This window comes from Macadamia integrifolia, unplaced genomic scaffold (genome assembly GCF_013358625.1).
Source record: "Macadamia integrifolia cultivar HAES 741 unplaced genomic scaffold, SCU_Mint_v3 scaffold553, whole genome shotgun sequence".
Classification (NCBI taxonomy): domain Eukaryota; kingdom Viridiplantae; phylum Streptophyta; class Magnoliopsida; order Proteales; family Proteaceae; genus Macadamia; species Macadamia integrifolia.
In genome coordinates, this window is record NW_024870482.1 from 514,384 (window position 1) to 586,472 (window position 72,089).

The 72,089-nt window shown below is 38.4% G+C and overlaps 2 protein-coding genes and 1 long non-coding RNA gene across 9 annotated transcripts; all 3 read left to right on the forward strand.

The window, feature by feature from the left end:
• Positions 1-14,540: 14,540 nt before the first annotated feature.
• On the forward strand, positions 14,541-19,755 carry LOC122069195. 2 transcript variants are annotated; one of them, XR_006137396.1, is made up of 4 exons: positions 14,541-16,104; positions 17,400-17,479; positions 18,172-18,214; positions 18,587-19,755. It is a non-coding gene; the product is annotated as an uncharacterized LOC122069195 (long non-coding RNA). The 2 variants fall into 2 exon arrangements; XR_006137395.1 differs by having other exon boundaries at positions 14,548-17,479.
• Positions 19,756-24,053: 4,298 nt separating this feature from the next.
• Positions 24,054-40,403, forward strand: LOC122069199 (protein MICRORCHIDIA 6-like). Of its 5 annotated transcripts, none has more exons than XM_042633158.1 (8): positions 24,054-24,872; positions 26,482-26,925; positions 28,039-28,113; positions 28,248-28,282; positions 28,974-29,052; positions 29,192-29,281; positions 29,360-29,443; positions 40,107-40,225. In XM_042633158.1, exons 1-7 carry the CDS (start codon positions 24,788-24,790, stop codon positions 29,395-29,397), a joined length of 846 nt encoding a protein of 281 aa, XP_042489092.1. In that variant the 5' UTR covers positions 24,054-24,787; the 3' UTR covers positions 29,398-29,443; positions 40,107-40,225. The 5 variants fall into 5 exon arrangements, with proteins under 5 accessions (XP_042489092.1, XP_042489089.1, XP_042489088.1 ...); XM_042633155.1 differs by having other exon boundaries at positions 24,056-24,833; positions 29,368-29,443; positions 40,107-40,403; XM_042633154.1 differs by having other exon boundaries at positions 24,057-24,872; positions 29,368-29,443; positions 40,107-40,402.
• A 6,448-nt stretch (positions 40,404-46,851) lies between these two features.
• Positions 46,852-61,901, forward strand: LOC122069205 (UDP-galactose/UDP-glucose transporter 7-like). Of its 2 annotated transcripts, none has more exons than XM_042633164.1 (4): positions 46,852-47,004; positions 47,154-47,312; positions 61,252-61,398; positions 61,488-61,901. In XM_042633164.1, the coding sequence occupies exons 1-4, from the start codon at positions 46,909-46,911 to the stop codon at positions 61,650-61,652; spliced, it is 567 nt and encodes a 188-aa protein (XP_042489098.1). In that variant the 5' UTR covers positions 46,852-46,908; the 3' UTR covers positions 61,653-61,901. The 2 variants fall into 2 exon arrangements, with proteins under 2 accessions (XP_042489098.1, XP_042489099.1); XM_042633165.1 differs by having other exon boundaries at positions 61,255-61,398.
• The last annotated feature ends 10,188 nt before the right edge of the window (positions 61,902-72,089 follow it).

Here is a 72,089-nt window from a genome sequence, read left to right on the forward strand (position 1 = left end):
ATTTTTAATCCTAACAATATACCTTTGGGAGGATGAGGAAATTGCAAGATAGGATCCTCTAGAGCTCTATTAAATATACGATAATCATTTGCACTACCTTCCTAGCTTGCATATATAAGTGTAAAATTTATGGCAAACGAGTTGGCACACATTACATTTTAAGTTGTTTTCCCTTTCCGTTCTCGATATGGGATCTATTTCCCCTTGGGAACTATAGCAGTAACATATGTACTATCTATGACACCAATGCAATCATAATTAAAAAAAAAAAACAACCGAAAGTGCTATTATGTGAAACAAAAACGGTCATAAGTTAAAAATGAAGTAAACTTATTAAAAAGAAAAATTCCATTCAACCACAAAATATGGCCAGCATTATTGTTTGCGATTATATTCATAGGAATCTCTTAAAAAGATAGGGCTTTGATATACTCCTTAGAAGCTTAAGTACCACTTGCAACACTTTGCGAAAGTAATAACTAATAGTCTGCCTTGAATCTTGGAATCTCTCCACAACTGCTCTATTGGTAGGACCTACTCCTATTATCCTAAACATGAACATTCTTAATTGCACATTGATGCCTGAAGTGAATCTTCAATCAACTTTCCGTTTGTCTAAGGATAAGTAGACCTGTAAATAAAAAGTGTATTTCACTACCAAATAAATAGACCTCACATTCGAGGACATAGATTGATAAATCAAACCAAGTAAAACATTATATTCTCTCTCTCTTTTCTTAGCCTTATCTCATTCTTTAACACATACAAAGTCACAAAGCAGATCAGTCCTAACCCTCTTAGCAAATTGATGGGTTATATGTTGTTTTCTTGTTGTCCTTGTTAACAACCTCGGCCACATGACAGTGATGACGTGATAACTATGATGATGTGGCAGCCATGATGTGGCATGTTCAGTCTCTCCAATGAGATGGTAGTAGTGTATGATGTGTTTGAGTGGTTTGGTTCATCTATATGGTAAGTGGTGCCGATTTTCGGATCTAAAACTGATAATTTTGGCTTATTTTCATTTGGGGGTATTTTTGAAATTGAAGATGATTTTCTTGGAATATGAATCCTACATGTGCCAATGTGAGCATAAAAAATTTCTTTCTAATGCACCCTATTTCGCATTGTTTCAAAATCAGATGAAAAAGTTACGGCTCTTGCAATATTCAAGGGCATTTTGGTCTTTTTATGGCTGATTCTGTTGATGGGATCTTCTAAACATTTGTAGAGCTTCGAGTCATGGTCCATACCCTTTTCGTTTTGATTCAATCCAAATCCGTATGAGGGAGTTATGGTGGTTTCCACGAAACCGGTCCAAAAAATTGGAATTATATATATTGGTTTGGGTGTACAAGGGGTTGTTTCAGCATTGTTTTTAAGATTAGAGGGTTTTTGTGTAATTTAAGACATTTTGGTCAAATGGGTCAAGGGGACTTTCAGCATGATATTTTTGGAGATGTGGGGCTTATATGCAATTTATGTGGGGTCTTTTAGAAATAAACTTGGAAATCAATCTGCCCACCAATGGGAGCTCAACAACTGTTCTATGATGATGCCAAACGCTTATGTCATCGTGTCAGCGCACATTCCGATCCTATGATCAAGATTAAAAGACTGTCGGGTAGATCCAATGGTCGAGGTCTAAGGCGCCTTTGAGCCTTGATCTGACAATCGCAATGCACCTCACACCCCCACACACTGCCAGTGTACCCTATGCTGCCCTGATAGATTCTCTTTGGGGCTTTCTCATTGTTCCGCCATAAATTTTGATCCACAAGGCCAAATTGATCCATTCAAGTTGTTACCTTCGTATTTTTTTTTTTCGTACTCTATCCATTAGAAGTCCTAGAACTGAGTTTAGAAGTGAAGAAACACACAAATTTAAGAGACGTGTGTTCCCATGGTTGGTTGGCTATTGAATAGGTATTGTTGCTTGATGGAGGTTGTTCCTATTCCATTAATGGTTGTTTGTAAAGGTAGTTGAAGATTTTTAGTCGTTTATTTATTCTAAGTCAAAAGAAAACAAAAATGAAGAGAGGTTGGCCCTTTATGTCCATTAAAGTGTAAGAAGATAAGGGAGAGGCTTTATGAGTGTAATGCTTGTGTTGCTCACTTGAAGATTTAGGTCTCCTACTTTAAATGAGAGTTGAAGATTCCATTCTGCAAAGACAATGCTTTGGCACATCTCTTTGAACACCAGACAAATGTTGTGAGATTTTTTAGTCCTACATTTACTTTGCCATTACTATCTGTGATGATGTATGATTGCTAGCAGTAGGAATTTATTATTGAGAATGTATGGTAACCTAAGCTTGACTGTATGACAATTTATATACCCATGATTATTACTTTGTCTCTATAAGAGGTGTACAGTGGGTGCTCCCTTACAGTGGGTGTTGCTATCTATATCGACACCATATGTGTTTTCTCAGCTATATATTGGGAAAACTGGGTGAGGGCGCTCCCAACTGTAAGTAGAGTTAAAGTAATATATTGAGTAGGTATGAAGCCTTTATAGGAACTACTTTGGGGACGTAGGCATCTTGTCAAACATCATAAAAATCCTTGTGTTATGTGTGTGGATTTACTTTTTGTATAGTACTGCTTAGAAGTATGTGGAATGCGGAATGGTTGCACACATTTGGAAATGCCTATGAGAGCCAAGTTTGCATATGATTGTGTGCTACCACGTTCATTGTTTGCTAAGATTGCTAAGTACGTCACTATACACGTCAGATCAAGGAAAAGAAATTGGATTCGTTGCTTCACCCCCCCTCTCAATGACTGTCGAGTTACAACACTATAGACATCAAACTCCAACATTGTTTTTCGGATTAAAAGGAACAAGCACTTGTAATAAATATTTTAAGTCCAACAAAAATTTTCAAGGCCAACACCTCTGATCTTGATGGTATAAATTAATCAGTTCCTCACAATCCTTCCAAACTATGATGACGATGATATGTAATCGTTGTGCTTGCTACATTCCTTTGATAATTCTTCTAATCTCACATTCATGTGTGCCCCCTACAAATCCAGAGTTTAGGGAAGCACTGATGCAAAAACCATTGTTAAAAATAGTTGCCACTCATCTCACCAAACAAATGCCGGCCATAGCTCCTGTCACAAGCAATGATACGCATGCGCTTAGTATAAAGCCTTGATATTTTGGCCAAGAAATCATCGGGTTGGGATTAGGGGGATTCTTAGGCTAGAATTTATTTTATGAGCATGGAATTGTTGGTCAGCACAACCACAATAAGGGGCTCGCTTTTTGGGTGCATTTTGGACTCTTGGTCACGGGTATCATTTTCGAACATTCTTGAAGAAGTTGTGGGAGCAATGGAAATGTTCGTGGATTGTTGCAGCAAAAAATAATTCCATTTTGCACCATCGATCAATATACTTGTATTATGGGGATTAAATAAAAAATAGCTCAAGTTAACGGATCAGACCTCAAATCAGTGTAACGAGGTCAGATTTTTGGGCTTAAATGTAAAAAACGAAATGCGAGGAGGGATTATGTAATTAAAACAAACGTGAGGGGTATTGGATGTAAATTTCCCTTTTTTTTGGGAGGGGGGGTGGTTGAAGGGTGAAATCACTCTTAGATGTTAAATCTGTTTGCCATATATGATCCATTCCCATAAGCTCCATCTGGTTGCATGTAAAGGAAAGGGAAGGGAAGTGAAATCAATTTTAAAAAGAAAAAAGAAAGTTTTATAGTCATGCTTGTGTAACTTAAACTCTTAAGATAGTTAAAAAATATACTTTTCAATGTAATATTTGCTGCCATGGAAATCTGATCGGATAACTTGCACATATAGAGTCAAAGGATTAGTAATGTCCAAAGTGGACTTCCAGAGGGGGACTTAAGGGTGTCAATTTCAAACCGAAACTGAATACCAAAACCTAGCCCAATTAATCAGATTGAATCGAACCGAATAAATTCGGTTCATATTCGGCTTGGGTATGTGAGTATTGCTATTCGGTTCGGTTTGGTTTCGGTTTAGGATGTTAAAACCATTGATTCTGAACCGAAACCGAACCGAATTACTCTTAAAAGTTAAAACCAAAAAATGAAAAAAAAAAAACCCTACTATTGCTAAGACTTAGGAGGGATTTTCCGTATTCTTTTTTGAGTTTTTGACTCTTAGAGGAGGCTAGGTGCGTTGGACATGTTATTATGCTTTTTTTATTATTATTATTATTATTATTTTTTTATTCTAGCTTAGATCTTACTTGAGATTGGCATTTACAATTTTATTCTGTAGGTCGTAAACTGATACATGTTTTGACTATGTTATGGTCAGATTTTGATGGGTTTTATTATCTTTAATAGGTGATTTTGAATGATTATCTGAAGAGACTTTATGATTGATGGAATGTGTAAGGCAAAAATTGGAGAACCGAGTTGGTAACTTGAGCCCATTATGGCATTTGGTCCATCACAGTCATGGTTCAAAAGTGGAAACGTTTTTCAAAACTGAATTAAAACTGAGGTACATAACCGAATTAAAACGAATATCAGAACAAAATTAGAACCGAAACTGTACCGAACCGAATTGAATGTGTTTGAGTATATAAATATGGAACCGAGTCAGTTCTCGATTCGGTTATGGTCCACAATATCGTCGTTTGGAACCGAACTGAAACCAAACCGAATAACTGAAATCCAACCAATTGACACCCTTAGGGGGACTCTTCGATTGGTAAGTTGGTTCTCCGAAAAAATAATATATATATATATATATAAATAAGAATTTGGGAACGAAAGAGTTGTAGGCTTAGTGAAGGGAATTTATGTGTGTTGTACCCAGTGTTATCAAAAATTCGGCTGAATAATTCGCGAATTATTCGGCCGAACCGAATTTTTCTGAATTTTATCAAAAATTCGGATCGAATCCGAATTAAAAATAAAATTCTTTAAAATTCGCGATTTTTTCAAAAGTGAATATAAATCGCGAATAATTCGGACCGAATCCGAATTATTCAGTCCATTTAAACATTATTTAAAAAAAAAAAAAAAAAAAAAAAAACCCAATAAGATTTTTTGACTGAATCCTTAAATTAATCGTCCGAATTATTCCGAATAATTCTCCGTCCGAATAATTCCTGAATCCGAATTTGCTAACTATGGTTGTACCTGTATGTATATCATACTACTATTAAAAGTACGTACACCACTTCTTTGTATACTTTTTAAAAAAAGAGAAAAAAAAGCCATTGGCATCTACAAAAAAAGACAATGACCAAACCCCCTGCAATGGAGGAGAAAATTTTTCAGATTAATAATTAGGAATCAAATTGTGGGCACATAAAAAGTGGGAGGTTTTAAAATTCAAGATAAAAAACCCTTCGACATAAAAAGAGGGATTTTATTTAAATAAATCATAATAAGTATGAATCAAATCGTGGGAGCATTAGTTGGACATTGAGAAAAAAAATTCCAAAAACTATTTGAAAGAAATCGAATGGCTCTCTTGGGTTGCACAAAAGGGGGAGGTTTTAGAAAAGAAATCCCTAATAATTAGGAATCAAATCATGTGAGCATTAGTTGGGGATTGAGGAAAAAAAAATTCCAAAAAAAAATTGGAAAATAAGCCGAACTGCTCTCTTGGGCTGCACAAAAAGGGGAGGTTAAAAAAAAAAAAAAAAAAACACTAATAATTAGGAATCAAATCGTTGGAGCATTAGTTAGGGATTGAGAAAAAAAAAATTCCAAAAACCATTTGAAAGAAACCGAACGGCTGTCTTGGGTTGCACAAAAGAGGGAGGTTTAAAAAAAAATCCCTAATAATTAGGAACCAAATCATGGGAGAATTAGGCTTTGTACTGTAACGATTCTGTTTTTTAAACTTGATTCTGGGTGTGGCACACTTTTTTGTATTTATGTTTTTGGAGTGATTATGTGTCTTAAATGCTGTATGGTAACAAAAAAAAAAAAAAAAAAGATTTTGTAACTTGGAAGAAACAAAAACATGTATGGTTCTAAGATCAATAGGAAAGCACTCCATAAAACAATTGCTCTTGGCTGTATCTATCCAAATCTCTATGAGAACATGGTACTCTTCTCTTTTTTTTAGTATTGATCCACATCGAAAAACCCACAAATAAGAGGTATCAATGCTCTAAAATCGCCCTTTTCCATTAAAGATCAACTCCCAACGCTAATAGGCAGAAAGAGAAAATTTATTGGTAGAAATTCACCCGCTGGACTTGATAAAGAACCTAAAGCAAAGAAAACAGAAATTCACCCAATTAAATTATCAAATCGAATTGGAATATTATATGTTACAACTGGATTTAGCTATTTTTGAGTTTTTGACAGAGCAAACAAACTTCAGAGGATGCGTGCAGCTAGTGGATATCCCTCTTCAGAGCAAAAACTGATTTCTAAACCCTAAACCCGTCAAGATGCATCAAGAGAACAGAATTTCTCATGTAACACAACCTAAATGAATCGGATCAAATCAAATGAAGAGAAAGAGATCGAGAAAAATAGAGAGAGAGAGAGAGAGAGAGAGAGAGAGAGAGAGAGAGAGAGAGAGAGAGAGAGAGAGAGAGAGAGAGAGAGAGAGAGAGAGAGAGAGAGAGAGAGAGAGAGAGATCTCGCAGTGTAGGTTCTCATCGACGGTTGGCGATAAAGCTTCAAAGGTTCTGGAGCATCACACTTCGAGCTTCAGTTAGGCTCTATATGCTTCTCTCTTTAGGTTTTCCAAGATAGAAGAATGTAATAGGGTTTCCACATAACAATCTGCCCATTTCTTATGTTTTGAGTGCAAATTCTGGTTTTACCCTTTCATACTTAAGTGAGAGCCCTGATTCTACGCCTTTTGCTCATAATCGATTATGAGTGTGAGAAGCTTGCTTTTCATGCTCCAAAAAAGGGACTCTAAAACTTAAAAAAGTGCTGGTTCATTTCAAAAAACACAAGAAATTGAACCAGGCTTACTATACAGTTTTTACCCCATTTCTGTTCCGGAAAAATGGAAAAATAACAGAATCCATTTTTAAGAACATTATAACACCTAGCGTTAGTTGAGGATTGAGGAAAAAAAAAATGCCAACAACGATTTGAAAGAAGCCAAACGGCTCTCTTGGGCTGCACAAAAGGGGGAGGTTTCAAAAAAAAAAAAAAAAAACCCTAATAATTAGGAATCAAATTGTGGGAGCATTAGTTGGGGAATCAGAAAAAAAAAATTTCAAAAACGATTTAAAAGAAACCGAACGACTCTCTTGGGCAGTGTAATTAAATGGTCTATTGATTTAATATGTGATTAGCATTTAATTGCTAAACGTATCTTTCCCTTTCTTGCAAGAGGAGAAAAAATTTTAGACTATAATTAGGAATCAAATCATCGGAATATAATAACACACAAAAAGGGGGAGGCTTTAAGAATCTAGACAAAAAACCTTTGACATCAAAAAGATAATGGGGATTTTATTTTAAATAAATCCTAATAATTAGGAATCAAATCATGGGAGCATTAGTTGGAGATTGAGAAAAAAAATCCAAAAAACAATTTGAAAAAAACCAAATGACTCTCTTAGGCTGCACAAAAAGGGGAGGTTTTAAAAAGAAAAAAAATCCCTAATAATTAGGAATCAAATCAGGTGCAGTAGTTAGGGACTGAGAAAAAAAATTCCAACAACGATTTAAAAGAAGTTGATGGCTCTCTTGGACTGCACAAAAGGGGGAGGTTTTAAAAAGAAAAAAAATCCCTAACAATAAGGAATCAAATTGTGGAGCATTAGTTGGGGATTGAGAAAAAAAATTCCAAAAACGATTTAAAAGAAGTGGAATGACACTCTTGGGCAATGTAATTAATGGTCTATTGATTCAGTATTTGATTGGTATTTGATTGCTGAACGACTCTCTCACTTTCTTGCAGGAGATTCATTCACATATGAGCCCTTACCTATATATACCAGAGAGAAGACAAAAGAGCAACTACAGTAACGACAGATTCCTCCTCTTCCCTCTTATGATCTTGATTCACTAGTAGACCCGCTTGGGAGATTAGTGAGGTATTCCCGCCAAGAATATGGAAAGTATTAGGGTGTTCGGGAGATTGATGAGGGTGTGCAAATTTTAATCCCACATTGCCCTAGGGGGAGATTATTGGGCTAATTGATAACCTTTAGTTTCAACATGGTATAACGCATTTTAAAGCCTTGAGGCCCATCAAAGAGGATAATATTGTACCAAGGTCAATGGGATTAGGACGTTACAAATGGTATCAGAGCAGATCCCGACAATGTATGGGACCACAACAGGGATGCTGTGCCAGTGTAGGTATCATGGACCTCCATAGGATCGCGATATGGAGCGTAGCGCGTGTACACACGGTAAAAGGGAGTCGCCCTAGAAAGGGTCTAGTATCCCCTAGTCATCAAATACCAAGGGGGGATACACGTAATGGGTGAAAGGGAGTCGCCACCTAGAAAGGGTCTAGGACCCATAAATGTCTCCCCCAATTAAGGGAGAGAGACTAATGACTCTGATGGATAAGGCTGGTTTGCATAAAGAATTTGGACAAGTGTCAAGTGACAGACTGGGAAGGTGTTAGGCACCCAATCTACCCGGCCCAAAGTTTGTTTGACCAAAGTCTGTTTATACCCTACTAACTAGTCCTAAATCTAGGTCACTGAAAACTCTAAACTAGGTATCTAAGTATGACATGTGAAAACCCTAAGCCAAATGTCTAAATTATGCTAGCTAGGTTATGATGCAAATAATGAAATGATTACGCTAATTAACTTAAAAACCCTAAATGATTTAATTAATGTATTATGAGTCTTAGATTAAGCTAATGAAATAAGCCTAAACCTAGGATTAGTTTAGCAACTTATGAAACCCTAAATTAAACTAATTCGATTAAGTGGGACTGACCTAGATGGATGATCAATGAATTTGTGAGATCCTAAATTGAATTAATTAAAATGATTAATCCCAATCCCTAGTAATTTGTGAAATAAATTATTGCAATCCTACTTAATCTAATTGGTAAAAAGATTTATAAATTAAATGAGACCTAATTAATTTATAAAAAATGAAATAGATTAATTACATTAAATGAATGCATTTTTACTAATCTACCTAATCTAGTATAGGAGGATTAAACTAAACCTAAAGTTTAATTAAATTAATTATGAAACCTAATTGCACTAATTATGTTTATCTTAAGCTAATCTAAGATGAGTTAAACATTTTTCAAAACCCTAGTTAAGCTAATGAGAAGAGAATCTTTTAACTAAATAAATGCAATGCTAATTATCTTCTAAATTAAATATGTCTAATGATTATTTTATGCTATACCTATATTATGTTAGAGTCTAAATGTTATATTAATTGAACCCATTAAATAATTAAAACAACTAATTACGATAAAGAAAAACACTAGTGAAAAATGATATATGAGCTTAAGTAATTAAACTAATCAAAGAAGCTAAATGGAATGATTAAAAAAAGCTAAACAAGCTAAAAGAAGGGAAAGTTGGATGAATTGGAATACAAGTATACTAATTGCACTATTTTAAACAAGATTTGATTTTTTCTATTGCATTTAAAGAAAGAGGGTGAAAAGCTCTAAAAATAAGAAATTATAACACAAACCCTTTCCCCAAATACGTCCTAATGCTACGGGCCGGTTTGAGGGGCCAGCCACGCCCATACTAGTCTACGTCCTAAACTACTTCCCATATAAACTACGTCCCATATATTATTAAGAGAGAAAAGAAAACACAAAATGGTCTAACTTATCAAAATTATTTAATCTACAATGAACAATTAAGGCTATGATGAAGAAAAACAAAAAAATGCAGAGGGATTGTTTCGTGTTTGATTCAGAGAGAGGAAAAAAAAAAAAAAAAAAAAGAAAAGACATGGAGCCATAAAAAAAAAACAAACGATGGAGAGGGAGTTGTGTGGGGTGGCTGGGCTCAGTTAAGGAGAAGAAGATGGGTTTCAGTTGCAGCAAGGAGGGGCATTCGAGATAGGCTTCGGTCACAGGGGAAGCAAGAAAGAGAGAAGGGAGAGAGGTGAGTTGCAGGTTCAGCAAAGAGGAGCAGAAGAGGAGGAGAAGGTGAGAAGAAGGTTTGGTGGGACTGGTTAGCAGTTGCAGCAGCAACGAAACATAAGAGAAAAAGAAGAATGAGAGAAGGAGAAAAGGTGAGTTGCAGGTTCAGCAAAGAGGAACAGAAGAGGAGGAGAAGGTGAGTGGTGTCGGCCATGGAAGAAGAAGAAGAATAAGAAGAAGAAGAAGGGGAAGAGTTGGCAGCTAGAGTTGCAGGTCTATGGATTCGGCAGCAAGGAACAGAAGAGAAGGAGAAGATGAGAAGAAGAAAAAGAAGAAGAAGAGAAAGGAGGTTCGGTGGGACTGGAAGGGATGGAATAAGTTACAAGAGAGGAGGAAGGTTCGGAGGGTTTCAGTAGAAAGAAAGAGGAGGAGAAGATGGGTTCAGGTTCGGTTAAGGAAAAAGAAAGGAAGAAGAAGGGGGTGGAGAGGATTCAGCCATGGTAAAAAAGAAAAGAAGAGAAAAAGAAGAAGAAGAAAAAGAAGGAAAGGGTTGCAGGTTTGGAAGAAGAAATGGGAGGTGGCAGCCATGGAGAAGGGAAGGAGAAGAAGAGGAGGGAGGCGGCTGATTTTCTGCTACAGGGAAAATAAAAAAAGAAAGGAAGAAGAGATGGGAGAAGAGATAAAGAAAAGGGAGAAAGGATTAGGGTTCTTGGATCCTAATCCAAGGGCCTAGATCTAAAGGATAAAACAATTAACAATTAAGTAGAATCATAAAGCCAAATGTAAATTCAAAATCAATTTAAATTAAAACAAACCTAAAAAAATAATTAAGTCTGAATGAACCTAATTACATCTAATTAAACCAATTAAACAAAAATCATATTTAATTGAACCAAAAGACCTAAATATACCTAATTGAATCGGGTTACATCTAATAAACCATATTAAACCAAATTGAAACTAATTAGACCTAATGAATCTAAATGAACCAATCATTAATAAATTAGAACCTAATCTATTAAATTAGATAAACTAGTTCTAAATTGCAATTAGGAGAAGAAAAATACGTTAAACTCAGCTTTAATTAAGAAACAAGGGGAGATAACCTTTGTGCTTCAAGCCCCAAATCGAACCGAACTGAACCGGACTAGATCTCCCAGCTCAAGGAAGGATTAATGTGCTAAACTTTTAGACTTGGAGAATATTTGATTTTAGAGGGAAGAAGTTAGCCAAAACCTTGATGGGGCCATCCTCTCTCCCAAATTCTCAATTTTTTCTCCTCCCTTTTGGAAGAGAGGAAGGGCTATACTTATAGCCTTGGGACTTGAGACAATTCTCTCTTATTTTCGATGTGGGACTAAAAAACTAGAGAGAATTGTCCAAAAAGGCTTGCTTTTGGACAAAGGGGTTTGGGCGCCATGTGGCACTCTTTGCTTGCTCGGAATGGAATCTGATACCGAACTATGGAGTCAATTTTCGGGGGTCATATCTTTCAAACCGTTAGTCAGAATTCGACATGTAATATGTCGTTAGAAAGCTCAGTCCGAGCACTATCCAATGATGTGAGACACGATTGTGGTCTCGAACAAGAACCTTTACAAAAATATGCATAAAGTAGGGACCCGGATCATATAATGAAAGAGAATCGGGCGTTGATTCGTATAGTTCTCGCATCAAATTCTAATTCCGACTTGAGGGGACAAACAACAATAATCTACAACATCAAATTCTAATTTTTGAAAACATTTTCTCTTGAAAGTTTATAGGAAAAAAAATGGTCATTTTCTACTCTAAGCTCGAAAATTCTCCAAGTCTAAAATGTCCAACATGTAATTCTTCTTGTGTCATCATCGCCGGGGGGTGACAAAATTAGGTGTCTACAACATGCAATAGTAGCTTTGTTGTTTTGTTTACCTCCCCTCTCTAAGTTTTAGTCCTGTTGTCTTTTTTGGTCTGGTTCGGGGTTTTCTCCTCAGCTAGCCTGGGTGGCTTATGTATTGTTTTCTCCTTTCTTTTTTATTATATTTTCATTCATTTAAAAAAAAATGGTATAAAGGTCAATCTTGATTCACCTCTAGGGATAGAAGCACTTTGATTGAGTTTAACTTTGCAATTGGAGCAAATGTCTCCTTATTATCAACTCTGTACACTTAACTATGTCCCTTAGCCACAAATCTAGCCTTGTACCTCTCTACTATGCCATCAGAGTGATGCTTAACTGATAATGCTCATCTGCAGAGCCTCAACTCTTCACACATAGCTGCCTTTCATCTGGGATCAGCCATTTCTACGACAAATTTTTGGGGAATGTTGATTGAGGATAAGGCAATCGAATAGTCACAATCATAGTTGGCACGGTGCCAAGGCCGTGGAGGGTTGTCTAGGCGCTTAGGCGAGAAGGCGCCCGCCTTAAGGCGAACAAATGTTATTTTCCCCCCCTATTTTCTAACATTATTTAGTAAGTTATACATACCTTGTATCATAAAAAAACCAAGATTAAGCCACATCAATTCATTAAGAATCAACATTTAGCCACATCAAATCATAAAAAAATGGGTAATTTACAGCGCCACCCCTTGGAGAATGCCAGTATTATAGAAACACCTCTCGGACCCCCTACCGTCAGTCTCCATTAAGTAAGGATTTGAAATGATATTTTTACCCTTTTAACTAAAACAAATAATAAATCATATTTTACTTAAATTACTTCTCATTGAATCGCTAATCGTGAGTCCTGACTGTCTGCAATAGCAGTTACTGCCGGCGATTCCAACTTCTTCTCCGGTGGAACCTCACACACACTCACTCTCTCTCTCTCTCTCTGAACCTCGAGGCCGAAACGGCTACCTTTCATATCCCATAGATCAGTTTGTTTGAGAAAGGCAGGAGGATGCCAGGGAGACTAAACTGAAAAAATCTAAAACAAAGCATGGCTATGGTGTCTCTCCTCTCTCCCTTCCTCGTCTTTGTTCTCATCTTTCCTCTACTCTGCTAAAGCTCAATCTTTCCCAAGAAAGGGACAAACTCTTCATCTTACAAAGTCTCCCATTGTCAATTCACTCAGCTCGCCTAAAATTGAGACACTTCCACCAGCTGTGCAGAGCTTTTGGAAGTGGGTTTGTGAGGAAGGGGTGATTTTGGCAAAATCTTCGCTGGTAATGCCCGGAATTGTACCGGAAGGGCTAGGTCTGGTTGCTCAGAGGGATATACACCAAATTAAGAACACGAAAATGCAGAATATAAGTCCAAAAAAGAAACTAACCGACTCCGTGGTCGTGTGAATACTCTTTCCGATGAGGAACAACAAGGGCATGAAAACCGCAAAGAAAAGAGAATTCCAACATGTACTTCTGAAGACCAGCACCAGAGGATCCCCGTTTCAAAGCCATGGTTATTGAGATCAAAACCACCATTTCCTACCAGAAAGGGTTTTTCAAAAAAAAAAAAAGAAGAAAACAATCGAATCTTTGATTGCGAGTCCAATTCGAATCAAATAAACTAATCAACTTCCAAAATCCCCTTCACTCCAACAAGTCAAACATGCCCATGCCCTCATTGTCACCGCCGACCTCTCCAACAATGCCATCATCATGGGTCACCTCCTTGCCGCATTTGGCTCTAATGGCAGAGAGTCGTTGCTGGTTGTCGCGAGTTCATGTTGGTCGCCGCGAGTTCCTGCTGGTCGCTGCTGTCGTCGATGGGCCATTGTGATCTCCAGTGCTCGATTTGGGAGAAAGTATAGTAACAATTGATTTGAGGATGAGACTTATTACAGGGGCATTTTAGGTCCTTCACATTTAGTAAGGCATTTTGGTATTTAAAATAAAATATAGTAGCTGACATCAGCATATAAGGTATATTCCTTAACGGAGACTGACGGTAGGGGGTTTGAGTCTAATTTGGTGAAAGAGAGGGGGTGTTCCTATAATATTGGCATTCTTCAGGGGGTGGCGCTATAAATTACCTTAAAAAATTAACATTAAGTCATATTAAGTTATAAAAAATCAACATTTAGTGAAATGTTTTTATTTTATAATAAGTTTGACTGGTCAAATGATTTTATTTTTACATGAGACTTTTTGTATTAGTTATAACATAAAATCAGCTTTCTAACAAGTCTAAAATTACTTAAATCTGAGTTGCAATGACAAAGTTATGCTTCGGTCAAACTTATTTTAAAGTGCGCAAATACTGTTAAAATCGTCTGAATGAAAATAATTTTATGGATATCAAAACAAAATATTATTTTACCGGACTTTTGGTTTTTAACAATGTTTTAACGTGATAGAATTTATAAAATTTTCATAATTGAGAATAACCCCCAACATTTAAAAGTTGAAAATTTCCCCTATAACTAAAATCCAGTTTTTATTCTTGAACTGGTGAGTTGACTTTTTATATTTTTGGAAATTGATTTTTAAACTATTTTTATTGGATTCAAGTAGGATGTATTTGTTTATTTATGAATAATATCTTAATTACATGTTTTACTTAAATGATATTTGGCAAAAATAAGTGTCAAAACACAAGGCGACTGTCACATAGGCCCCAGGCAAACCGCCTGGACAACTAGGTGACGCCTTGACAACTATGGTCACAATTTGTAGGAGAGAGAGTTATAGGATACAAACTCGGCTATAGAGTTCGTACAAGCTCATTTTTCTTTTCTTATTGGAAGATCTGACTCAAGGGAATAGGTTGGAATATTACCTGAATCAAGCGGAGGATCAGGAGAGGGTTCTTGGCATGTCTTCTTTTCCCTCTATATACAAGTTACTCTTTTCCTTCATTGTCTCCAATGAACTCTAGTTCTCTTGTATCTCCATCCAAAACAACTCTCCCTGCCTCATGTTCTTGAGCAGTCCCAACTTCTTTCATATTTCCTTTATTTGTAGATTTACATATATCAAAAGAGGAGGATGGAACAGGTGAATATTGGATCATGTTTTCCATACGACTCTCCCCCTTAAAGAGTTGTCACAAATGTGGGGAAAAAAGGAACAGATTCAAAGAAGGTGACATCCATAGAGACAAGACTTTTGTGAGAGGGAGGGTGATAACACTTGTGTCGTTTTCCAATTGGAGAATAACCCAGGAAAATGCATTTGGGGGCTTGGGGGTCAAGTTTGCTATGCTCGAATTTATGAACTTGAACATAGCAGACACAACCAAACACTTTTACAGGGATGGGAAAGGCAAATGAGCAAGAATATAAACCTCTAATGGAGAGCGGAACCAAAGAATAGTTGAGGAAGTATGGTTGATGAGAAAGGTAGTTGTTAGTAAAGCTTGGACCAAAAAGTTATTGGAACATGCATCCTAAACAATAAACTCCTAGTAATTTCAAGCTAGTGGCATTCTTCCTTTCAGCTACCCCAATTTGTTGAGGGGTGTCAACACAAGAAAGCTGATAGAGAATGCCATGATCCCTTAAGAATTTTTGTAGTCCTCCAAACATGTATTCACCCTCGATCAGAGTGAACAATTTTTACCTTTGTTTCAAACAATTTTTGTAGTCCTACAAACATGATCACCCCAATACACATCCAAGGAGTTGAACACTTGACCACCCTGTTCTAAACTCATGTTCACTACCGTTTCACTTAAAAGTTCAAACTTTTAGGGAAGGGCAGCATCATGCATACTTCAAAAATTTATATTGGTGATTTTTTTGATTGGATACTTAGGAGATTGTGTTAGATTTTACTTCTCTTTCAGTTTCAGACTACAATTAGAGAACTTTCGCTTTCTTTTTTTAAATATGCTTGCAATCCAATGATGGAGGGTGGAATATAAAATCAAAATACCGTCGCGAGTGTGGTGTGAGCCGGTGGCCCTCTTCATCTCTTCTTTCTCTTCCCATTCTTGTTATTACATTCCATAGCCCTGTTTCCTGCTTCCACTCCTCTGTCCATCCATTGTATTCTTTATCTGGCTTAAATTTCCTTACCACTGGATTATTCTCTGTTACCATTACTGTTGGACTGAACTTGGATCTGCAGAAACTTCATACGAGTCCCAAGTGGCCTGAAACTTTGGAGTAAACCCCTCCTTCCTAGACGATGGAAATACCAAGGTTTATTTTACTATATTGTACTCCCTTTTTCCCATATTTCTCTTATCCCTGCATTTTGCTTTTAGTTCCAAGATTACCCTTCCCCACTTATGCCTTCCCTTCTATTTATTTGTTCCCTTCTTCTTGTAGCCTTGGAATTTTATTAATTTACAGCCTTACCACTACTTGCATTATTTTGAGTTTCCACTTGCTATTGTACATTTATATAGTGCTGGACTGCGACCGAAATTACAGATTTTGCATCCACCTCATTATTTGAGGTGTGAAGTATCCAGATGGACCCATAAGTAATCCAGACCTCACCCATCTCCCTGCGATACATCTGGGTTGCATTTTAATTTTACTACTTACATTCCCCATCGCTACAAAGCATTTTCTGGTGTGGACCAAATCATACAGACCAGCAGAGGATGGTTTGCGACCGATTAGTGGAGACTGATTATAGGCTAAGACCGACCGACTGTATAGCAAAAGATTTCAGTCTAGGAAATGGAGACTGATTAGATAATTGGTCAGTTTCGGTCTGTGCTCCATTATTAGACATAAATGCCAGTCCAATAAAAAACGACTGGGACTGACCAATTGACACACTTAGTAGGAGTTGATCTTGAGTACGGTTGGCAATAACTTGAGACTTGCTTAGTTGGGCCCCTGTTTGTTAGGGTTGGTATGACCCTCAATTTTTCTTAAGGTAAATGCTGTGTCTGGTACAGTAAACCCTGAGGCTTCACCCTGGTTGCTCGAATGAAATTCGTGAGTCCTTGCATGCTTGGCAATTAAGCTAGGGTGAGGGTTGATCAATAGGGTCAGAGTTTCGTATTGGTGAAATCCAATCCAAACTTTACCTGTTGACATCTTTAATTTTGAGCCCTTAATCTCGAACACGGATTTTATTTAAAATTGCAATAGCCATTGCTTCTTACGATCTCTCATCTAGCTTTCTCTCTTAAAATGCTTCTTGTACACTTTATCCAAGATAGCCTTATCTAGAAATGCTTGATTTTATTATATATTTATATTTGAAATTACCCCAAGGGGGTAGCTCAGTTGGCAAATATCAACACCTCACGATTAAAAGGTCATGTTTTCAACTCTCCTCGGGTCCTACCTATCGTATCATATATATATATATATATATATTTGAAACTTCTTCCTTACATTTCGTGCTTTCTTTATTTACCCTTCCAGAGGTTGAATTGTCATATTTAACCAATTCTTTCTTAGTGAAAGTAGTTTTACTTACAACTGAGCCTTTTTTTTTTTTTTTTTTCTTTGCAACTTTTTTCTGTCGACAGTCTGAGAATTATATTGAGAATCAGTTGCAAGATCAAGAGTCCATCAGTCTAATACAAGAAAACAAGAAGCTCCAGGCTCAGTAAGTGAAAAATAAATCCGCTTGATTTTTAATGGATACTTTCTTAGTTTTTCTTCAGCACATAAGTTGTATGACTTTAGGTACCTTACCTGAATTGAGATCCTAATAGTAGCTTGAGAAATGCACTTAAACACCATGCTTATTAATGCTATATCAGCATCGTAGAGCTGTAAACGGATTGGATTAAGTCTGGATGTGCCTATCACCGTATCCTGTCAAGAAAATCTGGAATTTTAACTAGGTACATATGCCTAAATCCTTCTGATTAGTGATCAGATATGGCTAAACGATTTTTTCGGTTTCATCGTAAACCTAATTGGTTACTTGCAATTATGTAAATGGATGGTTCAAACTGCACTCCAACCCAGGGCATTCCCCAGTCATATCATCCTAGTATCAATTGAATATGGGATAAACCAGATCGGATTTGTATCACATTGGAAGTTGGCCAATCCACATGTGTGTTAGTTGGACAGGATATAGATTGAATCTGGATTAAAATCATGTCCCTTCATGGCCACACTGCATAGAAAGATCTGGATAAAGCAGAAGATTTATTGCTCCTCTCTCTTGACAACACAACCTGACAGCTGACTTGGCAAACAAGGCTTTACATTACATGGAGCCAAAGATGATTTTCTAGTTATTTGTACTTTTGGAAGGACCTTGAATTCGATTTCTGTTTATTTCAGGTGCTCAGAATACGAGAGAAGGGTGGAACAACTTATTCTCAAGGTACTTAACATAAAATGACAACTTATAAGTACTTTCACATCTAATGGAAACAATGGTGCTGAATAGTCTTTCAAACTTTGAAAATTTACAACCAGAGAAAAATTTGTCTTATTCTATTAAGTTAATTTTCAAAAAGGAAAAATACCATTGAGAGAGAGAGAGTTTTGAATATTTTCATGCCGATCCCTCTTAACATGATTACTCAGTAAATTTCTGGTGGTATCTTTCACTTTTTTCGAACATAAAATAAAGAAAGCAAGATGCTCACTCGTTAAAAATGATTACTAAAATACTATGGGTTTTATTTATATGTGCATTTTGAGCATTTGAGCACTTGTTGCTCAGGGTTGTCATTTTTATTTATCTGCGTAGGAGCAACAGCTCAGAAGTGAGCTAGAAGAGGTCCAACTTGAGTACACAAGGCTTTTGGATGAATCACAAGCAACGGATTCAGTAAAGATGGAGAGCAGGTAAAATGGTGGATCAGTAAAGATGGAGAACAGGTAAAATGGTGGATTTATCTGTGTAGGAGCAACTACAGCTCAGAAGTGAGCTAGAAGAGGTCCAACTTGAGAGCGCAAGGCTTTTGGCTGAATCACAAGCAATGGATGCACTAAAGGTGGATGGTGGTTTTATCTATGTAGAAGCAACAGCTCAGAAGTGAGCTGGAAGAGGTCCAACTTGAGTACGCAAGACTTTTGGCTGAATCACAAGCAATGGATTCAGTAAAGGTGGAGAACAGGTGAAATGGTAGATTCCCCCTGCGTCTTCCTCCTCTCCCCTTGTGTGCTTATTCTTTCATATGTAAGTTGAAATGGGTTTTTTTTTTTTAAGTATGCCAGTGTATCAGAAATTAGAATGTCATTACACTTGGTGGGATAGGGGGCTCATCGACGTCAAATTTTTCCGTTAATATGTTGTAAAAATGTAGAAACAGATTGTAATTGCCACTGATGTGAATATGGAAGTATGTCAGCGCCCTTCCACTAAAACTGATGGTGTCAACGTACTCCACCGCCTCCCTTGTATTTGCTTACATCTTGTCTGGCTTTTTTGGCATGTCAACATATTGTTTGGAGTTTTATCCTTATGAAGACGGCAGACGAAACGACACCAAATGCTGCAATTTTTCATCTCAGCAATTTTTGGAGATCCAACTGAGGCTCAGTTGCAATGGGACGTTCGGCAGTGAAAATATTCAAGTCGAGTCTCATAACTCTTTTTGAGGATTTACTTAGAAATTTTTTGACTCCCTTCCTAGCCAAGGAATAGTATGGCATTGCATCAGGGGAAGGTATTGCCAGGAATTTATACTTGACAGCATTATCAGACCTGCTACCTCCAGAAGGACCAGATCAAAGAAAAACTATGGAAGGAGCTTGGTTCTTAGTTCTTACACAGGTCAGGTTTCGGATTTATTAGAGTTTGCAATATGTCAAAATGTTGCCTTAAAATCTGGTGCTACGGGAAATTGCTGTGGTTGGAGTAATATTATGTATACATGGAATGCATTTTAATACATGAGAGGGTATTGGATTGAATTAGACTAAATTTGAGATCAGTAATCCAAACCAGACCTTTTCAATGGTCAGAATAGTCATGTCATCTGTAGAGTAGGTGGAGTATTTAATACATGGGAGTTGGTGTTTGATTAAATAGGAATAAAATTTGGCACATCTAATCCAGACCACGAGTCTTCAACGGTCAAAATAGTCACATCATCTGTACACTTGGCAGGTCGTGTTTGAAAGGTTCCCATGACGTGTACATGAACCTTTTTCCTAACATTGAGTTATTCCCTGTGGTCATGTAAGTGTGAAAATTGTCTGCAATCGGTGCATCAATGCAGTGAACATCGGGTGGTTGGGAGTCCTTTAGGGCGTGTGCTCAGATGTTCTCAACCATCCGATGTTCATTGCACCTCATCGCTTGTTGTAGAGGATGTGGATTTCGTCATATAATGATATAGATCTATGCTAGGGGTGCATGTTGGTATGAAATCAGTCTCAATTTTGTATGAAAAAGAATTGGGATAGACCGGGGTCCTTGTGTAACCTAGGCTTTGCCTGCTTGCACTTCAATTTCAACTAATAATTTATCTAGGTTCAATTCTCAACCAAAATGAGCTAGGCTGGAATGTGCTAGGCATTACTTGGGCTCAATTTGGTAAAAAAATATATCACCTAGGCCTGGAATTGTTAATTTTAACTAGGGCAAAAGATCACTTCCTGGTCTCGTGGCCCCTTCACCAGTGCAGGAGTCATTAGGAGCGCATGTAGGGATGTCAACATGAATGAGATTTTTATTTGCAAGAGGTGGGGTAGTGATTTTGTGCCCTCAATGTCTATGTGCAGGGGCCACATGACCAAGCAACTTTTTTTTTTCCCCTTTTAACTAATATTAATTTGACATGTTAGTAGTTAGGGGGGCTAGGATTGCCATGTCAGAACTATGGAAACTTTGGGGTAAACTGAAGGTGGGTGAAAGGAGGGAGCGAAAAATGTGATATAATTACTAGTTTTATGACTTATCCGGGAATAAAAGAACCACTAATTTTAGAAGAGTTGGTAAACCCTTTTGCCTTGCCATGCAAGATACTTTATCATATAGCAAAAAACTCATATGAATATTGTTCTGTTCTCATTTTGTCATGTCGAATAATGATCTGACAATTTGACTTCTAGATAGTTTATGTTTTGGACCACATGTCAAACTTCAAGGCCTTATTCAATCAAAACACCTTCTCATGCTTTGGTATGCATCTCATTAGATAGAGTAATGAGGGTTTCCTTATGATTAATATGTTAGGATTGTGTCGATGTTATCGATGACTCTCATATTAGTGCCTCGTTGGTTGTTACAAAACAGATACCATATTGAGGAAGAAAATGAGATATAACATGCACATGTTTATATGACATGAAATTGAAATTGTGTAGAGTGATTGTGAGTGTTCTATAAATAATTATCAGATATTTGTAACAGTGCTCGCAAATTTAACCTTACACTTTCCTCTTCCTCCTCAAGGTTAATTCAAAGTCATAATATCTCAAACTTTTACTTTTCTTGGAAGTTGTTATTATTTCTAATTGATTTATTGTTTCAACAATATATGTTAGATCTCTCTCTCCATTAAATTATAATAAGCGATGCACTTGGAGAGAAAGATGAAGGTTAGTGAAAGCTAAGCGGAGAGGGTGTTGAGAAGATGAGGAGGAGGAGGAGGAGATTGAGAGTCTATTGGAGGCTCAAGAGGTGGTATCCTCCCTCACAGAACTCCCAGCACCACAAAAAAAAATCTTTTGCTACGATTATGGGGAATGGGACTTGGCCGGACATTGATGCACTACTGGAGCCAATACACATAGGTAGCATCACTCGGATCGTTATCCCACAACAAGACTATGAAACCATTCGTTAGGAGTTTCACTTCCCACTAATAGGTCGGGAAAACTTCCGAACAACGTCGTTGGATATGCTAAGGAAGGAGGCTAGAGAGGGTTGGAATCTACAGCAAGGGGTAATCATCCATCGCTTGGGCAAGGGTTATATCATCTTCAAATTTGTTTTTGGAGGGAAATATGGTTGAAGTTTTGGCGAAGAAGTTTGGTTAAGCAAGAGGGCAATACATTAGGTTCCACCGCAAACCTGACATCAACATTTATGAAAAGCTGGCAACAATGAAGCTTGTTTGTGTGAGATTTCTTGACCTCCCTTTCGAATACTGACATGAAAACGTGCTTCCATTAATGGCTAAGGCGGCAAGAAGACTGATTGCTTTAGTCTGCAGGACAAGACAGGTGCCACTTTGCTCATGTTCTAGTAGAGCTAGATGATTCAGTGATTGCAACACACGTTGAGAAGGTATAAGTGGAGCGGTGCGAGCTTGGATCGTCGAAGGTGTTCTTTTTCATGTAAGGCATTGTGCACGAGGATGGAATGAACTGGTGTGGTTACTACAAAAGAGTGGGGCACTTGATTAACTCGTGTCCTTACAAGAAGGCCGTGGATGCCCATCAAACGACCAAAGATCAGGTGACAAGCATCCTTGGGGCAACCTATGTTGAGGAAGATGGAGTCAACTCAGTAGGCTCGACCAGGGTGAACCCAATCAATTTTGATTGAATCTCCTCTATATTAAGAAAGGAGGTCAATTTGCATCAATCTAATGTGCATACAAGGGAAGGGAACGTGAATGGTGGAGGTTGTTCTCAATCACGATCCAAAGATAGGAGTGTAGATATGAATGTGACTTCCAATTTGGGAGATTCTTCGGAAAGAAATGTTTTACATGGCCATAATGATAACATTGCTCTGTTGGCGGAGGTTATTGCAGGTAAAAATTCAAATTCTTCTTATCCTAGATTTGCTCCTATTATGGAAGAGGATCTTATCTTACACAAGATGACAGAGAATCAACTATCCATTAATGGTATGATTGGAGAAGGGGGGAAAAAAATTTAGTGTATCGAAATAGAGAAGAATTGGTGGGATCACAATCATCTGAGGTGGAGGAAGCGGCTGTTTTGGAAACTCCTATTATGAATAATCTTTCATCTTTGAACGGAGCCAATCAAGGTGGAGATCAATTGTTTGCTCTTACCATTCTCAGGTGAGATATGAACCTGTTTCCATTCAAGGTGGGGATCGATTGGGATAAAATGAAGGAGGGATATTGGTGCAATGACAACCTTATATTCTAGGATCGTGAAGAGGGAATTGGGCATGATTTTGTGGATCTTGTTCAACTAGGTGGGTCGACTAATAAGGAGCAAGGGTTACAAAACTTAACTAGGCGGATATGGATAGTGAAGATGGATCGGTGGAGTCTACATTAGATTCTAGTTATGAAATGATGTCAGGAGAGGAGGATTTGAGAACAACTGATGACACAGGGGAAGATAGATCTCTCATTGCTAGTCTAAAAAGGCAAGAGACCCTTGTAGAAATCTATGCTCGTCTAGAGGGAAAAAAATCAACTTAGACATGGGAAGGCGACAATTGCTTTTCGTGGTGGGATCAATTCTCTACGGGGGAGAGGTGATAATCGAGGTATTCGTGGTAGGGCCTCTAATTTTAAGGGAGATCGTGTGATCTTTGAGGGGAGAAAGGACTTGGTAGAATCTGTTACGCCAAGTTTTCTTTGAAGAGCTATTATTTTGAAGCACCCTAAGATTGTTACTATCGATGAGGCAGCTAGAAGGGAAGAGCTTGATGGCTTCGAGAAAGTTAAGTAAAGAAAAAGCAAGTGAAAGGACAATGGAGAGCAGGCTTGCTGGAAGTCTGACCATCTTGCCTATTCGCGAAAGCGATTTGTTCAATTTTCATTTTTTCATTAGAGATGTGTATAATCTCGAGATTTTGTATTTCTTGGGATTGATTTTTTGTTAGGAGTTTTCCCCTTGCTGTTGGCCTTGCCAAAAGTGGGGGATATTGTCTTCTTTGTGTTAACGTATTTGGCTTGATTAGTTGGTTTTTTTTTTTTTTTTTTCATTACAATGACCTTGGGGCGGGGGGGCGGGGGAAACAAAAAAAACTAATATATGTTAGACAAGTATTATGTTGTGGACTCTTGTTATCAATTTACAACTGATTTTTTAATATAATTAAGTGACAACAACACTATCATCTACAAGATTAAAGTGTCAGGGTTGGACAAGGAAAGACCATTTTTGAACTAATCAATCATAAACATAAAGAATGTTACATAACTGGTATTTGAGATATTGAGAAAACGTTTCATATATTGACCACTATATTGACCAAAATGCATTATTTTCCACAAAGGACTCAAAGTTGGAGAGTCATTGGTGCTGAAGAGGATAATTTTTCCTATGATTCACCTATGATAAAAAGTGAGATCCACCACTTTTGATGGTTGGATGAGACTCTTGGGATAGTGTTGAGAGAAATTTTTGAACTTTCATACGGTGAGGAGCAATTATGAGATCTTGGATTCTTTTGGAATAGCGTTGAGAGCATTAACCTATCATGTGAAAATGCACTTTCTTTATTTGATTTCACTTTTACCCTTTTTGTTTCCAATAAATTGATGGAAAAAAACGGTAACTGTTTTTTTGGGAACCTCTCCCAAAAAGTTATTTGAGCCACTGGGTAGGTTACTACCTACTAGGGACTCTCTATATCTCTCTTCACACATGAAATGACTTCACTATCCCTTATAAATGAAACTGCTCCGTCCTCCCAGACTCCCACTCCGCTGGGTCAACTGTAACCGTGTTTCCATTCCCATGTTCAACTCGGTTCAAACTCGGCTAAACTCGGCCCGTCTCAACGGCGTCGAGACGGGAAATAGCGGCTCTACTCCACTCCCTGTTTTGCCCGATTCAGGAGCCCCGTTCTAACTTCCAAGGACACTGTCTGGCCGTTCCGCCAAACCTATCATCGACCTTCCATCGACCTTCCATACAGTTGAGATGTCGCGTCGTACTGAGATGAAGTTTAAACTCGAGTTCGTACGAACTTCTCAGATTTCACTGAAACTCATTGAGAAACCCTAACTACGGTCAAATTTCTTGCCGGGGCTCCAGTCTCCAGTCTCCAGTCTCCAGAATGAAGTACAGAACTATCAGTTTTGGTTTAATGGTGATTTCTCCAGGTTTGGAACTAGCCCAGGTTTCAGATCCGAGTCACATCGGTAGGTTTTCTGAGAAATTGTATGGCTCATTTTTATTTTGAGGGTAAAAATTGGAGTACAGCTGTAAACGGCAATTCACAGCTGGCATGCATTGGAACACGTGACTTTTAGATAGAATATGCAATATGGGGAAAATTTAAATATATAATTTTTTTCTTTTCTTTTTTGGAGGTTAAAGGTATAGCATATATAACCCTGCTTTTAACTATTGGGTTTTGGTTTTCTTAAACATCTGAGCTATTACTTTTGGCTGTAGTCTTCTGAAAACCCTCACACAGTATGCCCTTGAAGCTTTAGGTATTGTTTTCCCCTATTTATTTCTCTAACTTTGCCCTAAAACTGAAAATGTTTGAAGGTTTTGTTCTGATGATTGCATTTGCATGTGCATTTGAAGGACTGAAATCAAATAGATGTTACTTTCTTCTACAAATGCACCCAAACATTTCTTATTTATATTGTGATATTGTTATTTTGTTTATGAGATCAGCTTGGAATTGTTGGAATCTTTGATTTTGGGGGATCTACTGCCCTGGTATTCTATAGTTTTAATATTCTACTGGGTTTGGCTTCTTTTGTTTGCATCTGCTTACTGGGATTGTCTTGTTTTAGTTTAGTTTCTATGTGGAGTGAATTGTTCGTTGCTTGCATGTTGAAGGTTGTAATTTGTCACTAGTTATGGAAGTTAAGAATATGTGTTTAAATGCAGTTGGTTGTTCAGATTATTATGAATTAGGATTTCTCCCTTTTTTGTGTTTTGTTGTTGTAAATTGAGTTTAGTGGGGTGTCTTAATAGATGGCTTTGGTTTTTGAAGCTGAGTTGGGGAGGCCTTCTCAAAGTGAAGAGTCTAAGCCATTTGGCTTGCTATTATGAGTTACCCATCTGATGCTTAATGCTATCCCCTCCCTCTGGAAGATGACCCTTGTATGTTCTGATATTTGGACGATCGGGTACATCTTCTGGCTGTAAACATGTAGATCATTTCATTTTCAGTGGTGGTTTGCATGCTTTTTGTATCATACTGGCAGCATAAAGAATTTGATCTGAGTCATTGGGCCGATGAAGTAGTTATTGTAATTTTGATTCTCAATCTTTCTTTTTTGACAATGGCATCGGTTGCTGCAAGCGCCAATATCTTTTTAGGGTTCGAGACTTTTGTCTCTGGGGAAGCAGTGTTTTTGTTCCTATTGTTAGAATTATGTCATCATCCATCCAATATGTGGACGTCTAGTTGGTGATTGTTCTCATCTAATAACTGTTCTTACAGAGAACAATGATAGGTTAATGATCAAATCACCAACTGTTTGATCCTGTTTTCAAGCAATGTTAAGAGCTTATGCTCACACTTGAACCTGTTTCCAAGCAATAGTAAGAGCTTATGCTCATTTTGTCTCACAGTGAGAAGTTTTTAGGGCATTATTCTTGACCCTCAGTGATTAGGTCCTAGAATTATTTATACTCATTTTCTGCCCTTCTAATGATTTAGTTTTTCTGATCCGACATTGTTCTGTTTAATAAACAATATTGGTTCTTCTCATAGTTTCTCCTTCCCTCCCTCCTCACCCATAAAGTGACAGTTTTTTATTCAATGCCTTTCTTATTCCATTTCAGCCCCCAGGATGAGCTTTACAGACTTCATTGATTTGAGTAGTGACGATGAGGTTGGAGAGACAGGTGGGAAAGCTATTAAACAAGAGGAGGATTCAGAGACCAGTGCGAAAGCTATTAAATTAAAGCAGCATTTCGTTCAGAGTATGAATCACCGAAAAGAGTGTTCTAAAGCCGAACAGATCCAGCCTCAGAAACCCAGTATGCATAGTACAGGACAAGACTCTGTAGAGAACAGAAGTTCAAGTGCTTTAAATGCTGGTCAATGTGTAGAGAATAGAAGTTCAAGCGTTTTAAATGCTGGTTGTATACTGGATCAAGGGAGTTCTCCAACTGATGGCTCCAGCCTTTCTTTGGCATCACCTGGATGTTCTGTGTCACTTCGTCGGCAATTTTGGAAAGCTGGGGACTACGACATCGTGCAGTCTTCTAAAACTTTATTTCAGAGTATTCAGCTATTAACTACTATAGCATAATTTACATGCCTATGGTTTTTCACTTCTTATGTTTACTTGCTTTCCTCTTTGATATAGTTATCCATCAACTGTGCTTTAATGAACATTCCATTGTATGCTGAAAATGCCTGCTTACACATTATGCCGATACCAATAACCTATAAGCTTTCCCGGCCATGAAGTTGAATGGTCCTGATAAACACATAGTAGCCAAGGAGTTGCTGGGATTCTAGGAAGAGTGGTTCGTAGAATATTAGTGTTTACAGTAAGAAATTTGTCTCCTCACCCGTCCCCCTTTCTATATCTTAATATTAATCATAAACAATGCATCTATTCGCCTCATTGCTTTCATACAAAGAATGGACCAGGTTCTATGTCTATTGGCTGCAAAGCTTTAAGTGCCAATTCTTCAATCAGTGCTTTTTTTCATTGGGTGGTTAATATTTGCAAACTTGCACTGTAGAGTTGGGATAGGCATGACCGCATGAGTGGGAGCATCAGAGGGGTGCACTTGAGAACACAATCTCTCTCTCTCTCTCTCTCTCTCTCTTGATCGGATATTTCTTAATGAGAATTCATCTGTTTATCTCATGTTAGATATGTAAGCGGAGTGAATTTGAAGGGGATACACCTACATTCGAATTCGTATCCGATTAACATATCTGTTATCCCAATTCAATCCGTTATCCTATGGACATTTCAATTGAGTTCCGAATTTGTATCAGCCAAGGAGTCAGTTATCCAAATTCAAATCCATTAATATCTGATTACACATTTTCATCTGTAAATATAAAAAAGTATAACAATAATATACAATTATTTATACTTGATGAGAAGATACATAAACATTTCAAATACAATACATAATACATCCAAAGTCTACATTCTTAAATAATTATGGATAATATTAAGTCATAGTCAGAGTGAATATTATCGGAGTGGATATTATCAAAGTGGATACATCAATAATTAAGTCCATTTTCCGATTATCTGAATAAATATATGTATAAATGGATACAAATTCAAATCGAATCTGGATTTTGACTATCCGTTTACATCTCTACTCTTGTCTTTTGACTGTTACTACTATTCTCTTGGCATGCAGGTGGGAAAAATCATTTACGGGTTCATCCGAAGTTTCTTCACTCAAATGCGACTTCACACAAGTGGGCCTTTGGTGGTATGTGAAATTAGCTTGTATGATTCATTTCCTTCACTGTATCCTGATTCCTGACTTAAGAATTCCACTCCAGTTTGTTGCATTTCATGTCAATTTCCATTTCTTTTACATCTCCTTGTTGCCTTTGTTTGCAGCCGTAGCTGAGCTTCTTGATAATGCTATTGATGAGGTTTGTTAATTTGTTCTTAAGTATCTCTTTGTTGTTCCCTCACTTCTATTCTAAGACCCTTATTTCTCTATGCCACTTGCAAAGCTAGAAAGTGTGGGAAATTCTAGAGAAGGCAATTTTGTTTTCTTTGTCTATCGAATATTTAACTTCAGAGGAAGTCTATGCTGCCAGTTGGGTAGGTTGCATGGACCATTTAAAAGTATTTTAACAGTTTGTACTTCCAGGTTCCATAGTACCATGTAGTAGGTCTTGGAACCCTTATTTGGGTTGATGAATCTAATCATCTATTTTGATTTTCTTTTAGATGGAATTTTTTTTTAAATAAAATAAATGATGGAACAGTTGTATTCACTATTCTGTTATGTAAAATTCATTAATTTGGGATGAGTTTTGGAATATGAAGTGTGGTACTATCACCAATTGGGGGGGGGCATCCTGGCTCTCGAGCATTTTGTTTGCACAGACTATGCTGTTGACACTCCTCATCAATGATTGCCCACTTCATGCCTTAGATATTCACCCTGCTTTTCTTTTCTTTTATGAGCTACTCTTTTTTCTTTCACAATTTTTAGTTTTTTCTCTTGCTATCTAGTGAGTATTTCTTTAAGCTTTTAGTCAAGCTCCAGTAGTTTTGTTCAGCTGTATGAATATCCTTTTATGTTTTGCAATTAATGTTGGCTGCATGGAATAGATACAAAATGGGGCTACCTTTGTCATTGTAGATAAAATCTCAAGTCCACGAGATGGAAGTCCAGCTTTGCTAATTCAAGGTAGTCTTCTATCTTTTTGAAATTATTACTAATAGAAATGTGGTTGATGTAAAATAGGAACTCATTTAGTTAATTTTGTGGTTAAACATATTTTATCTGAATCTTTTTCATCTGAATACTTTTGATGTGGAATGACTAGATGACGGGGGAGGGATGGATCCAGATACAATGCATCAATGTATGAGCTTTGGCTTTTCAGAAAAGAAATCAAAAACTGCCATTGGACAGTGTATGGATCCTATGCTGCTGCTGCTTTTGCAGTTTCTTCTGTTTGTCCTTTCTATTATGTTAATTGGTTGCCTTGTAGCAATACAGATGGAAATGGCTTCAAGACAAGCACTATGAGACTTGGTGCAGATGTTATTGTCTTCAGCCGGCACAAGAATGAGAGGTTTCCATTATAATGACAATTTAATTTATTTCCAGTTTCTTTTCTAATCTTTATGTTTCATGGCTTAATTCCATAATTTGGATCATTTAGTTCTGAAAAATGTGAATGTGTATGTTCTATCATTAGTAAGTGATAATTATATCAGCTTTAAGCCTTCTTCTTAGGGAGAGGTTTCTTGTATAGGCAATTTACTTGTTTGCTATTTTGTTCTTCCTGGTTCTTTTTAAAATTTGAAAGGGCTAAAGTTTCATTCACAGCCGTGTTAATGGCCTCTTCTACACGGGGTCTCAGCCCAAACGGAGTTTTTCAAGTGGAAAATAGGGCTTAAAAAATCCAGGAAATGGGAGAGTGCACAATAATGATCAGAGTACAAGTACAGTACAAATGCATGGAAATACATGGGGAAATCCAAGCCAATACGTGGAGGGCATATAGTTGAATTTGAGTCTTAAATTTGACAGAGTGGCTTATCCAGCTGGGGACAGTCTGCAATGACTCAAAATTGCCACATCATCCTGCTACATGGCAGAATTAGGGGTCCTGTGAAGAAAAGATGGTGCTAGCTAATCAACCTAAGGCTGGGGTTAGGAACCAACACATGAACTAGAACTGCAGGTCCAGTTAGTAGACAATCTGGAAAGAAATCCAGCAATATGACTAAGGTAATTCAGATCTGGTACAAATTCCAATTGGGTGGCCTAGAATATATGAGGAATATTTCGTCTAACTTTTTTTTTTTGGAAGAATAAATAAATTCATTACCAAGATAGGGAAGAATATACAAGGAAAGGAGAAGAAAGGGGAGAGAAGGGGGGATGCTCAAGGCCGACTTGGCAATGCCGACCAACAAGACCAAAACAAACAAGAAAACCTTCAAGAAAGGCCCAAGAGCCTACAACACAAAAGGAACTAAGCATGATGCATCATTTTTTTTTTTTTTTGGGTGGGGTATAAGGGAGATAGGCATACTTCAGGAGACAATGGTGAGCCTGTTCCTTGGGGTATCTTTGACAGGGCGGAGCTTGAAAGAACCAAGCTTAGAGCTAACACCGAAGTAGATGGCTTTCCAAATCATGTCGAGTGAATGGGAATTGGAAGTCCATATACGCAGATTCCGCTCCATCCAGATATGGTTTATAGAGGCACAGAACACCAATTTCCTCACAATGTCGCAAAAGGAGGAACCACCAAAAGTCATGTCGACCTAGATCTATTCTCTACTCAAAGGAAGCATAGTCCTACTGGAAGGCCAGCAAGAGGAGAGGGCTCATCTCTAAATGGATGAGGAGAAGGGTAAGAGAAGAAGAGATGGTTAGCATCTTCAGTATAATTCTAGCAGAGTCAGCAAGAATGGGGCATTGGGATGTGACGGTAAATGAGGAAAAACTGAATGGGAAGGCAGTACGAGAGGGCTCTCCACGTGGTAAAGCTGTGGTGAGGAACATGGCCTTTGAACTAGACGATTTTCCTCCAAGGGATGAGAAGATTCTTATAGCGAATGAAGTCCCAAGCAGAGGCAGAGGAGAATTTTCCCAAGGAAGAAGGGGACCATATGATCAAATCGCTTCTACCACGATGACAGGGGATGGGAGGGAGAGAGGACCACTGATTAGACAGTGGGGGAATGGAGGGGGTAGGGGACCAAAGACCATAGGAGATGATGGAGGCAACTTTGGCAGATCTGGGAATGCCAGAGGAGTAGATGATTAGGGGAGGGTGTTGAATGGGGTAATGACTTGTGTCTAATATGACACCAACACTCTTTATTTATAACAGTGGAGAGAAGATTCTAGAGAATTACAAAGACCATTAAACCCTTTGGGGTCCATTTGGTAACTGACACTTTCCTTAAAACCTATAAAACCCATTATTACTACACTCCCCCTCAAGTTGGTGCATAATTGTCACATATGCCCAACTTGCAGATAATAGGATGAAACATCTTACTACTAAGACTTTTAGTAAATGCATCAGCCAGTTGTTCATTACTGGGAACAGAAGGCACAGTGATAAGGCTCTTATCCAGCTTCTCTTTGATGAAGTGTCGATCGATCTCCACATGCTTGGTTAGTTGGTTCGATCATGCTGGATAGGGTTGTGAGCGATGCTAATGGCAGATTTGCTGTCACAAAAGAGCTTCATAGGAAAGGTAGCAGGAACAACCAAATCAGTGAGTAAGACCATGAAGCCATAGGAGCTCACAAATGCCATGTGCCATAGCACGAAACTCTGTTTCAACACTTGAACGGGCAACCACGGCTTGCTTCTTTCTACGCCATGTAATAAAGTTATCACTAACAAAGGTGCAATAACTAGTAATAGACCTGCGGTCATCAGGGGAACCTGCCCAATCCGTATATGTGAAGGCCTCCACCCTAAGGTGACTATTAGGAGAAAAAAGGATGTCACGTCCTGGGGCAGATTTCAAGTACCGGAGAATATGCAACACAACTTCCATGTGAGTCGAGTAGGGATTATGCATGTACTGACTAACCAGGATGATGGTAAATGCTATATCAGGGCATGTATGAGAGAGATAGATCAACTACCAACTAATCTCTGATATCTCCCCTTATCTACCGGATCACCTTCTTTGCTACTCAGGTGACCATTTGCTTCAATAGGAGTGTCTGCCGGCTTACACCCCAATATACTTGTCTCAGCGAGAAGATCAAGCACATACTTCCGCTGAGACAAGTAGATCCCACGAGAAGACTTGGCAACTTCAATGCCGAGGAAGTAACGAAGTTGTCATAGGTCTTTGATCTTGAATTCCTCACTCAAATATCTCTTGAGGCTACAGATTTCTGCCAAATCATCACCAGTAACAACAATATCATCTACATAGACTATTAGGATAGCAATATTCTCACCAGATCTCTTGATGATTAGAGTGTGGTCGGCATTGCTTTGAGAGTAACCTGTAGCAACCATAGCCTAATGGAAACGTCCGAACCAAGCACGAGGGGATTGCTTCAGCCTTACAGAGCACGTTTCAGCTTGCATACCTTCCCTTAGGTTTTGGAGCAAGTGAACCTAGGAGGAATGTCCATATATACTTCCTCCTCAAGTTCCCCATGAAGGAAGGCATTCTTCACATCTAACTGCTGGAGATCCCAATCTAAGTTGGCGGCATAAGCCAAGATAACATGAATTGTGTTCATCTTAGAAACTGGAGCAAAAGTCTCCTGGTAATCAATTCCATAAGTCTGTGTGAAGCCTTTGGCAACAAGTTTAGCCTTGTACCGATCCATTGTACCATCAGCCTTCTGTTTTACTGTGAAGACCCATTTGCACCCAACTGTCTTCTTTTGTGAGGGAACTCAGGGAAGACACCCCAGATCCCATGTGTCATTCTTCTTCAGAGCTTGTATCTCTTCAACTATAACTGCCTGCCATTATGAGTCTGCACTCGCTTCTTGCCAGGTATGAGGAATGGACACAGAGGAAAGAGAAGACACAAAACTATAGTAGGAAGGAGAGAGTGAGTCGTAAGAAATAGTTTTAGCAATAAGATGTAAATTACAAGACCTAATGCCTTTATGAACAACAATAGGTAACACAAGAGACTGATCAATAGAAGGAGAAGGAGAAGGAGAATTACCAGGGTCGATGGGGATAAGATTAGGCTCGAGAGGAGACGACTGGAATGATAAGGTAGATGCTGGATGTGTAGTGGTTTGAGTCTGCTTTCCATGACTATACACACGTATCTCTGGCCTAGGCGCAGTAGGAGTGTCACTCTCCCCCCTGAAACAGGATACTAGCAGAGATAACAATTTCAAGAGATGGCGGCACATCTTCCACAATGGAAGCAGACTCCCCCTGAAGAGGTGTCGCAGTGTAGTATGACGCAGATTCGTGAAAGTCAACATCCATAGTCACAAACTAACGTTGAGTAGGATGATGAAAAAACCGATAGCCTTTCTGAGTAGGAGTATACCCCAAAAAAATGCATCGATGACCACGAGGATCAAACTTTCCATGAGGATGATGATTGCGAGCTTAGCAAATACTACCAAATACCTTAGGAGGAACATGAAAAGCATCGAAACCTTGGAGAAGATCTAGAGGGGAGCGGAAGACATGGACCCGAGAAGGCATTCAGTTAATAAGAAAGGGAGCAGTGAGAATTGTGTCGTTCCAGTACTGGGGAGGAACATGCATCTCAAACATAAGAGAGCGTGCTACCTCACAAAGGTGGCGATTCTTCCGCTCAGCAACCCTATTCTGAGCTGGAGTATCCACACAACTAGTTTGATGAATCATCCCATGATCGGGAAGGTAAGCTTGAAAAGACCCTTAGAAGTATTCCCCACCATTGTCGCTTCGATGGATCTTAATGGTTGCACCGAACTGAGTCTGAACCATGCGGTAAAAGTGCTGAAAGCAATAGAAGGTCTCGCTGTTGGTTCGCATCATATAAACCCAAGTAGTCCGAGAATGACAGTCAATAAAAGAGACAAACCATCGACAACCATTGATAGACACATAACGGGATGGACCCCAAATATCATAATGTATTGATGAAAAAGTAATGTCACTTTAATTTCCAGAAACAGAATAAGTGATTCGAGTTTGTTTGGCCAAAACACATGCCTCACAAAAAAACTGACTCGAATTACAATTTTTAAAGGAAGGAAAAACTCTAGCTAAAGTTCCTAAAGGGTTATGTCCCAACCGACGATGCCACTGCAATAACTCAGAGATGGGAGGTGACGTAGAAGATGTCTGACGAGCCTAACCAGAGACCAATGCTGAGTCATCATCAAGCAGATACAAACCACTACTTACCCTACCAAAGCCAATCGTTGCCCCTATCACCAGATCCTGAAAAACACAATGAGTCGGGAAAAATGTGACTTTGCAATTAAGACTGGAAGTAAGACTACTAATGGACAAAAGGTTAGTGGAAAAAGAAGGAACATGTAATATAGTAGAAAGGGATAAAGAGGGGGTACAACCAACAGAGTCCTTCCCCAGAATAGTGGAGTAAGTCCCATTAGCCAATTTGACCTTACCATTACCAGGACAAGTTGTGTACTGTGAAAAAAGAGACAAACGGCATGTTATATGATCATAAGCCCCAGAGTCTATAATCCAAGGGGTAGAAGGGACAGACATAGTATGGCCACAAAAAGAGATACCTGACCCAGGAGGGGTGGAATGAGCAGAGCTTGCAGTGGCAGGTGCAGGAGAGTCTGGGTGTGTTAAGAGGCGCTGGAGGGCAATAAGCTCATCAAATGATGGCGAGGCTACTGAGTAGCTAGGAGCAGAGTTAGAGTCAGGGCTCTCAGTATGGTTGGCTTGCCCAGAAGTACCGGCACGACCCTTCCCTCGCCCTTTTCCAGATGTATCAGCAAGACCACTATGAAGCTTCCAGCAGTGCTTCTTGGTTGATGCTCCTTCCCACAGTAATCGCACTTCATTGGAGTCCTAGTAGAGGAGCCACCAGACTGTGGGGCTGCACTAAGGGACTGCGTTCCAGAAACAAGTGCATATCTCTCAGTAGGAGTGGTAGCTTATTGTGGAAGCATAGTGGTATGTTGATTGTCCTCAAGTTGGATCACAGTATGGGCTTGATCCAAGGTAGGAAAGGGGTCACGACTCAAAACCTGGGACCGTAACTGATCAAACTCCACATTCAAACCTGCCAGAAAGTCATGGACCTGGATTTTGTCCTCTCGCTTCTGAAACTTGGTGACATCTTCAGCGGTGGAAGGAGTATACTCATAGAAATCCAACTCAGTCTATAGTGACCGCAACTCATAGTAGTATTGTGACAGAGTGAGCCCTCTTTGCCTCAGATCATGAACCTTCTGGCGCAGTTGAAAGACTTAAGCATCATTCCCGAAGTTGGGAATAGATATCCTGGACAGACTTTTAGATCTTCGCAGCGGAGTCAAGGAGGAGATAGCCACCCGAAAGCTGTGGCAACATGGAGTTGACAAGGAAGGCCATAACCAGAGAGTTGGCACACTCCCACTTGTCAATCTCAGTACCGGTGGTCGGCGCTTCGTGGTTCGAGTGATGTAGCCTTAATAGCCACGAGACTTGATGGAGATGCAGACCGAGCATGACCATATAAGGTAGTTTGTGCCATCAAACTTGATAGCATAAGGAGGAAAGGTAAGAAGAGCCGTGGTGTCTCCTCTAGTAGAAGCATATGACATGGTAGACATGGTTGCTACTCAAGGGGGCTGTGCAAATAGAAGAGACACTAGCTGGGGATAGAGAAAGCACCAAATATCCAGAAAAAGCTAGAAAACCTAAAAATCGATAAAGGGTAAGACCCTGAGAAAACGATTTTGGGGATAGCTCTAGAACAAAGACCTCAAACGAAAAAGTAGTCAGTACATACCACCACAAGGATAAAAGGCACTAATCGCACCAAACATCAAGACTATCGGAGCATTGAGCGGGGAAAAAGCATCTCGGCAATGAAAAAACGTTCTCAGGGAGAAAATCCTGAAACAATGATGAAAAAAAGGTTCTGGGTCTCTCAGATCATTATAAAAGAGAGTATGAGAGCCCAGGGTAGGATGGGTGGAGGCTAGAAACCCTCTTGGTGGTTTAAGAAGCTCCCACCACGAGAGAGAAGCAGATGAAGAGAGATGGAGGGAGGCGCATATGAAGGAGGCGCTGGGAGAGAGAGAGAGAAATGAGAAAGAGGCAAAGAGATGGAGAAGAGGGAGAGCCCTTTGGGTTTCGGATCCTGAGGCTCTGATACCATGTTGAATGGGGTAATGACTTGTGTCTAATGTGACACTAGCCCTCTTTATTTATAATAATGGAGAGAAGGTTTTAGAGAATTACAAAGACCATTAAACCCCTTAGGGTCTATTTGGTAACTGACACTTTCCCTAAAACCAATAAAATCCATTATTATAATAGAGGGAATTGAGGAAGGGATGCTTGAGGGATGCCCAGGGTCAAGCCAAAAAGATGTGGAGGAGCTGTGTCCAATGGAGTGGGAAATAGCCTCAAAGGCAGTGGGCTTGAGGGAAAGGATGTTCCTCCATATCCAGGATGGATCGGAAGGAATGGAGGTAGTCCAAAGGGAGTCATTTTTGAGAAGATGGGATAAATCCAAGAGACCCAAATGCTATTGTGCTTGGAGGCGATTTTCCAGATGAGCTTGAGGGTGCTGACAAGATTGACCTCTTTTATGCTTCGAAGGGGTTACCAAAATGGTTGAATTTGGAGATATCAAGTGATTACCAAAATGGTTAGTTTCTGGGAACAGGAAATCAGATTTATAAACTACTGAAAGTAGCAACTAAACCAAGGAATAACAAGAGAGAACCAAAATAGAAAGATAGAATGGATTTAGTGACTATAGAATGGATTTAGTGACTAAGGAAGCAAATTGGTAAGAATGGAACTAGAAACTAGCAGAAAATTTAGAAACCAGAGTGAAATAATGCTGCCTAATGTAGAGCCAAGTCACAAGTGACAAAACCACAGAACAGGATCATAATTCCAATCAAATGCAACACTAACTTCAGTCTCAGTACAATATGTGGAACAGCCACCAACAGCAAGTGAAGAATAGGGTAAACCACCCCTAACAACCCTTAACAATATCTAACAATGGTTTAAGAAACCCCCAGCCCTAAGACACCTAACAGCAGTGTAACAAGGCCCGTTGCAGAGCATAAACTGGGGTTAAAAACCATGAATTTCGAGAACCCCAGGTCAGCAACAAACAACCACCTGATGGGTCTCAAACTCCCACCTAGTTTAGGCTCTAAGGGTGTGAATAAGCTCACCAAATCTTAGACCAAACTAAAGCCTGATGCTGAGATACAAGGATGTGCCAAAAATAGAAAGTAAACTCAGAATTAGAAGGCAACTGGGTATAGACAAACCTAACCAACTGATCAGTAGCAATTCACCATTGAAAAGTAGGAATAGGTCTGGGCTGATGTAAGATTAGAATCACAAGTGATCCTAATCTCAGGCAGGATCTGGAATTCTGGATGAATAGATCTTCGAGTGCTTCACTAATCGAGGTCCATATGAACCACAAAAGCTGGTCGAGTTAAGGCTATGATGGTCTCAAGAATTCCTCCAAAGATGGCTGTAACCAGGCCCTTGTACCGGCAGCAACATGTAGGAGAAAACTTGCTCAGAAATTTAGGGTTTTAGGCCTTAATGGGAGAGTACCAGAGGCTGCTCACAAGGGGCTGCAAGGCTGGTCAAAGCACTCTCCTTGGGTGCTCTATAAACCCTTAAAGGGTTTCAGGTTTGCACTTACAGACGAGGAGATCTTGTCAGAATCGATCAACACTCAACCCTGACAGAAGCTGATTTCGGCACCTCTTCTCTTGGCTGATCTTCAAGCTCTTGGATTGGGGTCTTCAGGTCTTCAAACAACTCTCAAACACTCACTCACAAAGGCTAAAACAGAAAATGAAGAAAGAAAAGAGAAATTGATGGAGGTTTGAGAAGGGGGAAAAAGAAGATTAGCTTTTGTGCATCTCACCCCTCAAGTTTAGGCATCTCACCTAGGGCTTCTTATGGTCTCACCCAACTGTATCCCACAGAAAAACAGCATAAGCCCTCTCTAAACAATTCTTCATTGTTCAATTGATTACAGCAGCCACTCTTATATAAGAGTAAGTTCAGCTTACAAAATAGAAGGTAAATGAAAAAGGAAATTATCATAAGAATAGAAACTCACTAGCTTAGGCAACTAACAACTAACTTGTCTAATAAGCAACTAACATAGAACTAGAAAAGACATTCTGGAAGACTTGTACAGCACCCAACTTCTTGTTTGACTAGTCAAACCACCAAATACAAAAGGCAGCAATGTGAAGCTCGTAGGAGACAGAAGTAAAAGCTTGGACTGCTGCTGCTTGGCTGGATCGATGGGTTCTGTTGAGGATCTTCTAGAAGACCAAAATAGGGGCAAAGTACTGCGATAATATGGGGTCCTTTATGCTGGTTCAATGGGCTAAAGTAATGGACCAGCATAGGCCAAAACTGGTTGATCCGATGGGACTTATACCAGGTCCAGCTTGAGACAAAACTGAACCAAGGTGTGGTCAGTTCGAGCCCTTATTTTGATAGCCCTATCTACATCATGGGCAGCAACTGATGGCCTCCTGATGGTGGAAACCGATGGTCCCTAGGTTTCAGCTGAAAAACCTCAAAACCCAGCCGTAGGTGTGGTATTGATTTCCTCAGTCAAGAACAATATTGACATTTGACAACAAGTTGAGCTTCTTCGATGGCAATCTTACCATGCAACCGTAGCTTCAACAGAATCTCAGTTCTCTCTTAGATGTAGACTTGATGATAGGGAATGAAAATAGAAACAAAGAATAAATTAGAAAATAGAGAAGAAGTGGAAGAAGAAGATAGGTAGTCTCTCTCCGACTGGGGCATCTCACCCAAGGCCTCTTATCTTACTGCATCTCACAGGTATTTCTTGTGCAAAACAATGCTCTTTCATTCATTAATTCGTTGGGAGACCCCTTGGTATGTTACATACTTACATTATATAGGCTTTAGTAAAGAGCCTCAAAAACAATGAAGAGGGAAAGTCTCCTATGACAAGTAACTAACCTTGCTTGTCCTAGACTATGTGACTAGAAAGGAAAGACAGTGCTGTTTTACAAAAAAGTATACAAAGCTAAAAGAAAATAAATCTTCTAGCGTCCACTCCTTATAGCTTGTTGTCCAGGACATAAAAACACAACATAAGAAAATAGAAGCTTTTGAAGAAACTAATATATAGTATCCTAACAACTATTAGCATCATATCATCCAAGCTAGCTGTCGATATTGGCCCCACAACACTATTCACGTGAGCAGTAACCGTGTGTACAGTGTTATATTTCCCCTTTTTCTTCTTCATGCGTTGATCTACATCACTGCCGTAGGACATCAAGGGTATGCAATGGACTGCCATGAACATGGGGAATCGATGGGGGTGTAATGGAGTCTAGTTCAGTACTAGATTCTGGCCAAAACTTGAGAACTACAACTCATCAATAGTTAGACAACAGACTCGTACTAGAGAGATCAAAATAGAAGAGTAGAAATTATGTGTGTGAAGAATCTGACGTTGGAAAAGAAGAATACACAAGAGAGAAGAGAGAAGGATATGGACTAGGCCTCCCACCTAGAACTCGACTGGCATCTCACCAGTCCTCTTGGCGTCGCACCGAGGTTGCTATTGCTTCTCATAAGAGCAGTCCTGTATCACATATAATTGACAACCAGAGCTATACTTTTGTTAATCGGGGGGGGGTGTAGTTTCGCCCCTTAACCCCCTTCTTCAACCAATGCATGACAGTGGAATAAAAAAACAAAAGTGGTGTAAAGCTAACAAACTAAATATATATATATATATATATTCATTTCTGTTGGGTTATCCAATCATAGCTGTCAGTTTTTGTGCAAATTGACTTGGTTGAGTCCTAAAGTTTCATTGATTTTTAAATCTTGCGATTGACAAGGGCATTGGCTCTTTAGCGAGGGCTTGTGAAATGTGGTCATTGAAATGTTCTGAAAAACAATTTGGGAATAGAAAATATCCCCGACTTGCCAACCTGAAAATGGTTTTCTTATTGAAACATTACAGTATTTTATGATTGTTACTATTTTCAGTTAAGCTTCATGATCCTTATTGTGGCCTTTTGTTGATCAGGACATTAACTCAAAGTATTGGCCTTCTCTCTTATACCTTCTTGAGAGAAAATGGATATGACAGAATAGTGGTACCAATGGTAAATCTAGCATTAGAGCTCCTTGTTACTTTAAGTTGGGTCTTTCCTTTTGTGGATTCATTTTAACTGGAGTCAATTCATTTCGTTTTGCATTACGAAGTTTATAATAATTACACTAGGTATGCATTGTTCTCTATAGTATTGTGTGGTAATCATCATGTCGTAAATGAAATGTAATCATATTTATCTAGGCGGAAAGGCGAGCAAGGCGTTTGAGGGTCTTCCTAATCGCTTTGGCGATAAGGTGGGCGTAAGGTGTTGCCTAGGCAAATAAAGCGTTCTAGTGTTCTTTTATTTTATTCTATGTAACCATTTTATTGGCACATGTATCATATTAAAAATTATATAATTCTACTTATATGCTATTTAAAGATTAAAGATTCATACCAATGCATCGTATTTATCAGAAAACAAATCAATAAAGTGAATGACTAAAAAATAATTTAGCCGCATCAAGCATAAAAAATCAACATTGAGCCACATCAAGTCATAAAAAATCAACGTTAAGCCACATCAAGTCAAAAATCAACATGTAGAGAAATGTTCTTGTTCTCTAATAAGTTTGATTGATCAACTGATTTTATTTTTACATGTGACTTTTTGTATTAGGTATAGTACAAAACCAGCTTTCCAACAAGTTTATGATTACTTAAATCTGATTTGTAAGGACAAAGTTATGTTTCAGTCAAATTTATGTTAAAGTGCATGATGTTGTTAAAATTGCCTGAATGAAAATAATTTGATGGACATCAAAAGAAAATATTATTTTACCAGACTTTTGGTTCTTATCAATGTTTTACCATGACAAGATTTATGAAATTTTTAGAATTGAGAAAAACCCCAGCATTTGAAAGTTGAAAATTGTTTAAACAAAAAATCCATTTTTTGTTCTTGGACTGGTGGTCGACTTTTTATCCTTTTGAAATTTGATTTTTAAACTATTTTTATTAGATTCAAATAGGGGGTATTTGGTTATTTATGAGTATCTTAAAATGATATTTGGCATAAATAAGTGCCAAAACAGAAGGCGACATGTAGTGCACTAAGGCGACCATTGCCTAGGTTCCAGGAAAACCGCATGGCCGCCTTGACAACTATGATAGTAATCACAAGTGAAAAATCATGCTAATGTCAACTAAGATTCTAAAGAGAGTTTCATTATTGACTTTAGTCCCCACAGAATTGCACTTTGTGGAAGTTTATAGAAGTACTTTAGTCTGTGAAAATACAAAAACCCATGGAAGTGAAGTTATAGGATGAAATTTCAAAGAAATTTATAATAAGCACCAATACACATAGGAAGCATTGCTAGGAATGATAGCTCTGTTACTGATACCAGATATCATCGCGCATAGTTTGGGTTCTTTTTGTTTGTAATTGAAATTTAAATACAAAATGTTCATTTGGAAGATTATGCTTTTATTGGGTCATTTTGTTCCATATTTTCCAATTTTTAGATAAATTGGAAGATCGCATAAAAATTCTACAGTATAGAAATATCAATTCAAATTCAAATTTTAATGCAGTATATGATATTTTCTATCAATTGCTTGGAGCAATGACAAAAGGTTAGGGCTGCCAGGGAAAATGTCCGGGATTGAGTCTTGAGAACAGTCACTTTGTGAGAAAAATGCCGAAGGTTAGGACCATCTATAAACTCACCCTTCCAGGACCCCATGTAGGTCTGACCAGCACTGGGTAATGGCCCATATGACAGTTTTTAAGGCAGTAAGGCGACAGAGGCGTTTGAGGGTCTTTCGGAGCGCCTTAGTGATAAGGCGGGCATAAAATGTCGCCTTATTGACTAAAGCGTTATTGTGTAATTTTTTTATAAAACCAATCTATTTGGCTCAAATCCTAGTTGAATCCTATTACTCATATATTAAATAAATGGTCCATATTCATACCAATGTAAGATATTCATCAAGAAAACAAATCAATAAAGTGAATAAACTAAGTTCATCATCAATCATCAATCATCAATCATCATAACATATTAACATATAATATAAATACATAATTATGAAGCAAAATTATAAAAATAAAGAAAAGAAGACATAAAAAATACAAGTATTTATTATACTTACCTCTATGATGCCAAAATGAGTGCCTAAGCCCTAAGATCATCCACTATATTTCTACTCCTGTCAATGAAGAATGAAGCTCACCGTTGCAGGAGCAAATTCACCGCTGCCGGAGCAAAATGGTGGCCTGGAGCAGTGGTTCTTCTTTGTTCCTTGATTCCTTCTCAAAGCCCTTTCTTAAAATCCTTGACAAAATCAAATCTTGTTTGTGAATCGTGTTTTAGTTTTGTTTGTTTTGGTTATTTTTGGTGGAGTAAAGCTGATCCCATACATCTCAAGTGTTAATAAAATCATACACCTATCAATAAAAAATATATATTTGGAATCTTCATCAAGTAATTTTAAAATGTATTTAAAAAAAAAAAAACCCATAAGGCGCCACTTCACGTAAGGCGGAGCACTGCCTTACCATCTCTAGACCACATCAGCGCCAAGGCACTAGTAAGGTGTCGCCTTAGCAGCGCCTTAAAAACTATGTTACTACCATTTGACACCTTTTGACACGTCCAGACTCTTTTGCACCTGCTACTACGAGCTCTGCTCATTCCACCCCTTTTGGGTTAAATATCTCTTTCTGTGGTGATACTATGTCTGTCAATGCTACCCCTTGGATTATAGACTCCTAGGCTTCTGACCATATGATAGGTTGCTTGTCTCTTTTCTCAGAGTATATTATCTATCCTGGTAATGGTAAGGTCAAGTTGGCTAATGGGACTTATTCCACTATTTTGGGAGAAGGCTTCGTAAGATGTATTTCTTCTTTATCTCTTTCTATTGTATTACTTGTTCCATCTTTTCCTACTAACCTATTGTCCATTAGCAGTCTTACTTCCAGTCTTAATTGCAAAGCCACCTTTTTCCCGTTTTATTGCGTTTTTCAAGATCTGGTGATAGGGGCATTGATTTGCTCTGATAGGGTTTGTGGTGGTTTGTATCTGCTTGATGATGACTCGGCATTGGTCTCTTGTCAGGCTCTTCAGACATCATCTACGTCACCTCCCATCTCTGAGTTACTTTAGTGGCATTGTCGGTTGGGACATCCTCCTTTGGGAACTTTAGCTAAACTTTTTCCTTTTAGGAATTGTAATTCGAGTTAGTTTTTTTATGAGGCATGTGTATTGGCTAAACAAACTCAGATCACTTATTCCGTTTTTGGAAATTAAAGTGCCACTCCTTTTTTATTGATATATTTTGATATTTGGGGTCTCCATCCTGCTGTGTCTGTCAATGGCTATTGGTGGTTTGTCTCTTTTATTGACTGTTATTCTTGGATCACGTAGGTTTATATGATGCGAACCAAGACGAGACCTTCCATTGCTTTCAGCAGTTTCACCGAATGGTTCGGACTCAGTTTGCTCTACCATTAAGATCATTCGAAGTGACATAGCCGTGAATACTTTGAAGGGTCCTTTCAGGCTTAACTTTATGCTCATAAGATGATCCATTAGACCAGTTGTGTTGATACTCCTGCTCAAAATGAAGTTGCTGAGCTGAAGAATTGCCACCTTTGTGAGGTAGCACGCTCTCTTATGTTTGAGATGCATGTTCCTCCTTGTACTGGAGTGATGCAGTCCTCACTACCGTCTTTTTGATTAATCAAATGCCTTCTCAGGTTCTTTCCTTCTGCTGTCCTCTGGATCTTCTCCAGGGTCCGCTACTTTTCCTATTCCTCCCAAGGTATTCGGTAGTGTTTTCTATGCTCGAGGTCATTATCCTCACGAGAAGTTTGATCCTCGTGGTCCTTGGTGCATTTTTCTAGGGTATACTCCTACTCAGAAAGGTTATCGGTGTTTTCATCCTTCCTCTTGGTGTTGGTTTGTGACTATGGATGTTGTCTTTCCCGAATTTGTGTCTTACTACACTGCGACACCTCTTCAGGGGAAATCTCCTTCCATTGTGGAAGATGTGCCACCTCTTGCTATTCCTGTTGGTGTCTTGTTTTAGGGGAGATTGAAACTCCTACTTATACTTTGACTCGGCCTTTAGCAGAGATGCATTTTTATAGTCATAGATAGCAGACTCATACCACTACACATCCATCATGTACCCTACCACACTAGTTGTCTCTTCTCGAGCATTATCTTATTCCCTTAGACCCAGGTAATTCTCCTTCTCCCTCTGTTGATGTTTCAATTGGTAGTGTTGATCCATCTCTTGAGTTGCCTGTTGTTGTTCCTAAAGGCGCTAGGTCCTAGGTCTTATACTTTACATCCTATTGCTAAAATTGTTTCTTATAACTCACTTTCTCCATCCTATTATAGTTTTGTGTATCCTCTATCCTTTGTGTTCCATTCCCTACACCTGGTAGGATACCGTAGGAAGCGAGTGCAAATTCACAATAGTAAGCAGCTATGGTTGAGGAGATGCAAGATCTAAAGAAGAATGACAAATGGGATCTAGTGTGTCTTCCCTCATAGAAGAAGATAGTTGGTTGTAAGTGGGTATTCATAGTGAAACAAAAGGCCGATGGCTTAGTGGATCATTACAATGTCAGACTTGTTGGCAAGGGCTTCACTCAGACTTATGGGATTGACTACCAGGAGATGTTTGCTTCAATTGCTAAGATGAACACAATCTGTGTTATCTTATCTTGCCCCCAACTTAGATTGGATCTTTAATAGCTAGATGTGAAAAATGCCTTCCTTCATGGGGAACTTGAGGAGGAAGTATATATGGACATTTCTCCTAGGTTCACTTGCTTCAAAACTCAATGGAAGGTATGCAAACTAAAGCGTGCATTATATGGGTCGAATCAATCCCCTTGTGCTTGGTTTGGGCGTTTTCACAGGGCTATGATTGCTACAGGCTACTCTCAAAGTAATGTCTACCACACTGTGTTCTTCAAGAGATCTGGTGGGAAGATAGCTATCCTGATAATCTTTTGGGATTACTATTGATGATTTGGCAGAGATCTCTCGCCTCTAGAGATACTTGAATGAGGAATTTGAGATCAAAGGTCTAGGGACAACTTCATTACTTCCTTGGCAATTTTTCAAGTCTTCTCCTGGGATTTACTTGTCTCAGTGGAAGTATGTGCTTGACCTTCTTTCTGAGATAGGCATGTTGGGGGTGTAAGTTGGTAGGCACTTTTATTAAAGCTAACGCTCACTTGAGTAGCAAGGTGATCCTGTGGATAAGGGGAGATATCAGAGATTAGTGGGGTGATTGATCGATCTTTCTCATACATGCCTTGACATAGCATTTCCATCAGCCTGATTAGTTAGTACATGTATGACCCCTACTCGTCACCTATGGAAGCTGTGATGTGCGTTCTGAATTACTTGAAACCTACCTCAGAACGTGGCATCCTTTTTTCTCCTCATGATCACCTTAGGGTGGAGGCCTACACGGATGTTGATTGGGTAGGTTCTCCTGACAACCGCATATCTTCTATTGGTTACTGTACCTTTGGTGGTGGTAATCTTGTTACATGGCAGAGTAAGAAGCAAGCTGTTGTTGCTTGTTAAGTGCTGAAGCAGAGTTCTGTTCCATGGCTCATGGCATTTGTGAGCTCCTATTGCTTCATGGTCTTTTCATGGATGTCTGTCCTTGCTACCCTTCCTATGAAGCTCTTTTGTGACAGCAAATCTGCCATCTGCATTGCTTACAACCTTGTCCAGCATAATCGAACCAAGCATATGGAGATCGATCGACACTTAATCAAAGAGAAGTTGGATATCGGTCTTATCACTGTGCCTTTTGTTCTTAGTAGTGAACAACTGGTTGAGGTATTTACTAAAGGTCTTAGTAGTGAGATGTTTCATCCTATTATCTGCAAGTTGGGCATATGTGATATTTATGCACCAGCTTGAGGGGGAGTGTTGTAATAATGGGTTTTAGGGAAGTTGTTAGATTTCAAACATGTCCCTAAGTCCTTTAAGGGCTTAATGGTCCTTGTATTATTCTAGAACTTTCTGTCCATTACAATAAATAAAGAGGGTTGGTGTCATATTAGACACAAGTCATTACCCCATCCAACACTAGGGAGGTAAGGATTGAGTGTAGAAACTAGTGAATTCCTTATTACTACTGAAGCTTTATTGCAGAAAGTCCGAACCTCTTCTTCAGAAATTCAGGAAAAAAAAAAAAAATGAGAAAAAAATCTCTGTATGGCCATGTGCTTCAGGCTTTTAGGTACTATATGGCTTGCTGTATACTGTGTTATTTTTAGGTGCACCATGCCTCCATAAGGGATGTTCTCATCTTTCCAAGAATCAATAATAGTTATAAATGAGTCCATGACCATCGGGGCTTCCTTCATTGCATCCTACCTATACACTTTTTTCTCAATTGTATGCGTCATGGGCTCAACTGTGTGAGTTTAATATTCCAAAACTTAGTATATCTTTTTTCCTTTTACATGGAGAGGGGTTTTTTCTCTGACTTTCTTAGTTGTGAAATGTTGTGGATATTCCCTGGTCTTCTTATCATATGAATCTTTACTTATACATAACAGTGTATTGATTTCATTGTATTAGCATGGAATTAACCACTGAAAATCATTGGGTTTTCTCATCTGGGTACCCAGTAATGTTTTAAATCCTGAAATAATACATGCAACTCCGGAAGCGATTTTTGATTGTAGTTTCATTGTATACTGATGCTTGCATCTCTCTCTTATTAGGTCTCTCTTTCAGTAATGCTTACTGCAGTTGGGGTCATCATTGCAGCAATAGGAGATTTTTCTTTTGACATAGTTGGATATAGTATGGCCCTTATTTCTGTTTTTTTCCAGGTCAGTTTTGTAAATTCATTATTAAGGTTTGCATTTAAAATCTGCATATGCTGATTAAGAAACTTATTTTTTGCTCTGAGAATTTGTTCATTTTTAGAAATAAGATATATGATTGTTCTCACAATAAAATTGCTTGGTTGTATGTGTAGACCATGTATCTGGTACTGGTGGAGAGATCTGGGGCACAGGATGGACTTTCATCAGTTGAAATTATGTTTTATAATGGTTTTCTGTCATTTCCGTTTCTGCTTTTTCTTATCGTTGCCACTGGAGAGTTTCCAAATTCTTTAACACTATTGTTTGCGAAGGTCAGAATCTTCCGATCTTTCCCTTCTTGGCCAAATTGAGTGATTATGTATATTTTGATGATGTTGGGTTCTTTTTTCTTTATGATAATGCCTTTTTGTCTTGGGATTTTTTCCTTCGCCCTTTTCTGTGGCTACAAGAGAGCAGGAGCCATTTTCCTTGTGCTGATTAAGTTTTATTATGCTATATACTATAAATCTTCCAGCTTTGGGAAGTTGGGACCCCTTCTCACCCAAATCCTGAAACAGCGTATGTTCTTGAAACCTCAAGTAGACAAATTGAATGGTAATAATGACTGTTGGCATTGATCAAGAGATGTAGATTGGGAAGGATTATCAGAAAAAAAGACTTCTGAGTTTCTTTTGGTTTCATTTTCTAGCTACCATGTGTCAGACACATGCTGAAACTTCTGGGCGCTAACAAATTCAGCAGTGTAGATAGTAGTAGCAGTGGATGAAGCATTTGGATACAACTCTGGGTTAAGGTAATGGTAGAAGTGCTGGATTACAAATTTTTTCTCCAAAAAGCGAAGACAGTGGGAGTCAACCACTATTCTGGTTTTCTGGACCTGCACTCAATGAAATGTAGTAATCTGTTGTATGCACACTGTAATAAAAATAAATGTAAGCTGTACAAAAAGTGAGCAGAACTGGAACTGCTTGAACTTCTTTCCCTATTTGTATATATGTGTGTGTGTGTGTGTGTGTGTGTATGTATATATATATATATATATATTGGCATGAAGACGATATGTAATTTAAAATTTTTAATTTCACTTAAGGATTGTCCTGACTGGAAGTTTTTATAAATTTTCTGGGAAATCACCTAATAACTTTTCTTACAGAATTTTATTGTTTTGTACATATCTAGAAGTATTTGCTTGTTGAGTTTAAGTCCATGTGTCACATACCTTATTGTTGTGCTATGTAGGCTTCTTTCCATTTTCCATGTATATGTAATCCCAGTGCCTATCGACTTTTTGTAGTGATTTTGTAGTGGTTGATAGTATTTATGAGTTTCTCAGCAATATATATTGATTCCTCCCTTAAATTCATGTTAACTGAGAAAATAATTCTAGATATGTCCATGGAAAATTGGAGTTTCCATGGTAAACAATGTTTCTGGGGTTGTCTTGAGCCTATTTTACGAGTCAAACAGATCTGATCAGCGGTTATGAATAGATTGCATGTTATCATATCAGAGATTCCTTTTTATCACTAAGATTTTGTTCTATCAATAGAGAACTTTCATTTTGATGGGAAGCTATTGTTTCCTTTCGTTCCACTTCAGGTCTTAATTTAGCCTGCTCTTGGACCTTTACTCATAGTTGATGGGAGTTTTCATGGGTTAACTTTCCTGGTATGCTTGGGCTGCTTCGATAGGAACATGACAGTTTGCACCCAGTAAGATTTCCTGGGACATCTTTCTGCAATTGGATAAAAAACGAAATTCATTGTATATGTTCTCATTTTAAGTTGTTTCTTGTTTATTTCTGGAAAGTTGAAGCAATTGCATGGAAAAACTGAACAAAATTTCGGAAAAATTCCTGCTCATTCATTCAGGGGGAAAGCAGCATTGCTATCAATGGGAAAACTCTAGAAGCTCCAATTTTTTTCCAATTCACATGTTGCAATTGCAGGATGCAGGGATCACTGGACCAGTGATGTCAGATAAAGTTTAGAGTCTCCAGAAGATCACATGCTTACAATGGACGAATCCGTCTCAAAAATCATTATGAGCTCATCCTCATGGTGGAGTCCTATCTAAAGTCCATCTGAAAGTTGTAGGCTCTGATGGGGTCAGCCAAATGGCCCATGCCATGGCCGGGGAATGCTTGGATCATGGCACATTAATAAGTCCCATTGAACACTAGTCTTTCTGTAATTGGGGTGTTTGGTTATAACCACTTTGGGTTACAACTATACATCTTCTCACTTTTCTCCCTTGTTACCTGCATTCTATTCTTCAAACAGGAAGGCAAAAAAATGTAGCTTTTCTTACTTGCTGGAAATAGATATTTCTGGAGAACTCCATTAAACTAAGCCATGGCCATAGTTGTCAAGGTGTCACTGTCAGCTGTGCTGCTCAATCATGTTAGCCTCGCTGCTCTTCTCAGACATATGCCAACACCTTTCAATTCCCTCTCTCCTAATCTCTCCCAATCCCAAACTGCAACCAAAAGAAGAACGGAAAAACCAGAAAGAGCAGACATGGTTATAGTCGTCATAGTTGTAATCCTATCATGTATGTTGTCATTGTTGGCAACTGCAGTGGTAGTTGGACAATTTGGTTGGAAAACTAATGTAAGGCTAGGTCACTGTTAACCTAATGCCAGAAAGGGTCACAAAAATAACTGGTTTCAGCCTTACAGTTTATGAATAACACCCAAACAGTAGGTAGCCATAGGTTAAAATAATCCTCATAATTCCTAACAGCACCTAGCAAGAGTATTGAATAACACCAGCCCCAAAGAGTAGCAAACAGCAGCAGTAGCAATACTACCATAGGCCTGGAACAAAGCCAAACACCCAGAAAACCATACAATGTTAGAAAAAATAGCTACACACGTTGGATGGGCCTTATATTCTTATTGAGTTTGGGCTTCACATTTGTGAATGTAAATAGCACCTAAAAATTTCAGATCAAAGTAATGGTTAGATGCTGAGATATCAGTGTCATGAAAATAGAAACTAAACTCAGAAATTAGAAACTCAGCCATCTGATGTACACCAAATCAGTATTGAAGGGGAGGTGTGGAAGGTAGATTCATCCTTCCAAATATCAGTCCCAACCAATGGTTGGATATGCAGATCTGAGAACTTGAAATTACTAGGAGAAAACCCAGATTTGGTGAGTCGCAGGGTCTGTTGTGACTAATATAAGTCACATTGACTGCTTTGTTTAGACAGGACATTGACAGTCCAATATTAGCTGTTGCATTAGACAAGCACTTCAAGAAAGACCCAGTTAAAGCACTAATTGGTGGAATAGAATCCAATGTAGTGCATGGTGTAGTTTGTTTTAGCATTAGACCAAATTATTTTGTTTCAATTGATGATCCCAACATAGATCAGGTTGGTAGAATCAAAATTATGACAAAGGATTTAAATCTACAGTCTGATTCTTTTGATGTTGCAGTTCATTGGAAGACAATCCATGAGCTAACTAAAACAACATAGACATCAATCAAACATAAATCCTTAGAAAAAGGATTTGTTGAGTTGTATGAACCACGTAGTTTTGATACTGCAATGCAACCAATATTGATTAATCCTAAAGATTTGCCAATCCCAACAAAATGGTTCATGAGTGAGTTCACTCAAGACAATGAGGAACTTCATAAGCCAATAGAAGTTATGGCTTCAGGAAAAAAAAATCTTTAGTTTAGAAAAAGTTTTTCTTTACTTGATGGTGAATCATTCAATCAGAATAATTGGACAAGCTCTTTCCCAAGATTTAGTCTTGATGAGTCAACATCAAGGTCTAATTCAAGATTTATCCTTGATGAGTCAGCATCAAAGTTAAATTCTGATAAAAATCTTGAGAAACAAGATTGACAAAATGAAAAAATTAAGGCTAGTGAATCTAAAAAATATTCATCAGCAGCAATTGTGCAAATTTCTAATTTGCCACAAGCAACTTTCAATAAATCTGATATAAGAAAATGTTAAGAGAAAATTACAATGTATACTTATATCTTAGGTATGTTTAATTTTACAGGTAATAAGCTATATAACCTATGTTTCCTTATTGATACAGGTGCTACTACTTGTGCTTGTAGATGGATGCTTTACCTTTAGAAAAGTGGGTGAAGTTAGAAAAGCCTAGTAAAATAAAAGGAATTAATAATGAGGAAACTTTAAATTATTATAAAGCTAAGAACATAGCTATTTGGTTTAATGAAAGGCAATTTATTATCCCAAAAATTTTATGCTTTCCTAATATGCAGGATTATTTTATTCTTGGAAATGATTTTCTTAAAAATTATTTACCAATGCATATTCAGTACAAGTCAATAGCACTAACTCTAGAAAGTGAGTTGGTACATATACCATTGCTAGAAAGCATGAGAATAAAATCTCTAATACTATTATAATTCCAGTATTAACAGAAGAAGAGAATGAAGAAAAAGAAAATGAAGAGGAAGAAGATAATAGAGACACTGCTCTTTTAAGGGCAACTCAATTTCCAGAGAAGTTAGAAATAATATATTTATTATAGCAATGTATTTACCTATCATCGATCTACTAGAAAGGTATGATTGGTCGATATTTTGAGATGGATTAAATCCGTCAATTAGGATGTATTCAAATAACTTTAATATCCAAGCAGTAGAACTTGGAATTGTATCATTATTAGAAATAGATAGGAATTATGCTGGCCAATTATACCAATTACTAGCAGTAATAAAATTTGTTCCAACAAAGTTAGGATCCACTAGAACAAAAATATGGATGCATATTTATTCGTCTCTAGCCGAGAGACTATCTCCTATTAAGTTTTGTCAACCATACCAAATGTGGAAAATATCTACTTCATTGCATCCACAAATATTTACAGAAAATAATAGATTAACTTATGGGATAGAAAATCCTATAAATTGGAGAATAGAAATATTTCTCAAATTAGGAAAAATTGAGTTTAAAATATGAAGAAATTACAAAAAATTATACTTGTAAAATTTTGTTTGATGGCTGAAGAACGGTTGTCTTACCACAAATACAGAATTATATAAATTCAATTGAATTAATTGAATATAGAAGGAATTTTGAACACTGATACATTCTTAATTGGAAAACTGGCCAAATTGATATATCAGATGAAACTAAAATTGATTGGTGGGAAAATATTATGAAAAACAAGTTTTGTTACAAAGTCATAATGTTCAAAGAAATCGTTTCTTTCAGTGTAGAATATTATCTGAAGACCTTCCTAGACAAGGAAGATGGAAAGAGGTCAGAATTCTAAAGGAGTTAGACCAAATTCCTATGCGTATGCTGCAGAGGCTAGACCAGGCCCTAGCAGATCAGCATTTGGTATGGAATGGATCACACCGAATCTCATCAGACCAATGGCTAGACCAGGCTACAAAGATTCATATGCATCAGTGGCTAGACAAGCTCCTATTCCAGCAGTTCAACCTCAGTTTCAGAAAGAAACTGATAGAAAATATTTTTATAATCTAGGACTCCCCTCAGATATTTATGAAGATTTGAATGGTTTATGGAAATCACACCTTCTAAGAAAAGAAGGGTCATTTTCGACGACATGTGGGGGTAGTTGGCAGATAAGGTGGTTGAGCAAACAGCACATCTTAAGTTTCTGAAAAATCTCAGTTTCAATCTCCTCAAATAGATGAATTGGGATGAAGATTTTTCTTATGAAAAAATTTCGTTATTTCTGTAATTAGCAGGCTTTTTAGCAGACAACTTTGAAGATCCTAGTTTCAAAAAAATTTGAAGAATTATCTTCAAGAAAGCAAAGGCATTGCTTCCTTGAGAAATCTTTGCAGCTGCTTCTGAGAATCTCCAGCAGTAATGGTAGCCTTTGATTGGAACTTAGAAAAGGGAGGAAGAGAGGGGAAGAGGAGATATGGATGAGTCTCTCACCCACGGCCTCTCCGTATTTTGACTCTCTCAGGACAATGGGGATGCGCAAAGCAAACTTTCTTTCATCATTAAATCACCTAGGACCTTTATGGGTCAAGTACATTATATAGGAAGCAATGCTTGCCTCTCAAGAGAAAAATAAAATAGAAACAAACTGAAAAGGAAACTAAGAATTTTTTTTTCAAAGTGATCTTCCTTGTATAAGAAGAATCCGAACAAAAAAAGAAATAAAGACTTTTGGGAACTCCTAAAACTGGAAACTAAGAAACTGGAAACTAAGTTGTTTGTCCTAAGTAAAGACATACAAACTTTTAACAAAAGGAAATAAAATAAAAATCAAACAAGTCTTTGGACAAAGAAAGTCTTCTTCAAGTCTCCATCGATGGCTTGCTGTCCAAGACAAAACAGAAAATAGAAACTTACTAAAACTAAACTAAATCAGAAATTAAAATAGGAATATATGGACCCAATAACTCGTGGACAAGATTTTTCCTTTTCTTCATGCTTTGATGTACGTCACAAACACACTCTCAAATCTGTGTGCTGACATGGCAGATTGTCTTCATCAGATTTGATGCACATTTCGGACAAGCTACAGTAATCTTGTGTTGAAGGTCTCATCACGAGAGTTGTAGCCTTTGGAGTTATCATTCCATCGGTTCAAGAATCATGTCAATCGGATTCAAGACGAGAGATATCAGAATTTCTGCCAAATGCTGGCTGCAGCATGTGGTAGCAGCACTGCCCAGGCCATTTAAGGGCAGAATGGTTTTGCGGCTGGACTTTTTCGAGCAGATTCTTGAAGGTGATGCATTGACTTTTTGACGAAAGTTAAAATATGAAAGTTGGATTATTTACCAGGATATTTCAAATGGCACTAGAATCGAGTCATTTGGAGTTAGACAATGTATGACTACATGCATGGTTCACACTGTTTTCTGGTAACTGGCAGTGCATGTACATTTGACTTCAGGTTGATTTTTTGGCATTGTACTGTGCTCCTGCGCAAATGTGTAAAACTAAAAGACTTTGACCCATTGAATGGTGATTCAAATAGCTCAAGTCTAGTCTCAATTGGAGTTCAGATGAGGGAAAAATCGTTTCGAATGTCTGTCCTAGAGCTGTGCCCAAAATTATTTCTTTGCATATGGTGTGCCTTCAAGGGCGTTTCAAGGGGGGCTTAATGGAAGATTCTGGAGTATCTGAAAACATGAAGGATGCAGATCTTGGAGTTCTCTTTCAGGTGGTGCAAGTCTCAAATCATTTTGACATCGGATGAGGGAGATACGACTGTTTTACCGACAACGCACAAAAGATGATCGAACTGGGTGGTTCAACTTAGGACGAATTTGGAAATTCGGGTTTCTTGCTATTTATGCTCTTTTTGGTCTTTGAAGTAGAATTGAATTAGTCATTGATGGATGAAAATGACTGGAGATAGAGAAGGAGAGGAGAGAAGGCTTATGTGCTTGAAGATTGATCGATTGAAGCATCTACATCTTTGAGAAGTTTAGTATGAGCATGATTTCACCATCAATTGCTGATAGACGGGGAATTGAGGAAGAACAACAAGTTATTGCAAGCAAGGATTAAAGTATCGGTCGGCCAAAATTAAGATCCGTATCAGAGGGTTTCGTATCGTATTGGAGATATGCTAAGATACGCTAAAGATACACACAAATGGATAAGAAACACTTTTGCATAAAAAAATAGTTAAAAAAAAGCTATATATAACATGTATTATACATAAACACTAAATTGAGAGTGTCGCACTAAGAATACAAGGTTTGTGGTTGTCTCATAAATGTGAAATCCTTGTTCCCAACCTTGATTTCCACTTTAGTTAGAGAGAAAAATGGCTGGCAGCAACTTTGGAACAAAAACCCCTAAAAAAAATCGTGTTTTTCTGAAAAATGATCCATCATGGCCATTATATGACCGTAGCGCACCATATCGGTGTGTCGTACCGTATCGATACAACCAATACGTATCGATACATACCAAAACGTACATTTCACCTCAATTTTTAAATTTTCATAAAGTATCGGTACATATCGTATCATATCGGTGTGTACCGGTATGTATCGTAGGATACATATCGATACAAAAGGATTTTAAAATTTCATGTATTGTATCAGTAAGGGCTGATACGGTACGATACGTACCGATACTTTAAAATATGATTGCAAGTTCTTCTCAATTAAAGTTATTTAAGGGAGGTAACCATATGTGCATATCCATTTTCAATTGATCAAGATAAATTGTTGTGGATTCCTCATCTATTGAATGTATTGAAGGTTGGGCTTGCTGTACTATCATTGATTATACTGTAGTCGCCATTTTAGTGTGTGCTAGATTGGTTGTTGGTTGTAGCCCTTTGTCTCTTGTGGGTGCAAGAGCTTTTGTAAAAGGGGTTGGTGCTGCTGATCATTGTAGTGATCGAATTAGTATAGAGTATCGAGTATATGATGTAGATAAGTTATTTGGGCTTATTTTATTACAAATAAACCTTGGGTTATGTTATATATGGGTTGGGCCTTTGATCCCATGGTTTTTCTTTGAAATAGGCCACTTTAATGGACCTAAAATATGGGTAGAAGGTAGGAAAACGGGATTTAAGTCCTTAGTTTAATTAGTTGCTATTTAATTCAATAAAGACCCATTAGGCCATTAGTTGGTTGTAAAGTCCTATATGGACTATTAGTTAGTTAGTCCTACTCCATGTTGGAGTCATAAAGTCAAGTCCTAGTCCTATTTTGAATTCCTAGTTGTAATAGGAGTGTCTAGTCCTCTTTGGAAACTAGCTCCTAGTCATATTATGATTGTAAACTTCCCCTCTATAAATAGAGATGCATATGTACTGTTATTGCACAGATTTGAATAAAGAAAATTGCAGTTATTATGTTAAAACAACTGAAATAGTTATGGGTGAGAAGCCCTGGCCGAGACAGCCACTCCTCCCCCATTTTTCCTTGTTTTTTCTTTGTTTAATCTTTCTATTTTCATTCTTAATTGTTTCTGTTTATGTTTACTGTTGCTGTGAGTATTAAAGAAGTTTAGATTTGTCCAAGCATTAAAAACCAGAATCGATCAGCCAAAGAGTTCATGTTCTTGAAGCCAATTGACCCTCATTACTGCCCAAGTCTGAGATCTAGCATGCAGATCCTTTTGGGGACTGGTTCTACACTTTTAGGAGATCAATCGATCCTCTCTTGAAGACCATATGACGTCGACCAGCAGTTCTGAAGAATATTGAAGTTTTCTCTCTCCTAGGTCAGAAAATCAGGAAAGCTTGTAACTTCGCAACCAGCCATTAGAATCCTCTCAACTTTGGGGGTTTTTGTATCCTCCTTAGGGACTATCTACGCCCAAGAGTGCAACTTAATCGGACTCTTACAGTTCTAGCCGCACCTCTCTCTCTCCAGCTCCATAGCAGGTCTTTCTCTCTCCTATCTGGTTGGATTTTGGGCTGGTTTTGCTCCTATATGGGTACTGTATCCTTAGGGGTTTATTTGATGATCTTATTTCTTTGTTTCATGCTTCTATTTGTATTGTTTTGTGATCTACTCCTGCATTAGCATATAGAGAACATTTATTAGGTATTGCTTCATGGATGTAGGCATCTTGCCAAGCTATGTAAAATTATGTGTTGTGGTTTGGATATTTTGGAGTGTTTGTTGTAGGATGGGTGTGGACATTGGGTAAACTTTGCTACATGTGTACATAGTTGATATGTATGGTGTGTATACGACTATATGAAAGATTGGTCAAAACAGTCAGCGCCAACCAATCTATATGAGTGCACGCTAGATTTTCAATGAATTGCTGTAGTGAAAAAAATTTAAGGAAATGATTCATCTCCCTCTTAGTGACATACTATGAATGTCAATTGGTAATATAATGGCGTCCAGGCGCCTTGGTCGCTTTATTAGTGTCCCTTTGATTTTGGACCCTCTCCAATGCCTTGGGTTGCCCAGACGCTGTGACAACTATGAGTGGTATTAGAGCCACCAGGTTCTCTAAGTACAGAGCTTAACTGCCAAGGGTAGATCAGATCAGGTTATAGAGCCATGGCTTCAAGTGAATATCACTCCAACAAGAGGTCTTATGTTTAATGACACTAACTATGCATTCTGGCGTATCTAGTTGGAGACTTTTCTGAAAGCCTTAGGCCAGGATGTCTGACTTTCAGTGAAGAATGGGTAGAATCCTGTCACAGAACCAACAACAATTGAGAGTAAGAAATTGGAGAATTACTCAAGAGCCAAGAAAATGCACTTCTCTGGGTGTTGGAGTTTTATCTAATAGGGATATTTTAGGAACTGTCTTTATATTAAGTTGTATTTTCCTTTTTTTTTTACTCTTTTACCTCTGTAGGGACTAGGGAGGACTAGGTAATTTCCCTTAGTTATTAGCTTGAACCTAATATTGGTGGGAAGAGCAAAATGCTCTCCCACAATTTGCACTCTTCATTCTATTTCTCCTGTCAACTCCTCTTCTTCTTCTTCGTTCATCTCATCTCTTCTCTTCTTTTCCTCATCTCTAACCCTAATCTCTTTGATTTCAAACTTGGTATCAGAGCCATAAAGGGGTTTGAGAGTGGACTAATAATCTCCTTCCCATTCTTAGAGTCTCTCTTGGATGGAACCTTAGAAAAATGAAGGGGTCCAATAGAGGCATACAACATACTATGTAAAAAAATTCAACAATAAATCTAATGGAGTTCTAGTAGGAGTTGAAGGCTATTGGAGGGAGAGTTGAGGGCTACAAAGGCTGCTTGAACCTCACAAAGAGAAGAGGAGCTCACCTAGGCATTACCACCAGCCTTAGGTTTGACTCCCGCTCTCTCTCTCTCTCCTCGGACATTGGTTAGGGCTGTGGCTGGGCTCAAAAGAATCGCCCAGGGGTCCTCTTTGACCCCTCCAACCCTTGGTTCGTGATCTGGTGTGGTGTTGGAACACAACCACAATCTCTCTCCTTGCTGCCTGGTATCGCCAGCTTCTCTGTTTATTGGTTCTTTGGTCTGGAATGATTGGGAGTGTGGCTATTGGTTGCCTTTGAGGAATGTGTTACATCATATGATGCTTGAATATGCTATTCGGATGAAGCTTCAAACGTTAGATTGGTTTTTATTGGTTTTCTATCAAGTTTTCATGGTTTATTAGCTTGCTGGAATTTTTTTTACGAACACCAACCCATTTTTCAAAAGCTCTTGCACTCACAAGTGACAAAGGGCTACAACCCAACAACGAGCACCCACTAGAATGGTGATTACAATGTAATCAATGTAAGTATAGCAAACCCAACCCTCAATAGATTCAATAGACTAGGAATCAACGACAATATATCCTAGATCAATAGAAAATGGATATGCATATACAGTTACCTCCCTTGAAGTAACTTGGTGGAGAAGAACTTCCTGCACCTCTTTTCCTTCCTCGATTCACTGTCTAGCAACAATAGGCGGAGAAATCAATAGATGGAGAAATAATGCTCTTTCTGAAATTCTCAGAGATGCAGATGCTTCAATTGATCAAACTTCTAGTATATAAGCCTTCTCTTCTCTCGTCTTCTATCTTCGATCGTTTTCGTCAATTATTGACTGATTCAATTCTGTTTGGAAGCCCTAAAAGAGCATTAAACAATTAGAAACCCGAGTTTAAAATTCTTCCTTGGTTAAACCATGCAGTTCGACCATATTCTATGTGTTAGCGGGAAAACAACGTTATCTCCCTCATCCGATGTGGAGATGACTTGAAACTTGTCCCCTGGGGAGTTAATTTTAACAGTTCATGGCTTCTTTCCCACAGACCGTAGAAGATAGAATGAGAATATTCATGGGAACTTAATGCATGTACATGGTTTAGAATACCAAACAACCCAGCCTGCCCTCGCTTCTAGAAGTGAGTTCATAGAATTGCTGATACTGCATTAGTTGTTTTTTTTTTTTTAGGTGAATAAATAAATTCATTACCAAGAGGGGAGAAATAAATATAGCCCCCCAGGGGGGGTGGGGAGGGGGAAGGAAAACAAAGGCCCTAGACTTTAGGGGAGATCTAGGTTCCTGATCACAGATCGAGGGAGGTCCCAGGAAGAAACAATGTGACAATTTCTAGGAGAGGGGGGACAAGATAAAGGGACTTTCAAAATCTTAGCTTTTACATAAAAAAAGATGGAGCTCCAAATCTTTCCAAGCAGACGGGGGCTGGAGTTCCATTTCCTATGATTTCTCTCCATCCAAATTTGGTTGATGGCTGCACAAAAGGAGAGCTTGGCCACGAGGTCGCAAATGGTCTTCCCTTGGAAAGTCATATCCATCCAAATCCACTCCCTATGGAACGGAAGGATTCTTCTACTAACCAGCCAACATTTGGAGAGAACCATTTTTCGGCAGTCGAAAAAGAGATGGTCAATATCTGCAGGGACGGATCCATAAAGGTAGCAGACGCGCGACATGGATTCTTCGTTGTAATAGAAAGGTTTGCATAGGGAGGCATCTCATGAAGACCCTCCAAGCCATGAAGCTTTGCATAGGGATATGATGCTTGAATCAGAAAAGTTTGTGCCAGGGGGTGTAGAGGCCATGAAGTCTGATAGAGTCCCAAGCAGCCTTGGCACTAAAACAGCCATTCTGGGAATGGTTCCAAACAATAGTGTCCTTCCTTCCTTGGCCGGCGAAGGAGAGGGCGGGTAGAGAGTTCCAGGCATCTGCAAACTGATCTGATCCAGGGGGAGGAGGGTCCCAAGCACCAGACGAAATAATGGAAGAGACCATGGCTTGCTTTAGGAGCCCAGAACTATAGATGGACCGGGCACTGATAGCAAGAGAGAGAGTCCCCATTGGGTGCCATGGATTAAGCCAGAGAAATGTGGTGGATCCATCCCCAATGCGGTAGGAGATAGCTCTGGAAGCCAAATCTTTGAAGGACATGATCTTACGCCAAACCCAAGAGGCGTCCGAGGGGATTTTCACCGTCCAGAAGGAGTTGGCCTTGAGGAGATTAGAGTAAACCCAATCGACCCAAATGCTCTTTTTCTTGGCAACAATTTTCCAAATGAGCTTCAGGATTCTTGTAGAATTGACATCTTTAATGCGCCTCAAACCCAAGCCTCCTTCCTTTCTGGGAAGACAAATAGCAGCCCAACTGAGCGGGCGGAGAAATCTAGAGGACTCACAACCTTTCCAGAGGAATGAGGCAAAAATGGATTCCAGCTTAGAGATTATGGATTTAGGCAATCCAAAAATTCTAGACCAGTAGATGTAAGAGGCTTGGAGGATAGATCTGATCAGCTCTAACCGGCCAACAAAGGATAGCAGCTTTCCTTTCCATAGTTGAAGGAAATGCATTAGTTGTTACAGTGGGAGGATCAGCAGTATGGACACTCTTTGGTCATAAGATGATTACAACTATGTTTGTTTAAGGGGAAGCTTATGGTTCATTCATATGAAAAGAAAGCAGGAAGTAATAAGATTTTATAAAATCAAACTGCAACATAGAGAAATCTAGTCAGAATGATTTTAAAGAAGAAGAAAGCAGAAAAGTAAAAAGAGTATTACATAAAACGGCAATTCAGAAAAAGAAAGTCTTTTACAATCGTAACTTGCTATAACTGAGGTGAGAAATTTTGGTTAAAGTCACAGTGGGATAAAGTTCTAACTATGTCAATCTCAATGACCTTAGAGCACTGCAAGATTATAGAGTAAGGGGCGGAGTATTGGGTAGTCAAGAGTATTTTGAAGAAACTAGGAGTAGCGGATGTGAGGATGTTGAGAGAGATGTGCAGCAAAACCAAGAGAGATAGATTAAAGAATGATTGTATTAGAAATGAATTGGAGGTTGCTGATCCAAGACAAGCTCTGCGAGAGTTGGTTAAGGTGGTATGGTCGTGTTCAATGGAGACCCATGCCCCAGTACGGAAGAGCAACTAGATTCGATTAGAGGGAACCAGAAGAGGTAGGGGCAAGCCTAAAATGACTATTGACGAAGTTGTAAGAAAAGATGTGCAAATGGTAGGGCTCGAATCTAGTATGATAGCGGATAGAGTTATGTGGAGGACAAGGACCCGTGTAGCCGACCCTTGTAGGGGATGTTCCTGCGATGTTGCTTTGACTAGTGCTTTGATTTCGTCTTTTACCTCCTTTTACCAACTTTTTACTTCCCTTTTTATCACTTATATTTGTTCTTATTTCTATTACCTTTCTAGAACATATTGAATCCATGTGGCCGACTCCATTTAGTTGGGATAAGGTTATGATTATTGTTGTTTATTATTATATCTCTGCTTTTTTGTTTTAAAATCATTCTAACGTTAAAGATATTCTTTTAATCAGCAGGCTAATTCTTCGTCATTTTTAGTTATTGCTATTCTTTCGTTGGTGATGGGTATTGTTCTCAACTTCACCATGTTCTGGTGCACCATAGTCAACTCAGCTCTCACTACAACCATTGTCGGAGTACTTAAAGGCGTGGGATCAACGGTGGGTACATATCAATGAGTGTTGTCCTTCCTTTTGATAAAATGAACCATTTGTGTGGAACAATAACATTTCTGTTCTTTCCTGACCAGACCTTTGGGTTTATATTGCTTGGTGGTGTACCAGTCCATGCCCTAAATGTAACTGGATTAGTCATCAACACGGCTGGTGGCATATGGTATTCATATGCCAAATACCAGCAGAAGAAGAAGAAAATCTTAAAAGTTGCAGTTGATGCAGAGGCTCATCACAAGTGAAACTGATGACAGAATTTCAGGAGTTCAGTGACAGCGGCATGGAATTTGCTAAGCATTACAGTCAACTACACAAGATAACTGGTTAGGCCATCATTGCTAGAGTAATGTCCATTCAGAAATGATTATAATTACAACTTTGTAGTTTCTGGAATTTAAATTAAATTCTGAGTCCTTAAAAAAATTGAAACATGTTACTCGTGGAAAAATGTTTTAAGTTATCATGTCAGAAGAACATGGTTTCTTGCACTAGATAGGCTCAAGGAGTTGTGGTAGTTTCTGAAATCTGATGTGGTTGGGTTACATAAGGTAGATCCTCCCCCCCCCCCCCCCCCCCTCCACCCCAACCTTTTTTTTTTTGGGTGGAATAATACATCAGGTTGGACTTGGTATCAAAGTATAGTAGAGTTTATCTCTGCATGTTAACACCTTTGTTCCAGGAGACGGCTGGCCCTCTGAGCTGACATGACATTACTCGAGCACTAACTGAGAGTGGTGACTGTTCCGAACTGGGAAATTAAGGTATTGTTCCTTACCCTTTGAAACTGGAGGCATCATTGGAGATATTCCTCTTGTATGAGAAGAATTTCCTTATTTTCCCTCGTAAGCAGCTTTATTCTATGTGGGGTACCAAATGGTAACAGAACTAGGATGGTCTGGGAGCCAGACTCTAATTTGGTTGATTTTCTAATGTTCAATGGAGTTTCCAAATGTAGGATAGGCTCGTAGTATCTGATCATCTAAAGAGCTTGTGAAGAAGAACCCATAGGCATGGAAAATATGCTAGGCCAGTGCTGTGGTATTTCTCACTTTCAAGTTACCCTATTGACGGTTTTCCTTTACAATTACCCTATTGAGGGGTTTTCTTTTACAATAGCCCCCTTGGAAGGGCATTTTGAGTCATATGGACAGTTGATGTGGGAGTACTGATTGTTGGGTAGAGAACATGGTCTATAGTCGCATGTCATTTTTTAGTGTCTTAGTTAATCAATTATCATTCCGTGTGTTTGCATACATCCTTATTTATATCTATGCCTAATGATTTTGTGCATTTTCTCATTGTCTTGGATTTAGAAGCTTTGTTTTGCCACTCAATAAACTCTGATTGGGTTGAAATTTGACATGTGAGTATTGCACTTACGGGTTTAAACTGTCAACAAAATTTGGGCCTTCTCTGATATGCCAAATGGAGGATTTTTGGGTCCCATGTAACAATCATAACTTAAACATGGAAATAATTGCAACCTCTTAGTAGTGTATCATTGGTAGGGGTGTCAAAAAAGCCCGGTCAACCTGAATCAGCCCTAGCCCTCCCTGGGCCTGAACAGGGCTTGGGTTGAGATTTCAGCCCATAGGGTGGGTTAGGATTGAGATTTTCAAGCCCGAGGCAGGGTTGGGTTGAGCCTGGGTTGGGTAAAGGTTGAGGTCTTTACCCAACCCAACCTGCCCCAACCATGTTTATTAAGTATATAATCATATAAATATGCTAATAATTATTAATGGATACTTATAGAAATAGGTCTTCCATTATATACAAAAACTTTGGTCTTTGGCCTTTGCAATGCATCAAGATCAAGCAATCAAGTAACTGATAGTATTGGGTTGGACTGGATTGGGTTAAATCTAGCCCAATTAGGGTTCATTAGGGCTGAGTTGGGTTGGGCCTGGGCTGAGATATTCCAGCTCGACCTATGGCTGGGCTGGGCTGGGCTTCGGTTGAGTTAAGAGACCTTAGGGTTGGCCCATTGACTCCCCTAATCATCGTCATCGGGAAGATAGTTAAGTGTTGAGTAAACTTGGGCTATTTAGCACTAAGCAGCTTTTAGAAGGTTGAAGTTTGGAAGGTAAAAAAAAAAAAAAAAAAAAAAAAAAAAAGGACCAGATATGGGTAGTTGTGCTTCTTGGATTGAAGGTTCGAAAGAGGTGGATAGGTCAGGGCTAGACAGGGAGGGCTAGGGTGGACGTTGTGCGATCATATTGAATGTCAGGTATCCCTTGAATCATGAGTGTCAGGTATCCCATGAATCATTGAAGATTTGAGATCCTGGTTTGGTTTCACATGGTAAGGTCGCCTATCATGGCCAACTGTGCTAAGGGATGCCTCTTCGGTCTGTGCCAAGTACAGGCTTTAGAGGTTTTAAATATTTTCTTGTGGCGGAAATTGGTTCTCAATAGAGAGCGTATTTAGATAATTGACAAGCTAAGGTTGTCTATAACTCTTTCACCTAGAGACATCTATTCATATGGTAGTTACACCATTTATTCTTTGGAATGAGATTCTAGGGTACAAATGTGGATGTACATATGGTGCGTATTGAATAGGATCACACAAGAGCCTTACATGTGTCGTTGCTAGTTGATGAGGAATAAGAGTGTCATTTGTAGAATACAATTGGTTCCTTGACCTGAAAGGTATTTGCCATTGCGGTTATGCTTCATGGACTTTCGCACATAGTAATTTCTTTTGACTATATATTTGTAATCTGGATTCATGGTGTTTGATCGTGAACTAAAAGAGATACTCAGCACACAATCCATTGCTCTACTTGGGAATATTGAGAAAATAGAATGTTTCTGTATGATTGGAGCGAAAATTCGGACAATACGATGTTTTTGTAATATGTTTACAAATTCTTTTTAGGACTAATATTATTTATATTGTAATTTTATTTTATTAAATGTTTTGAAAATTTTTTTGGTCCATTAACACAGAATCTTTGCACTAGTATGTTCGATGGCTTAGGGTTTAATGGTAATAATTTTACATGCCCTATAATCTATTATGTGATATTATTTTATGAATGAAATAAAATGCAATTAATTTGATTAACTTGAGAATATCTATTACTTTGGAGAGTTAGTAATATTAGCCTATTTAATCTTAATGATATAATCATAAATTAGATTAACAAATATTATAAGATATTTGTATTAGGTAGGATACTTAATGAGGTTCTACGTTTTCCCAATTTTGTAGCAAATAAAATGACTCATTGTTGGGATATAAAATCCCATTGGAGTTAAGAATCTCAAACCCATTCAAACAAAGCAGCACACAATTAATGGGCAACCGAATCTATAAAAGAGGGAGAAGGGATGATCACAATGGGCCTGTCTCTCTCTCTCTCTGGTTGTGAAAATTAAGGTTTTTGAAACCCTAGGTGAGAGTATCAGTCTAAGTTTTCCCATGGAATGCAATGGGTTGCATGAACGTGTTCCTTGGATTACTTTCGTGTGGAAGGATTACACTTTGCGGTTCAAAGGTAATCCGTTCCTTCTTCATTAAATTTTTCTACGATAAATTTCATACATGGGAGGAGAATGATCCAATCCACTGCCATGTTGCACCGGTGAGACATTGTACGCCTAACACATTTACCACATGAGGAATAAGGAACAAAAGAAGTTATGAAATGTTTCTTGTAATAGAAAGTTTCCATTGATTCTTATGCTTGATGATAAAGAACTGTTACCAGAGAATTGAGTGCTGAATTGAGGGATATTGCAGCATTCAATCAAAAAGAGTTTAGAGATCAAGAGATTTTTTTCCTCTTGATTTTATGTAGTTTACGGATATAATTATGGGCCTTTCTTGGACCCATGCAATACCGTGCAGTTGTAGTAAGTACTATTTCATGTTCACCGACACAGCTCCTTCGTCGGTCATAAATTTTTTTTCTTATACAGTTTGCCATTGTTTTGTTAAAAATGGGACCCACCGTGCTACATAAAAGCAATTCTTTTTGAAAGAAGTGAATTCCATCAATCTAAGGATGTGAATTTGTAACCGAAACCGTTTATCAAAATCGAATCGATCCGTTTACATCGAAATCGTAAAACCGTTTAGTAAATGGTGCGATTATGGTTTCAAGTTTCAGGCAGATTAGCTAAACGGGTCGGGTCGGTTTTAACCATGGAACCCGTTGGTTTCAAATCGAATTGAAACTGTTTAAATCAAACCGTTTAAAACCATTTAAACCGATCCAACTAATCCGTATAACAATTAAATAAAGAAGGGGCAGTAATTCGTATAACAATTAACAATTAAATTAAGTGTCTATCTTGCTTTGGTATGATTTATTACAATTCATTCAAAGTTTAGGCTTTAGATCATGAACTTGTAATCCATATATGTTACTATGTTATTATGTTATCATAGATGGGGTGTTTTGGCTGAACCATCTGTCATTTTAATATTTTATGCCATAGAAGGCTGGATTTAGATGTTGTATGATTTTATTTCTAAATGTTTGAGAATGGCCATGCAAAGAAATAACACTAGATTATCAAATTAAGACATACCATCGTTAATATAGAATCTCTTATTTGTGGTTGCCAATTATTTTTTGATAAGCTTACGATCTTCAGTTTAGAGATGGTTGCAAGTTATAACAAACCGATTGTGAACCGTTTTACAAACCGTATGGAATAAATCGAAACCGAAACCGTTTAAACCCATGAAACCGACACCTTTTAGAAATCGTGGAAACCGAAACCGTTTACTAAATGGTAACGGTTTCAGAAAGTGGAACCGTTTAGTAAATGGTGCGGTTATGGTTTTAGTCAAATAAATGTGAACCGAACTGATCCGCACTGTTTAAACCAAAATCGAACCGATTAACACCCTTACATCAATCTAATCCTGTGATTTCAGGGGCAAAAGAACCTCGAGGATGCTAGCATTTCAGGCCCTACCATGGTTTCAATCATCGGTCTGGTATCGGACGTATCGGATTGATATTGGTTGAGATAGATTCCCAATTCTTGGTTGATCCGAATTGGTTATCTATATCGTTTTAGGGGTAGAATAGTAAAAAATTAGTACTTAAAAAAAAAAAACAGTGGTAAAATCAACTGATACTCATCGATCTAGATTAGTATCAAATGGACATATACCAATACCGATACCGTCCTAAATCCATGACCTTACAGCTTATGCAATGTTTACCTGTAAGTTGATATACACATCATGATATGTAGTTGCGCATTCATGGGCTTGGCCCATGGTTGTTCCCTTATAACTAGTAGCATTAATGAATACTATTATCTGCTTAACTCCACCTCCACTTCACAATGAAATGAAATCTTTGAATTATTCCTTGTATTATTCATTGGAAGAAGGGAAGTGAAAATTAAAATTTTTTAATCTAAAAAAAAATTTGTAATCATTACTTAACATGATTATATAAACAATAGGTGAGAGAATGGTACTCGATGGTACACATATACGTCAGCACCCGCAACCAATGTGAGAGTGTGTGTATATCTTCAGTTCAAGGTAACACAGTCTTTTTACAACCGCTGTGTCTTGGTATAGGTACATGCTATTTGATAACATTCTTTCTTTCATAAACTAATTTAAATTTTTTATTATATTCAGTAATGATACTTTTTAAACTTATTTTTATTTTACTTTTCAAATCCAAAAATATAGATGCAAAATAAAGTGAAATTTAATAACTAAATATAGAATTTTAAAAAAGAATTAAATACAAAATAAATTAAGTTATAATGACATAACCATTTTGAGGGTAATGATTATATATATATATATATATATTTTTTTTTAAAGTTATGTTTAAGCTATGTGCAACAAGTGATGTTAAGAATGGTTTCGTTTAAGCACATTAGTAGTCAGCATGGTAAATTTATTTGGGGCCCATAATAGAACAGACTAGATCACCAATGGGGTTGGTAGCTTAGTGGTGAAAATGCCTTCAACCCATCATCGCTCGAGTCGGTTGGTTGTGGGTTCGAGTCTTGGCATGCCCACTATCGTCCATTGGTCCTGAGAAAGTGTTGCTTGTCGTACGGGGGCTTGTCACCTATTGGTCTAACAAAAACGTTGCTTATCGTATGGGGTCTTGTATGGGGGTTTATCCTGAAGGTTATGGGGTTGAAATCGTCTGCAATTTCGATCTCGTACAATTCTGTGAAATACCACCTTAAGGCGGTGACACGTGTATTGATACCAATACAATGGTCCAGATCTGGTACAACTAATAAAACATTAAATCAGTGAAGAGGTATTTAAATTAGATCTGAACCATTGTATTGGTATCAATACATGTGTCACCACCTAAAGGTGCCTAAAGGTGGTATTACATGGAATTGTACGAGATCGGAATTGCAGACGATTTTTTCCCCAAAATTATGATGTCTGGTGGAGCATCCTTATTTGTTTGAAAAAAAAAAAAAAACTAGATTTACATGAGAGAGAATCCAGGTCAGCCTCGCAATCATCCATTAAATGACACCACGTGACAGATTAGGTAATCAAGATGTAATCATTTCGTTATCTTTTTTTTGTCCAACACACGTACACGTGATTGTCGTGTCAATGCTGGCAACTGGGGAAAAGGCGAAACATGCAACGAAGACATCATTGTATTCAGTCTTCCACACGACATTGAAAACTGACTCTTGGGCCACAACCACACCCATTGAAACTGACTTTTTGGGCGACACCCACAGCTACAGCCACACCCCTATCGTGGAGGCGAAGGTAGAACTTGGGGTTTTTTTTTTTTTTTCGATAAAGGAAGGTAGAACTAGGTGATTCCTAAGACTGAGGATGGGTTTTAATGTTTTCACACTCTTATTAGTGTCACAGTGTGAAGATGAACATTAGTTTAGCTTAATGGTTATAGTTTCAACTGCAAAAATTGTGTGTATAAGAGTGACTTTTTCTTTTTGATAACAAGCCACCTTAACTAAAGAGTAGTTGATCATTGATCTTATTAACGCGTGACAGATTAGTTATTGACCAGCGGTTTTCACTAGGATAAGGTAAAAAATTATGTCATGTCAAGAATTGTTGTTTGATTTTACAAATTATAGCTTCCACGAGACAATTCTGTAGTGTTTGACAACGAAATAATTAATGGGGCCCAAAACACTTTTTTTTTATGTATAGTTTGTGCTTTAAATCCAAACTACCTGCCTTTTTTCAAATTGAAGTACAAGAAAATGCTTGATCACAATTTACAAAAAAAAAAAAAAAAGATTAAAGACACTCATTTTGAAAGCTGTTGGATGATTGAAATATAAGGGAAATGATGCAGTAAGTAGCAACCTATATGATTTGAGTACAGCTCCAAATGGGATTTGTGAACAAATAGTATTATCTTTTTATATAATGATTTGGATTTGTCATCGAGGACATCCAACTATTAGTATCTTTTTTGCTTTCCAGTGATATGAATTGAGATGGATTTCTCTTATAGCCATCCACGAGCCATTTTTTTAAGGGAAAAATGACATCCATTTGGAGTACTCAATTAATTTAGTATCTATATCCCTAAATAATGAGAAGTCTATAAGCCCAACTCCATGGTTCAAAGTATCAGTATCGGATCGACTGTATTGCTGGATACATGTTGATGTCACTAGTACCCAAAGCCATACGATTCTAATACCTAGCAGGTACAGTTATATAGGAGATGGTAATATGGTTAAAAAACCAGGGTACCTGTATTTTTTGAGGTGCAAAACAGTTCGATTCATATCAATAGTAATATCGGTAGCGACCAAGGCTAATATGGGTACCAATACAAATACCTATGCCTTTCATACTTGAAGGGCATAGAGGCAAACTCCAACATGAAGATTTCGATCACGTGCCTTGGTCCCCGAACCATCGGGCCCTTGATGTTGGGAGGAAGACGCTTATTGAATCAGACACCTATTTATATTTTTATATAAGTCAGTCGTATCTCGTTAGTACTTCTTCCTTTGTTCCCCATCCGATATAATGAAAATTTTATCTCACTCTGATCACTTCGATCATTGGAATAGGTGAGGCCTTCGCGTACCCCAATTGGTGGGATTTGGCTAGGGGTACACCCACAAGAAGCCATGACTTGCCGATGGAAGGGAGCAGCTGGTGGAGAGAGCGCCATAGACAGCTAAAGATGCTCCTATGTAGTCTATGTTGTTATATCGCTAACTATTGAGCAAGACCATATTCTGTTTTCAAGACGTGCTTTGTCTCTAAATAGATACAAAGGTAGGTGATTCAACATTAGGCTGAAGGGACCGTGGCTTTGAAATGTCGAGTCGGGTGTTGGTCCACTTAGGCGGAGGATACTATGCATTATATCATGCCATGAAATTGTGAAGAACCTCGGGTGAACAATGCTCAACAGGAACAAGTGGATAACAAAATGTTGGTTATGAAGTAGGACATGTGGACTTACAGACCGGACCTATGCCTTTCTGTGCTTGAACGGCACAAGGGCAGACCCTAACTTGAATATTTCGGTCATGTGACTTGGTCCCCAAACTATTGGGTCCTTGATGTTGGGAGGAAGAGGTTGGATTTCCCAATGCAAATTGAATCAGACACTTGTTTATCATTTTATATAAGTCAGTCCTATTTTGTTAGTACATCTTTTTCCTTTATCCCCCATTTGATATAATAGAAAACTTTTATCTCTCTGATCACTTCGATTATTGGAATCGGTGAGGCCTTCCTGTACCCCAACTGGTGGGATACGATTGGGGGTACACCCGCAATGAAGAGATTCAAGCGAAGAGTAGGGTAAGCGAAGATCAATGAGGACCATCTTGTGATGGAAAGCAACCTTGTTGATCGAGAAGGTTGTTGTTAGATGTGAATAGAATCCCACAGGTTGCCGAAGGCAAGGAAGAATGGATCGTGAGGCTACCACTTATGTCTCTTATGACTTGCGGGGTTCAGGTTCCTCAACCATGGGGTAATGGCTCTGTTACCACTGGATGGTATGCTATAGGGTGCACAGAATACAACTATGGCTATCAAACTGGATCCTTGGAATTAGCCCAGGGCCAATTGGCTTAGTCTCTAGATTCAGAACAACAAAGGGGCCAAAAATAATGTTTGAATCCCTTCCAATGATCCAAGGGAGAAGCAAGCTCAGATCCATTTGAATAAATTAATCCCATATAGGACTTCTATCCACCATCTTCGCTTCATAGTTCCATGGATCCGAAACAAAGTGATTCCAACGAGTCGGGTAAGGTATGAAGTAGCATTAGCCACAAAATCCACATTTGATTCCCCCGTAGAAGTAGAGGAATCCACATTAGTTGCTTCAACTAGAGAATCAAATCTCTGTCAACTAGTTATTGCTACTTCAAGGCGACATAAATCTTCCTATTTCTCACTCCGACATATGATTGGTGAACCGAACCGATGCCTTTTCCTGTCTTCAGCAGAGCAAAACATTCTAGATAAATAGGGAATACCAAATAAATATTCAACAAACATAGCACTCGATATTCAACCTGGGCAGCTAATGGATTAAAGACTCGACTAAAAAGAATGCTTCTCAAACATCGATTTCACAATCATACCTTTAAAAAAAGAAAGAGGCATGCCCACAAGAGCAGGGAGACACGCTAAAAGAAAGCGAGAGCACCATGCCGGAATAAGGAAACTAGCTAAAAGAATTGGCGAGCCCCACTAAATGCTATCAAATCTTTAGAAACCAGGAAGCAGTCCTCGAATCTCTCTTGGAATTTGGGTTGTGGAAGCATGCCCTCTAAAGCACCACATTTTTCTATTTTGAATTCTAGTTAACATGCAGTAGAATTGCCTTTTTTTTTTTTTTTAATCATGAATTCTAGTAAAACCTTGTATAATATATTTATGTAGAAGGAAATAAACAAAGAGGGTTGGACCTATACAAGGTAGGTCTACATAAGGAAACAAATAAAAAGAGATTACATAATATAACATAATATACAACTAACATCTCTGTTAATTGAATTGGGTCTTGACCCGGTTCGTTCGTGGGTCGCCCATTTGGGGTAATCATAGACCCACTAGGATTAGGAACTCTAACTGACCAAATCTCTATAACTAAGAGGTTTGGCCACAACAAAGCAAGGTTTTGGACCTAATCTCAAGAGCTCTCTCTCTCTCTCTCTCTATTCTCTTCGGTCTCTCCCAATTGAAAGTGTGTGTATCTAAGAATCTCCATTGCAATCCTTGGATTTGGAGGGTGGAACATTTTCTAGTGTGATTGTCGCAATCATTCGTTCGTAGCTATTCATGCTGATCAACATGTGGTGCAAGAGGAAAGCTGCATCAAGGTAATCTTTGATCCTCTATGTTCTTTCATGTTTAACATTGGTATCAGAGTCGATGCTTATGGTTACCTCATGGATTGCCGCTAAGAGTTGCACATCATTGTGTTTTGTCGCGGCTGTGTCGAATTATCTTTTGCTTTTTACTCCCTTGCCTCGTGGTTCTACTCCTTGCACTTGTTGCAAGCAATGTTGGGGGTTGGCCCTTGATCCTTGCATTTGTGAACTTTGCAGCCTCCTATGAAATCAGTTCTGTGTGCATTTCGTACACATAACAACAATAATACTCAACTGATGTTGTAAATCCCAACTACTACAAGGCTCACATAATGCTACAGAGTTAGGGTGCACACGAGTTGTAGCCCTCTT

What these genes read in the sequence shown, in the direction of transcription:
- LOC122069205 (XM_042633164.1), top strand. Translation starts at nt 46,909, where the DNA reads ATGCTTACTGCAGTTGGGGTCATCATTGCAGCAATAGGAGATTTTTCT. An exon ending in TTATTTCTGTTTTTTTCCAG is followed by an intron (nt 47,005 to 47,153) that starts GTCAGTTTTGTA and finishes TTGTATGTGTAG; the next exon opens with ACCATGTATCTGGTACTGGT. An exon ending in TAACACTATTGTTTGCGAAG is followed by an intron (nt 47,313 to 61,251) that starts GTCAGAATCTTC and finishes TCTTTTAATCAG; the next exon opens with CAGGCTAATTCTTCGTCATT.
- LOC122069199 (XM_042633154.1), top strand. Translation starts at nt 24,788, where the DNA reads ATGAAGTACAGAACTATCAGTTTTGGTTTAATGGTGATTTCTCCAGGT. An exon ending in ACACAAGTGGGCCTTTGGTG is followed by an intron (nt 28,114 to 28,247) that starts GTATGTGAAATT and finishes CTTTGTTTGCAG; the next exon opens with CCGTAGCTGAGCTTCTTGAT. An exon ending in TCCAGCTTTGCTAATTCAAG is followed by an intron (nt 29,053 to 29,191) that starts GTAGTCTTCTAT and finishes TGGAATGACTAG; the next exon opens with ATGACGGGGGAGGGATGGAT.